This window comes from Oryx dammah, unplaced genomic scaffold (genome assembly GCF_014754425.2).
Source record: "Oryx dammah isolate SB20612 unplaced genomic scaffold, SCBI_Odam_1.1 HiC_scaffold_15, whole genome shotgun sequence".
NCBI classification, from domain to species: domain Eukaryota; kingdom Metazoa; phylum Chordata; class Mammalia; order Artiodactyla; family Bovidae; genus Oryx; species Oryx dammah.
The window spans coordinates 47976496-48042948 of record NW_024070199.1 but is presented as its reverse complement, the minus strand read 5'-3'; the positions used below and the strand labels follow the sequence as shown (position 1 = coordinate 48042948).

The following is a 66453-nucleotide window of genomic DNA, read 5'->3' as shown; positions in this document are numbered from 1 at the left end:
CACATGCACACTCACACCCTCACACAGATACACATGCATTCTCACGCCTGCACATCTCAAGCACACACATACGTGCTGACACCTATATGCACGCACACACTCTTGCACACACACTCACGCCCTCGTGCACACTCACACGTGCCCACACGCATGCACACTCATTGGACACAGTTCCTGTCTGATGGAGACCAGGGCTGGGTACACTAGCTTGGAGATGAACACACGAGCAGCGGGGGTGATGGAGGCCCTGAGGATGAATCAGAAGGCGGGAAGGCCAGGTGGCCAGGCCGTGTGACGCTGGGGCAGGGACGGGTGGGGGTGCTCCATGCTCAAAGCAGCAAGCAGAGCTGTCCCAGCTTCCGTCCCCCTGGGTGCCAGCCCGTCCTCTGCCTCCAGCCTGCCCGCCTCCATGTTCCCCCTTCCCACCCCCGCCTTGGGCAGCTGCAATCAGTGAAATGTGCCTGGCCCCGGACACTCAAATCTGGGCCCAGGAAAAGGGATGACCTGGCGAGACAAGACCCCAGCCCCTGGGGAGGCGGGAGGAGACGGGGAGGCCCGGGTCTCCCTCCGCCCCTCCGCGGGTTGGGCTCCAGCAGCCCCAGGCTCTTGGGTCCTGACACACCTGCAGGGATCTCTGGACCCCAAGTGTGAGTCAACCACAGCTCCCTTCCCCCATCTTGGTCCATTTTTCTCTACTGCGCTCTCGAGGGTGGGGAGCAGGGGGTGGGGGTATCCTGTCTGCTCCACTCCGGCAGCTCCCATCACAGCAGCGAGGGAGAGCCTTCTGAGAGTCGTGCACACCCAGAGTGCGGCGTCAGGCCTCCCTGCCCCAGCCTCCCCGCCTCACCCCCCAGGATGGGTCACTGGAAAGCACGTGAGGGGGCAGAGCAGTGGTGGGGGCAGCGCCCCGTCTGTCTGTCACAGGCCCCTCGAGTGCCTGCCTGGCACCAGGCTCCCTGCGCGGGGCTGAGACAAGGTCTCCAGCAGTGACGTCAGCCCTCCTCCTGTCGACAGGGGAAGGAGTCCAAGCTCTCTTTACCTCCATGCTGGCTCCATCCCAATGCCCAGGGGCAGCTGCGCCCAGGCCCAATTCCCAGGTCTCTACACAGGGGACAGGACACTGAGGTCCCCACCCCAGAGGCCAGACTGGCCGTGCAGAGACCCTGGCCCTGAGGACGCTGACCCTGCCAGGACACCGTGGAAGGTTCCCCAGCTCAGGACGCGATGGGTAGGCCTTCTGCTGTCCCGAGTTAGCTGGCCGACCTCTGCATCTCCCTAGGTCCCCCAGGCTCTCCGCTAGACCTGCCGCACCCACGGGGGGATGGTCAGCACCACCGCGCGGCTCTCCGGCCCCCGGCTCCTCCTCCGTCCTCCCGGCTCACCTTGAGGGAGTAGGCCAGGGCGATGAAGCCCAGGCAGCAGAAGTTGAGGTAGACGAAGTTAAAGATAGACCACAGGTAGTAGTCATTCACCTCCGTGGAGTCTGGGTAGACCTCGATGACGGTCGTGGGGTTCGTCATGGTCTTCTTCTCCGCCAGGTGCTTGCAGGCCGGGGGGGCACCGGCAGCCCGCACGCTGTCTGTCTTGCTGCTCTTGGACTCCATGGGGAACAGGGTGGGCGCCATGGGGGGCGAGGCCGAGGGCTCAGGGGCGGGGGCCGCCGGAGCCTGCAGAGCTGGGGGCTTGGACACACAGGCGAAGCAGCCCTTGGGCGAACCTGCTGGGGGCCTCGGGATCCAGAAGGCCCCGTCCAGGGGGACTCGGGCTTCCTGGGCGCCGTCCGTGGTGCTGGCTGGGGCTCCCAGCGGCGCTGGGCACTGGGCGGGGCCCTGGGCCTGCAGGGAGGGGGAGACAAAGAATAAGCCGGGTCCCGATCACCCTATGGGTCCACCTGGGCCCCTACAGCCTCCTCCCTGCAGTCTCATAAACAGCTCCAGGGACACGGAAATCCCGCGGGGGCAGCCAGTTGCCGGCTACCACCTGCCTTCCCCACCGCCCCCGCCCCTCATGCCAAAGCCCTCCGGGCAGCCTTGGCAGGGACAGCAGGGGCTCCCCGTCACTTTGCCATCTGCACACAAATATTCACCCACTGACACACAACAGCAACACCCCCACACTCCCCCCAGCACCCCAACTGACAGGCTCTTTCAGTAAACAGAGCAAGCAGCACCCCAGACCCTGCGCACACACAGGGCACGCACGCCCACAATGACACGGCCTCCGCCAGCCTTGGCAGGCGGAGCGGAGCTCTGCCCGGCACCTGCACGCTGGCACAAGCTGACGCTTGGGACACAAACGCCAGCATCACCGCCTGGCTCTCCAGACACCAGCACACCCCGTGCGCCCGGAGAGGCCGCCAGGTAAACAAGCCCGCACTGTGACCCTGGCACACACCGCACCACAGGCCCCGACACAGTCGCGGAAGAATGAACCCGCCGCCCGCGGGGGCTCCGAACTCGCGCGCATCGCCCCTGCCCCCAGACCCGGCCTTGAGCAGCGCTGGGACCCCAAGGGCGCGCACTCGCCGGGTGCCAGGAGCAGATGCACAGCGATACTCTGCAAAACGAGCCGTCTCAGACCACGCGCCCTCGCCCCGCGCCGCCCCGGGGGTCCGGCAGTCGGGGCCCCGCGGAGCCCGCCCTCCCGGCTCACAGCCCGGCCCAGGTCTGCCGCAGCCGCGGGGAAGACGCGCGCTCACCTACTGGCGACTCCTCGGTGGCCGGGCCCGACCCTGCGCTCGCTGCGCGCGTCCTTCCGCCGTCCCGCCGGTGGCTGGCTGTCCCGCCGCTCCGCGTGCCGGCGGCCCGACCTCGGCGCGGGGAGCGCGCGGGGCGGCGCGGGGAGGGGCGCGGGCTGGCAGCGCCGCTCCTCCGCCGCCTGCGCGCCCTCCGCAGCGACAGGGCCAGCCGCCGGCTGCAGCCCAAGCCTGACTCACGGGGGGGGGGGGGGGGGGGGGGGCCGGGGGGCCACCCCCCCGGCTCCTCCCGCCGGTGGGGTGGGCGCTGCGGGCGCCGGCCGGAAGCGGTGACCCTCGCGGGTGGGCAGAGCTGGGCAGGGATGCGCTCTCCCGCAGCGCCCAGACCCGGTGCCCGCGCCACCCGCCTGCGTCTCCCGGACCCCACCCCGCTCCCTGCCGCCTCCCTCTGGCTGAGCCCCCAGCCCCCTCGCCGAGCTGTCCCACCTGTCTCCTGGGGAGAGCCCTTTCCTCCTCCTGTGCTTCCCCCTGTCTTGCCCTGCCCGGGTTCCCAGGACCCTTCCCCTCTGTGCTGCCCCTTCTGCTGAGTTTCCTGCTCCATGGGCTCTCTCTGCATCCCAGCCCTTGCCCCCACCCACCTAGTCCCAGGCCGGGTGGGTGTCTGGGCCTCCCCAAGCCCTCTGCCCACAGATCCCAGGTGCCCCCACCCTGTCCTCACCAAGTCAGCCCTCACGTCTAGCCAGGCTCTTGTCTGTGCGCCTGTCCCCACAGGACCCCGCTCCTATCCAAGCCCCCACCAGGGCCCTAGTTCCTCGTGAGTCTCAGGCCTCTCCCAGCCCCGGGGCCCCCAACTGCAGTACTTCCCCAAGCAGGGTGCCCCTCGCCAGGCCCCCACCCGGGCCCGGGACTCCGTCCTTCCTGAGCCCACCCCCACCAAGTTCCTGCCCCCACTTTCCCCCAGATCTGAACTCAAGCTCCCCAAGCCCAGAGACCCTGCGTGAGCCCAGGTAAGGTGGCTCCCTCACAGTCTAGTCTTGGAGACCGTGACCCCTCACCTGACAGGCCTCTTTGCCCCTGGGGCCAGGTGTCCCTTCCCGGGCCCAGTGACACTCATGCCCCTGGAGCTCAGGCCCCCCACCTGCCTAAGCCGCCTGCGGGCTCTGTCGCCCTCTGCCCCCTCCCGGGCCCCCAGCCCCATCTACACCACCTCCCTGCCATTCTGACACTTGCCTGGCATGGCTTGCCCTCCCTGCGGTCGTCCCAACCACACCCTTGCCATGGGGAAGCCCTGGCCCCTCCTTGCTGCGCAGGGGCCTCCTGAGGTGGTCCTCCTCCCCAACCAGCTGCCCCTAGGAGCAGCGGCCCTCCCTCCACCCCTGCCCCGCGCAGTCGCCCTCCCGGTGGCAGCCTGTGCGCCCCCCTCCGAGCCCTTGTTCCCCCCACAGGCTCTGAGCCCTTCCTCCCCTGAAGGCCGCTTCTGCTCTGACCGGCTCGACCCACCTCCCTCGTCTCCCGGACCCCCTCTCCTCCCAGCCTGGCTCCTTCCCAGGGGCCCCTCCTCCTCAGAGTCCTGGCCTGCCTGTGCCAGGCCCTCTCTGAAGCCCCTTCTCTCGAGAGCCCGAGCCCTTGTCTGCAGGCTCTTCCCTGGTCAGGCCCCCTCTCCTGTCCAGGCCCTCCCCTCCCCTGCTCAGCCCTCACCCCTCTGGCCCCTGGCCTGGTCTTGGTAGGGGCTGATCAGGAGCCCACAGACAGCTGGCTTTAAAGATGCTGCTAAAACTGTCTTCCAGGGGGCAGGGTCCCAGAGCAACATCCCGCCCTGCCCGACCACACGCACGGCAGGCCCAGGCCCACAGGTGAGAGGGTGATGGGACTTCTGGGAAACTGGGCTCAGTTCTCCCCCACCCATCCACCAGCGACCCCTTTCCAAGGGCCTGGCCCCAGGGGTGGCCAGACCCATCTCAGATGGCACCTGACCTAAGGGGCCAGTGAGCCTGTGTGTGGCCTGGGAACCTGGTCTCCCTGGCGTGCCAGCTGGGCTCCCTGGGCCAGGCACTGCCCAGGGCTGGGCAGGCTGCAAGGCTGACGGGCTGGGCTGCCCCTGAGTCCAGCTGGTCCTCAGGCGTGGGAGAGGGCGCCAGGCCCACGGGGTCTGCTTCTGGTCACTGGGTGGAGCCAGGCTGCCTCTCCCAACTCCAAACACACTGCCCCCAACCCCCAGCCCACTGCCCAGGATGCGTCATCCCACGAGCCTTCACCAGAGCGGCCGAGGGAAGGCGCTGGACTCAGATCAGCTCCTGAGAGCTCACACTGGGTGTCCTCCAGGCAGGACGTGTCCACCAGAGCCCGCTGGGCTGGTGCAGAGCAGGGCCGAGCCAGCCAGAGTGAGAGCCAGCGTGTGGAGCGGCTGAACGCCAGACCCTGTGCTGGGCTCCTCCTGGCATCCATCAGGCCCAAGGCCAGGAATGCCCAGCTGCCACCCACCTTCCTGGGACAGAGCCTCGAGGCTCAAGGTTGGGTCACAGAAACTGGGTGTGAGCCCAGAGTCAGACTGCAGGGTCCAGAGAAACCCGGCCAGCTGGGTGGAGCCGACTCCGAGCAGGACACCGGTGCCCTGCCTGTCTGGGTTAGGAGCTGGGGGCTCAGCCTGCGCTAATAACCCACGTGGCGTTTGGGGGCCTCGTCCTCGTGTCCCCGAGGGGAGGACACACGGGCCCCCTTCTGCCCAGTCTCAGTGAGCGAGGCAGGCGGAGGAGGGGGGCCCCTGCCACCCTTGGGGGGGTGGGAGGCTTTGAGGACAGAGAGGCCTGCTCGGTCAAGGGGCGAGGCCTGAGAGGCTGGCGGCCTCCTTCCCGGCAGCTCCGCCCTGCAGGCTCCCAGGTTGCGGTGCTGACAGTCTCCCAGGAGCCCTGCAGCCCTGCAGAGCTCTGCCCACTCCTGGCTCAAATTTCAGGTGCAGAGAACACTGGGCACGCGTTCACGACCCCTCTTGCAATTCTGGAAGAGGCCTGCTAGGGCCCGGCTCTGGGGTGCAGTCTCCAGGCCCCCTGGGGCCAGGCCGGTGACAGCCACAGCCCTGCCAGCTGAGACGGTACCAGAACGGGGACAAACGTCACATCAGAGCCCTACCCCTGCAGGGGGGGTGGGCTCCACGCAGGGTCCAGTTACCCATCCCAGAGGCATCTGCCTCACCACCAAGCGTTCACAGGCTCCTATTTAACCCTCAAAACCTCCTGGCTCTGCAACCACTCTGACCAACCCCCAGGCCCTCTAGCAAACAGGCCAGACCAGCCTGAGGGGACTCCTGTCTTGGATCTCTGGATCCTGCCACCCCAGGACACAGGCTGCCCTGCTCCAGGATTGGCAGGGCTTACTCACGGAGACACTGCTTCCATGCGCTGGCGAGGAGGCCCGGGAGGGAGGCAGGCTGCCCAGGCGCCACCCGCCCCCATCAGGCCCCTCCCAAGGCTCCAGTCAGGTGTGCAGGGGACTCGGGGAACACTTTCTAAGGAAGTGTGGTGGGCTCTCGCCTGGGCCCGAAAACCATGCCTCAGTGCAGGCACTCATGAGACAGGCCCCCAGCCAGGGCCCCCTCACTGGTCACTGCGTAGGATCCCCCCACGAGCTGGCACCCCCAGCAGCAGAATCTCGGCCACGAGGCTGGGTGGGAGGCCAAAGTGTCCAGTCCGGGCCTGGCCTGGGCCCCGGGTGCCCCAGACTGAGTCCGCCCTCCCTTTGAGGCAAGGGCAGGGCTGCACACTCCAGCTCCTCCCCAGCCTCCATGGGGAGCGCGCCCTCTCCACCAAGCACAAAACACGCCAACACTCGGGCAGAGGCCTCAACGGCTTTATTTTGTGCCAACTTTGGCTCCCAGCCACTCAAGAAAGGGGCAGCCGCCAAGAAGGCCGGCCCCAGCCCCCTCCCATCCAGTGCCACCCCCCTCCCCAGGGCCAGAGAACGCCCTGGATGCCCTGTGCGACAAGGCGAGCCCCCACACAGCCCTGCAGGCCTCATGGGACTGGCTTCTGGCCCCTGCCACCCTTGCCAGCTTGTCCTCAGGCCTCGGCGGGCCCTTCCTCAGGGCGTCCAGGATGAACAGGCGGGCGGGCAGGGGCCCGAGCTATGGGGCGGAGCAACCAGCAGGGTAGCCGGGCCCGAGGGAATCACCCAAGGCCGGGGTCCCAGGACACAGCCGCCCAACAAGCTGTGTCTCCAAGTCAGAGAGAGGACTCTGTGCACCGGAGCTGCCCGCTGCCCCAGGCCGCCTCTCCATCAGACAGACAGACAGACAGACCAGCAAGCAGCATTTCAGACACCAGGGAAGGGAACCCACAGAGCAGAACTGCGGCCTGACGGGCCTCGGGATAATCGGTGTGGTGCGAGTGAGTGCAGTGTGAGCATGTGTGTGTGTGGGTGTGTGTGGCGGGGAAGCCTCCTCCTCCAGACTCCAGCAGCGGGCGGGGGCCAGCTAGAGCCGGGCAGCCTCGGCCAAGCCCACCCGGTTCTGGTCGCGGTCGAACACAGTGTAGTAGCGCCCGATGAAGACGTCGCCCAGGATCCAGAGCGGCCCGCCAGGCGGGGGGATGTCCATGCCCATGAAGCCGCTTAGGCACACGGTCGTCCCGGCCTGCGACACCTGTGCCAGCAACACCGGTCACCACCGGTCGCCACCCGGGCTGTGCCCCAGGGCGTCTGCACCCCGCGCCCCGCGGGCCCCGCTCACCTTGAGCGTGTAGTCCTCCGGGGACAGCGTGTAGGCCTTGCCCCCCAGCTTCACAGTGACCTGAGGCAGGCTGGACACCTTCTCGCAGGGAATCATGTACTGCAGGGGGTGGTTAGAGGGGAGCCAGTGTACGGGGTGGGCCCGGCAGCGGGGCTGCCCGCCTCCCCAGCCCTGCCGGCACTCACCTCGCCCTGGATCAGTGGCACAGCCCCGATGGCCTTCTGCAGCTCCCGCACCTCCTCCACGGGGCCCACGATCAGGGACGTGCCCGTGTCCACGATAGCCTCACAGCCTCCCTTGCACACGGTCAGACTGCTGCCCACATCCAGCCTGCGGGGAGGGGCGGGGGCCTGAGTCCCCTCCCAGGGCCACCGGAGCCCCTGCCCGCCCCCAGAGAACTGGGTCGTGACAGATTTAGGGGGCGTGGGGAGGGGGCTGGAGGAGCCAAGGACAGGTCACCCGAGGGGGCTGTGTGCAGGGGGGCCACTGGCTGGACACTGGGAGGTGGCAGAAAGCACCTGGGGCGGGCAGGACACGGGGCCCAGGTCCCCCGGGCCAGCCCCCTGGTGCCCCAGAAGCCCCTGCTGCATGCAAGGCCACGGGCAGGGACCCCACGAGCCACGTCCCGCCCTGCGGGGCCGAAGGCGGGACCCCGCCGCACGCTCACTGGTCCATGTGGATCTGCCAGTAGGCCTTGCGGGTGACGTTGTGGTAGGTCAGGCTGCCTCGGTAGTACTTGGAGTCAGTCCCGCCCAGCATCAGCTCGCCCCCGGGCTGGGCTTTCGGGTCCCTGCCAGGGAGGAGGAGGCAGTCAGATGCCCTGCCCGCCTCTGTGCCAGGCGTCCAGCCTGCGGGTGGCCGGGCTGGATGGGCACGGGAGTCAGGGCAGGTGCAGGGCCCTCAGAAGGCCACCCAGAGAGGGGCCCTTCCTGGGCGTGCTGGGGTGAGAGGATCCAGCGGGGGGAGGTGGGGGAGTGCTCCAATCTCACACCCCGGGGACCGCAGGCCAAGCCCCTTCCTGACAGGAGATCCTGCCTGGGCCGCAAGGGGTCCCAGTCTGCCCCCCGAGGACGGCCAGGGTTGGGCCAGCAGGCAGAGGAGGACGCGAGTGCTAGGAGCCCTGGGGCGGGGGCCTCACAGGCCTGGAAGGAAAATCAGGGGCTCCCAGGAGGAGGGCTGGCTGCCCTGAGCAGGGCGGAGCCACTGCGCCTGGCCCAGGCCCTCGGCACCTGCCGCTCTGGAGATCGTCCTCCGTCCAAACCACCATAAGACCGGCTCCCACTTCAGATTTCAGCTTCCGACCCTACCCACCTCTCAGTCACACTCGTGGTTTCAGCATCATCTGCCTGGCTGTCTCTGGCACTCGCCAAACTTGTCCTCCGCCCATCGCTGTGGCCGCCACCTCCCGTCACCTCCACCACCCACATGTGGAGGACACACGGTACCCTACTCAGCCCTGCCCTTGCAAGCCAGCCGCCCTGCCCCCACTTCCTGCCCGCGCCCGCGCCCGGGGAGTCACAGAGCTGGGCCATCTGTCCCGACCTCAGGCCTGGCCTAGCTCCTGGGTCCTCTGTACCTCGCCTGCCTCCCCGGGACTCAAGAGCTCACAGGCACCCAGCACTTAGCGGGTGGCTCGGCCCCAGCAGCTGCTCAGTTTTTGCCACTGACTGAGCAAGGGGCAGAGGCCAGCATCCATACAGAGGCCAGGCCAAAGGCTTTGAGCTGGAATTCCACCAGAAGTGCCCAGGGTCAGACCCAGACGGGGCACACAGGGCGTGGTGACCAGTCACCAGGAGCAGCAGGCTGCCCAGCCCACACCCTGCCCACAGCCCCCCTTACCACCCCTGCACACCGCCCCCTTGGGGGCTCCCTCCCAGGACCTGTAGCACTGTCCTGGGAAAAGGCCAGGGGCTGGGGGACTGAGACCCCTTTCCAACAACCCCTCCCCAGCGTGACCGGCATCAAGCGTTGCTTCTACAACGTGGGAGCATCGCCCTGAGCTCTCTTGGGGTGACCCTCATGGGAAAACCCTGGCCCCCTTGTCTCCAGAGCTCCTGGCACAGATCAGGGCTCGTGGCCTGATCCCCTCTGGGCCAAAAGTGACCCGGGGCAGGGACCAGCCTGCCCGTCAGTGGGCCCAAGAACATCAGGCAGACTGACTGGAAGGGTCCCTGACCCAGCTCAGGCTGTCACAGGAGGCAGGCCCAATGACTAAGATCCCGGATCCAGGGCTGCCCGGCTGGAGAACCCTGGTTCGAGGACCCCTGGGAGACCCAGCCTTTGGTATGGACTGTTTGTCCACCTGTGAGAGGGCGCCAACCCATTGGGCAGTGTAAGCTGCGGCTCAGCGCCTGGCAGGGGACCATGGGGACGGCTGGCACGATGGAGCCCCCGCCCCCACACCTGTTCAGGAAGAAGGAGAAGACGTTCTTGTCCACCAACTTCTGCTGCATCAGGTTGTCGAAGACAGGCAGCACGTTGTTGACGGAGATGCGTGGGTAGGCCATGCCCAGGATGCCGTCAAACTTGGCCGCGATGAAGACCACGCCCGGCTGCTTGATGGCCTCCCCGAAGGTCTGCCTCTGCACCGTGACGCCGCCCGGGCTGGACGAGGATGGGTTACAGGGAACCTGCGGGCCACGGGCAGGGGGAGCAGGGGTCAGGCATGGTGTGCACACCAAGCCCGACGCTGGGCCCCAGGTGGCTCCTCACCCCCGTCCCTGCACAGGCAGCTATGGCCACAAAAGCCAGCTCGGTCGGTGCCCGTCATCTGGCGCACTGGACTCGGCCCCGGAGAAAGGGCTGCTGACCCTGCACTGGACCAGGGTGAGGACAGCAGGGGTGCGGGGCCCACGGTCCGCTGGGCCAGTTTCAAGGACAGGTGCAAAGCAGGGGAGCAGGGAGCAGCGCGCTCCTCCTGAGCTCAGGCCCTCCCACTCGCCTACCCCCGCCCTTGGGGAACCCTGGATCTAACCTTGGACTCAAGGCCACGATACCCCCTCCCCCAAGCCAGGGCGGAGGCTGCAGACACACACAGGGCAGGATGTGGGAAGAAAGGGCTGCTTGGGGTTGACGCTGGGGGGTGGAGGACGGGTGCGCAACATCCTGTCTCAGGCTCAGAGAGAGCCTGGCAGAGGCCCCCCACTCCTGCCAAGCAGACGCAGAGGGGGAGGGCAGCCCACAGGGAGCCACGGGGCCCCGCCAGGCCGGCTGGAGGAAGGGTTCTCCAGCCACCAAGGCAGGGGACAGGCCTCCCGCGGCCTTCCTGGGACTGGGGGCTGGGGGCTGGGGGGTGGGGGCTGGCAGGGGACGAACTCCTGCTCTGCTCCCTGCAGCTCCCAACCCAGATACCTCCTGTGGCCGGGCACCAGGGGCTCCGCCCTGCAGCCCTCCCCAGACGCTGTCCAGCGTCCTGCCTGACCCCCTTGGCAGCTGCCCTGGCCAGCAGCTCCGGCTGCGGTGGCCCCCCCACCGTCCGCCGGCTCCTCTGCCTGGCTGTGCGGCTAGGAGCCTCGCCACTCGCCGCTCCTGGGCCCAGACCCGCGCCCGGCTCTCTCACTTCTGCAGTCTGGGGCTCTTGGCCTGCCATTCCTGCCAGCCCTTCCAGCATCACCTGGCCTGCACATGGGACCACCTGCCCCCGTCACGGCCCCCCACCAAGCTTGCCCAGCTGTCCCACCTCCGGGTCTCTGCTCAGCTGAGACCCTGGCTCCCCTGCTCAGTGGACCCCTGCCTGGCCCTGGGGTCAGGGGTGAATCCCCTGGCCTGGCGAGCAGCCCTGAGACACTCACCGACACAGTGTCCTGGCTCAGGTACCCTGAGAGGCTGCCCGAGCCGTAGTGGATGTCGAAGGTCGTGCCGTTCTTCACGTACGTGCTGGACTTGTCACTGTTGTATTTGTGGTGGGTCCCTGTGCCGAGCGGGACTGTCAGCCCGCCTGCCCGGCCCCAACTGCAGCCTCAACCCTCCGAGCCCTTGCAGCCCATCCAGCAAGCCCTCGGGCGGGTGGTTCAGCCCACGACCCCCATGGTCCTGGCCCTGAATCAAGGAAGGGAGGAGGGTAGAGAATCTGGAGGGGCTGCCTGTTGGGTGTGGTGGAGAGGTGGGGGCGGCAGGTGACCCAGGAGGTCCACCCGGACATCTCTGCCCTAAGACAGGAGAGGGTGGGCTGAGGCTGGATGGCTGGCCTCCAGCGCCTGAGGGGAGAGCGAGCAGCGGGGTGGGGGCGGCACGCCCCGGCCCGGGGTCCCAGCAGGCCCCTGGGACAGATGGACTCACAGCAGGCGATGTCCAGCAGCTTGCAGTGGATGGATGGGACCCACAGGTTGGCAGAGCCGGTGTCGAAGACGACGGTGAAGCACTGGGGCGGCGTCCCGATGCCGATCTCCCCGTAGTACTGGGCCTGGGGGGTGGGGTCTGTCAGGGCAGAGTGCGGGGCTCCCCACGGGGCTGAGAGAAGGCCCAGGCCAGGATAGGGGCCCAGGGCCAGGCGGACTGTCTCAGCTGCCCACCCCAGCGACCCCGCCCAAGCCCTCGGTCGGGTCCGGGGCTCTAGGAGGGAAGGCCTCCTCCGCAGCATGAGGGTCGAGTGAGGATCCCAGGCTGATCCTGGAGGGCCCTGGGCAGAGAGCTCCAGGGAACCCCGGGGAGGCGGCGCACAGGCAGGCCGAGTCCCTCAGTGCTGGGCACGCTGCCCCCACTGCCCTGGGCCTCAGTTTCCCCCTGTGCGCACAGGGCAGCAGAGGCAGCCTGGAGGAAGGCCCAGATGAGGGGTGAGGGCTCTGCTGAGCATGAAGGGGGCACACACCTCCAGGAGGACCCCGTCCTCGGCCCCTCAGAGATCAGGGGCACGGGCGTCTGTGAGTCTGGGGTCCGCTGGGCCCTGCCATCTCAGGGACGGAGGCCGGGCCCCGGGTCACTGCAGGCCTCCGGCTCCGGCCCCTCTGGGCATCTCCCTCCGGCCACCTGGCTCCAGGGAGCAGCGGCCGCCACTGACTCATGACCCAGCAGAAGTGTCTAGACTTGGGGTGGGGGGGCTGAGGGGTCAGAGAATGACTCAGCAAAACTCCATACTCGTGGTACGCGTATTGGACGGCAGGAATCAGGAACTGGTCAGGCCCCAGGCAGACCCCCCCGCCCGATCACATGCCTGCAAGAGGCCACAGCTTCCTGGCCCGGGCTCCAGCCAGGCAGGATAGAGGGCACAGCTACGTGCCCTAAACCTGAGTGGCCCAGAGGCCGGAGGGCAGTGAGGGGCTGGCTTCCCAAGATTCAGGGAGTGGGGGGCGTGGAGAGGATGTCACCTGGGCAGCCCCAGAGGGCCTGGCCCCAGAGCTGGGACCAGGGTGACCTGCCCCAGCATGCTGTGTGTTCCAGAATGCTCCACCTCTGAGCTGGTTTCCCCCTCTGCGAGCAGTGGGCACACGGGCTGGTCACTGACCGAAAAGGAAGGCAGGGTGCAGGGGCTGGGCTGTGGCTGCCACAGGCCTTCCAACAAGACAGGCAACAAAAGCACAGAGGCTCCAGGGCAGTGGGTGCCTCCCAGGCAGGAGGGCCCAGGTGAACTGAGCTCAGGGACCCTCGGCCCCCACCCACAGCCTCGCGGCCAGGCCCGGGCCTGATTCTGGGCTCCTCCGTGCCGGGCCGGCTCCCCCATGTGCTGCAGGGGCTAGGGCAGTCCCGTGGGGCTGGCCACCAGGATGAAGATGCCAGCCCGGCTCTGAGCTGATGCTCGGTGGCAGGCAGGGAAGCAGACGTCAGGGAGGCACTCAGGCTGCTCCAGCCAACCCTCCTAGCCCCCTGGGCCAAGACGGGCAGGGGCGCCTGGAGCTGGGGCCAGGGAGGTCACAGCCCTCAGTCAGGAGGGCATCGTGGAAATGCCCATCACAAGGGTGGCTGGGTGGGGGCCCTGCCCCCACACGGCTGAAGCTCGGGAACCACTGGAGGCTGAAAACAGAGGATTTCACCAAAACCCACACGGGCTCAGGAACGTTTCCTGAGAGCCAGCTCCTGCCCGCAGCGCTGTGGGCAGTCAGCCCGCTCCCCCAGCCCCAGGCTCCCTCCCCAGCCCCCACACTCACGTCCATGTAGTTCTTCAGCAGCTCGGGAATTGGCCCCTGCCTCACGGCAGGCTCCCCGGTGGCATATTTCGAGATGGGGCCCTTGGCGATCAGGTGCTCCACGGGGCCCATCGCCCCCGACATGGTCCGGCGGATGGACGTGAACTTGTGTAGCGGGATCCTGTCGAGACGGGGCTCAGGCTCGTCGGCTGGCGGATGCACAGCCCAGCAGGAGGCTCCCACACCCACGACCAAGCTGGAGGCCCAGCATGCCTGCTCCCCACCCCCCCCGGACACTGGGGGCTCCAACACGCACCGCTGCGGTCTCCCGTCCCCACTTCGAGTGGGTCCAGGGTCAGCAGTCAGCTATCGCATCTGCCCAAAGCCCTCCGTGGGGGCCCATCTGCCTGGCCCGCACCACCCAGACACGCCAGAGGTGGTCCAAGCTCACCCGTCCGACTTGCGGGGGGGGGGGTGCCACCTTCTGGCCATCAGAGGGGACTTCCAGGCCACCCAATCCGAGCAGCCAGCTCTCCCTGACCACCCTCAGGGCCCTCAAAGGACCCCCCTTTCCTTCCAGTCCTCACCCCAGGCCGCACTGAACCCCGTCACTCTCTCCCCATTAAGCAGGCCGCTGGAGGTCAAGATTGACACCTGGGGCCTGGAGGTGGGGGCTGCTAGGCCGGCCACACTCCATGCAGGGCCCGGTGCCCCTCCTTGGAGGACCCTTCCCAGGAGCCCCACCGCCCAGCACACGCCAGCCTGGGTGGTCTGCCCAGCAGCAGGGGCGGCGTGAGGGGTCCTTCTCCACCCCCAGCTCCACAGGGGTCTGAACTTGCCCCGGGAGGTGGCACAGGAGACCACCTGAGCAAGAGGAGCTGCTGGATGAAACGTCCCCCCAGCCTGGGGGTCTGGGAGTTCAAGGTTGCAGTGGCTCCTCCCAGCAGGCCAAGGGCATGCTCCAGGAAGACGTGGGCCTGGCCTCTTGCCTAAGAAGGGACAGGCTGGGAGAGCCTGGGCTCCTTGTCTGGGGGCGGGGGAGGGGGCCACACCCTCCAGTAACTAAGGAGACAGATGTCAGCAGTTCCACCGGACATGAAGATGTGGGGGCTCGGGTTCAGCTGCCCCAACCTGAGAAACTCCAGGTTTGTGTCCCCAGTGGAAGGCCTGGGGGTGAGGCCAGGGCAGGTTCGGGCCTGCAGCAGCTCCCCACAACTGCTCCAGCTAGGGCTACTTGCCCCCAGGCCACAGCCTACGCAGGGGCCCACACAAGCCAGCCTTTTGGCAAGGCTCAAGTCTGCTGCAGCCCCGAGACCCCACCCACCTGCCCACAGGCAAAGGCCCACAGCAGAGCTGGAAGAATGCCGGCCCAGGCCCAGCACTCAGGCTGCAGGCCTGGGCAAGGGTGGGGGCAGGGCAGAAGAGGGTGGGCCCCCCACATCCCTCTCCTGCTGGGCAAGCAGCCTGCCTGGAGAGGCCTGGAGGGTGGGGGGACCCTCTGTCTCGCTGACGCAGCATGGCACAGCCCTGGACCAGCCTCATAGTCCTCGGCCTCGCTGGATCCAGTGGGGGCCCCCAAGCCTGGGGAGGGCGTGGTCCTTACTGAGGCCACAGGTGTTGGTGGGACAGAGCCCCAGCCCAGCAGTGGGGGAAGCCGCCCAGGGCCTGGTGCCAGCTGGGCCACTCCCCCAGACCCATCCTTAGGATGACTCCCTCACGACCCTGAGGGCCTCCTGGTGTCCAGAGGGTCCTCCAACCGGCCCAGGGCCTGTGGGAAGATCTCACAGGCCGAACATACGGGGATGAGGCCAGGCCCAGTTCACAGCTGGGAAAGCAGACCCCAGGCGCAAAAATGACTTACCCAAGCTCAGGGGCCTCCTGGGCCTGCCTCTGGGTCTCCCGTCTTCCAGCCGAGTGCGGGCCCCTGAGCACAGGCTCCCACCCTACCTGTCCTGGGGAAGCTGAGCCGACTCCCAGTCACAGCCCTCCTGTTACCTCTGGTCCCCACCCCATGATGGCAGGGAGGAGAGGACGCGCGGACCCCCGGGCGAGCCCCGCACCTGCAGAGCTCCCCCGCCCCGCCCGCGGGTAGGCCCCACAGGAGGCCCCGGGGGCGGCCCAGCTGCACCCCGGCCGGGGCACAGGGGTGCGCGGGCGTCCGCGGGGTGCGCGAGCTGCGCGGCTCACCTGATGACCGCGGCGGCGGGCGCGGCCAGCAGGCCGAGGGCGAGCAGCAGCAGCAGCAGGCTGGGCGTCTGCATGGCGGCGGCGGCCCGGTCGAAGCGGAGAGCCCGGGAGGTCGCCCGCTTATAGCCGGGATGACGGCGCAGTTGGGCCGCGTCAGCTGACCCGCTTGTTTGCACCGGGTCTGGTCACGTGGGCTGCGGCCGGCGACGGGGGGCGGGGCGGGGCCGGCGCGGGGCGGGGCCTGAGCGGTGAGGGGGCGGGGCCACCCGCGACTGGGAGCTGCTGCGTCTGCTGGGGCGCGCCGTCCACCTGTCCCCCTTCGGGCCACGTGCTGACCCGGAGAATTGCCACGACCCTGTCGGGGCAGAAGGTGGCCGGGCCTGGCCCCGCTGGACCCGTCAGCCGGGCGAGGCTCCCGGAGCCATGGCTCCTTCCTTGCCTCGGGCGCGCGGCTGGCTCCCCACGGCTCCCCAGGGCTCCCCGCTCCACCTGCTCCCTCCCTGGGCGCCCTTGTCCCCAGCTCTTCCTTCGCCCTGGGAGTCTCCCAGGTGGTCTCTCTGGAGGCTCCAGCCGCCCTCATTCTCCAAGTGGCCCACAGCCCTCCCAGCCCAGCACCGCGCCCCAGAGCAGCACCTGGCCTGGCCCGGCCCTGGTAACCCTGGGCTCTCCTCCTCTGTAAATTGGCACCATCCCAACGTTGTGGCAAATCTCAAAGGCTGCCATGGAGTGTGTGTGTGTGTGTGTGTGTAGGGGGGTAGGGGACAGCAGGTCACAGTTCAGCCGTTTGGGATGTTTTTACCAGCTTCTGGGGTAGGAGAGCAAGTCCCTCGGTCTGGCTAATGCACAGCCCTGTCTGAGGCCTCAGTGACCCCTCAGCCTGGGAGCTGAGTTCCTGCTGCCTAAGGGGAGGATCAGCTCCATCCTCCACCCTGGGTCGCAGCCAAAGGAGCGGGTGGGTGTTACCAAGGAAAGGAATTCGGACAGGTCATTTCAGAGAAGGTCACGTGAAGAAGGAAATTCGGCAGGAGAATGTGCCGGGACGTGACTGATACGGGGGTGTCGACTTAAAAATCGCACCGTGCGGAAGGTGTCCCTTTCCTTTGGAGCAAAGCACTCATGTAATAAATATCTTCACTTTTATCCTGACAAATTCTATTAAGGTAGCTTTTCTATTGAGGAAAGGTGTCAGATCAGCCTCTTACCTAACCACTTCAGCCAAGACCACTCAAGTCTCCTACAACTGAGCAAACCCTGGTATCTTTCAACGGAGCCCCGCCCAGTATCTAGACTTTAGGTGAGTGTGCCCTGGTTTGGGTCAACCAGCGTCTTCGCACCCCACCCCCCTGTCAGTATTTTTCAGTTGGAAGGGGGCAGGTACCTGTTCCACCACCAAATAAAACTCAGGATTATCAACCAATACGGGGGATCCGAGAACCAGGAGTTGTTGTTCCAACTCTTTGGGACCCCAATGACTGCAGCATGCCAGACTTCACTGTTCACCTACCCAGATTTGTCTGGACTCTCCAAGGAGGCGGACAGGTATAAGAGGCCTCTGGTCGTATACCAAGGCTCCAGTCTACTCTGGTCACCATGAACTGTCGACTTTAAAAATGCACAATGTGTGAGTGGCGACTAAGTTTTATTTGGGGGCAAAATGAGGATTGCAGCCCAGAAGACAGCACCTCAGATAGCTCTGAGAAACTGCTCCAAAGAAGAGGGGGCATGGTCAGCGTATGTGATTTTGGTGAAGGGGTCAAGCACATATTTTCCCAGAAGGATTCTACTAGTCTTGTGAAGCTTTGCTAGTCCTGAGGCACAGGTGTCACCATGAAGGGTTTTAATGCTTTTCTAGGTGTGAGGAGATGCAAGAATTGGGCTCATAAAATCAGTTCCTGAAGGCCTCTAACCCTCTGGAGACCCGTCCTGCCAGTTTTTCCCCTGAGCACCAAGTACCCCGTTTCTCTTCTTCACCTTGGACTCCCTCGGGGTGGTGTTGGAGGTCAGCAGAACATACTTAATCCTTGAGGCAGATGACAGGGGCCAGGCTTCTTGGAGGAGGTGACATTTGAGCAGAATGTGAACAGGGGGACTCTTCACAAGGGGACTCACCCAGGGACACTCTTTCTTGAGTGGTCCTCCCAGTTCCCCACCTAAAGGGGGTCGAACCGAGGTTCTGTGGCTTACAGAGGCAAGGGTGGAATTCCTTTCTTTTCTGTAACTACCAAATAAACCAGGACCCTGACCTTCACCAGCACCACCCCCCCATGCTGGTCAGCCTGATGTCCACGGATGAGTGGCCCTTCCTTTGCCCTGCCTCCTCTCCTAGCCACTCCACAAATGTTTGCTGGGTTCCTCTGATGTGGTTCTGAAGGAGGCCAAGCAGGTTCATATCTCGCCCTTGAACCTGACCCTGCCCCCTGGGGGCCAAGGCTGTCCCCCACACAGGCCCAGAACTGGGACCCTTGCACCGGTCGTTACCTGGCCCAGATGTTGGAGTGGTCACCGAGGCCCTAGCTGGGCTGGCCTCTGGCACGTGGTGGAAGGTAGTCGCAGCTGGTGTCCCCTGGTCACCATGCCTGACCCTGATGCTCAGTGGGGACGTGATACTGTGACTCAGAGGCGGGCCTCTAAGAAAACACAGTTAGGGCATCATCTCCTTCTTCTTCAGAGACATTTACAAGGCCCCTGGGGGTTCTGACCATGAGGCAGTGTCAACTGTTGGAGGGGCCACGGGCTTGATCTGGTATCCAGCTGTGACTGTCCTGAGCTGGAGCTCGTGGGAGGCAAGCTGACACCCTTGACTTTCCCCTGAGTGTGGCAGGGGACCTCTGAGAAGGGACCCTCCGGTGGCCGAAAGGGTGGAGAGGCCCTACCCCCTGCAGAGGTTGCTTGTCCGTTTATTACAGAGCAGAGATGCTCTCTGTACTGGTCCCAGCCCAGCCCTTGGTGCTCCAGGAGGGAGAGCCCTGGCCCGGGCATGAGTGTGTGCATGCGTGTACATGTGTGTGCGCGCACGTGTCTGCATGTGTGCGTGTGTGTGATGGGGGTCTACCCGAGGTGAGGGTCAGAAGACTGGCACTGGCAGCCCCTCCCCTTAACCTCCCCTTGGCGTCTCATGGGTCAGTTCCTCTGGGGCCCTGTGTGTCCGCTTCGCCCCTGTACGTGATCAGTGAGCACCCCCCTTGTGCGAGACAAGCTCTGGGTGCTGTGGAAGTGAAGGAAACCGGCTTCCTGCCCTGTGGCGTTTATCCTCAGGCAGGGGAGGCAGGTGACCCACGATAAGGGCGCTCACACAGGTCACTGGAGGGAGAAGGCTGTGGGGAAAGTGGGGGCATGGGAGGGGCCTCGGGTGACAGGAAGGGGTGTTGCAATCAGGGAAGCCTCGAGGGAGCCTGTTAACTCAGCTGAGCCCAGGCGGGGCTGGGGGGTGGGAGAGACGAGGTCAGGGGTCAGAGCGGAGCTGCCCTGCAAGGGGGGCGGCAGTGGGCCAGCTGGGAGGCTGGGGCTCCCATCCGGCCGTGGGGGCTGGGATGGCCTGGAGGAGGCTGTGAGAAGCAGCTGGGCTCTGGAAGGACTTTTGAGGTGGGAGGGGTGGTTGTAGGATTCCCTCGTGGACTCTGGAAAAATGGTGTATGCAGCGGAGGACTTAACACTGACTCACATGTGCCCAGACTGGCCGAAAGGATGGCCTGTCACCTACCAAGATGGGTTTGGGAGGTTTGTCATGCTGGGAGGATGTTGCCCTGGGGACGGGCAGTGGCACTGCCGAGGGGCAGCAGCTCAGCGGTTGGGGGTTGTGGGAAGAGACCCAAGCTGAGACAGAAACTTGAGTCATCAGCGCTCAGCAGTTTCTGAGCAGGGAGGTCAGACGTGACTGCCAGCAAAGTGCAGACAGACTAGCCCTGAGGGGTCCAGGCTGCATGAGGTCAGAGAATCGAGGGGGTACCAGCAAAGGAGCCAGTGGGAGCAGCTGGGAATAAGAGGGGGGCCTGGACGCTGAGTGAAACGTGGTGCGGGTTTGCTGACGATGGACCAGGTGGAGGGGGGACTCAGCAGTGACCACAGGCCCTAGCGATGTGGCCTGGAGGAGAGCAGTGTCAGTGAAGAGAGAGCCGCTCTTGTAAAGACCTGCCGATGAGGCAGTGCGTCTTGATGTAGAAAGACAGGTGGATGGACGGGGGGGCGGATGGAAGGGGAGGCGGAGAGCCTCGCACTGAGGAGCAGGGGCAGCTTTTGTTTTTCCATCACTTAGTCGTGTCCGACTCTTTGTGACCCCACGGGCTGCAACATGCCAGGCCTCCCTGTCCTTCACCATCTCCCAGAGTTTGCTCAAACTCCTGTCCATTGAGTCGGTGATGCCATCCAACCATCTCATCTTCTGTTGCCCCTTTTCCTCCTGCCCTTGGCCTTTCCCAGCATCATGGGAGGATGCTCTCTCACACCACACACAGCTGTCAGTCCCCCGGGGCAAATCCCCAGGTCAGTAATGTTGTTGTACTTGGTCACTCAATCATGTCCGACTCTGCAACTCCAGGGACTGTAGCCTGACAGGCTCCTCTGTCCATGAGATTTTCCAAGCAAGAATACTGGAGCAGGTTGCCATTTCCTTCTCCAGGGAATCCAGGGATAGAACCTGAGTCTCCTGTGTGTCCTGCATTGGCAAGTGGGTTCTTTCCCACTGCGTGACCTGGGAAGCCCTTAGGTCAGCTAGGTCAATGGTGAACTTCTCAGGGGAATAAGACAAGGAGGCTACCTTTGTGACCTTGAAACCCACACAGATTTGTGGTTTAAATAGAAATGCATGAAACCCACCAAATCTGTGAAAGAGAAGGACAGAGTTAGGAGAAGAAGAAGAAGAGCCACAGATGAGAAACAGGCCTCTGACACCCAAATACACGACAACTCTTCTTAAAAAAACAATTACTCGTTGGGCTGTGCTGTATCTTAGTTTCAGCCTGCAGGATCTTTAGCTGTGGCTCATTGGATCTAGTCCCCTGACGAGGAGGTGAACCTGGGCCCCTGCACTGAGAGAACAGCATCTTAGCCCCTGGACCACCAGGGAGGTGCCCCAAACACCTGAAAACTCTTAAAGCCCAACAATCAGCAAGTGAACGAGAACAGATGCCTTAGCAAGTGAGAAGTCCAGAGCCTAGGGGAGCCCATGGAGAGACATTCGGGTCTGCAGGGCTGGAGACCCCCGGCCAGGCACCTCTGCACACCATCAGGAGCAGCCAGACCCTTACAACACCAAGTGCTGGTGAGGACGTGAGGCAACAGGAGCGGACATCCGGCCCCGGTGGGGATGCAGATGGCCCCGCTGCTTCGGAAGAGAGTTCAGCGGTTTCTTACAAAACCAACCTACTCTTGGCATACGATCCAGCAGCCGTGCTCCTTGGACCATACACAAAGGAGATGAAAGCTTGAATCTACGCAAAAACCTGCCCATGAATGTTTATAGCTGCGTTCTGCTTACTTGCCACATCTGGGAGCCACTAAGATGCCCTTCAGCAGGTGGATGGAAAAATACACTGTGGTTCATCAGACAATGGAACTTTGTTGTTGTTGCTGCTGCGCAAGCTGCCAAGACATATCCGACTCTCTGCGGCCCCGTGGACTGCAGCACACCAGGCCTCCCTGTCCCGCCCCATCTCCTGGAGTTCGCCCAGGTTCACGTCCAGTGAAATATCATTCAGCACTAAAGAGAAATGAGCTATCAAGCCATGAAAAGACACACGTAGACGCACATTTGTGAGTGAAAGAAGCCAGTTTGAAAAGGCCACCGTCTGTGTGGTTCCAACCGTGTGGCATTGTGGAAAAGGCAAGGCCACTGAGACAGTAAAAGAATCGGCGATTTGGGGGTGGGGGAGGGCAGCAGGATCCCTGGGTAGACTCAGCACAGTCCTTATGAGGGCAGGTGAAGGACGCTGCTGATGGTTTAAGGGTGGACACGGGACCCTCTGGATTTCTCAAAACCCACAGAATGTACAGCTCAAGGAATGAACCTTAATGTCAACTATGGACGCTGGCTGATAAACATGTGTCAATATTGGCTCTGAAGAAGGAAATGGCAACCCACTCCAGTATTCTTGCCTGGAGAATTCCATGGACAGAGGAGCCTGGCGGGCTACAGTCCATGAGGTTGCAAAGAGTCACACACGACTAAGTGACTAACACACACGCACACATTGGCTCATCAATTTTATTTTATTTATTTATTTATTTATTTATTTTGGCTCATCAATTTTAGCAAATGTATCAGTAATGCCAGATGTTATCACTGGGGACTTGTGTGTGTCTGTGTCTGTGTCTGCGTGTGTGTGTGTGTGTGTGTGTGCGTCTGGGTGTGAGTGTGCTGGGGAACTCTTGTTTATGTTTATAGGAACTCTTGTTTGTTGTTGTTCATTTGATAAGTTGTGACCCCACGGACTGCAGCATACCAGGCTCCTCTGTCCTTCCCTGCCTCCTGAAGTGTGTGCAAACTCATGTCCGTTGAGTTGGTGATGCCATCCAGCCGTCTCACCCTCTGTCGTCCCTTCTCCTCCCGCCTTCAAGCTTTCCCAGCACCAGGTCTTTTCCCAATCAGTTGGCTCTTCTCATCAGGGGGCCAAAGTACTGAAGCCTCAGCTTCAGCATCAGTCCTTCCAATGAATATTCAGTACTGATTTCCTTTAGGATGGACTGGTTGGATCTCCTTGCAGTCCAAGGAACTCTTAAGAGTCTTCTCCAATACCACAGTTCAAAAGCATCAATTCTTTGGTGCTCAGCTTTCTTCAAGTCCAACTCTCACATCCATACATGACCACTGGAAAAACCATAGCCTTGACGGGATGGACCTTTGTTGGCAAAGTAATGTCCCTGATTTTAATATGCTGTCTAGGTTGGTCATAACTTTCCTTCCAAGGAGTAAGCACATTTTAATTTGATGGCTGCAGTCACTATCTGCCATGATTTTGGAGCCCCCCAAAAATAAAGTCTGCCACTGTTTCCATTGTTTCCCCATCTATTTTGCCATGAAGTGATGGGACCAGATGCCATGATCTTAGTTTTTTGAATGTTGAGTTTTGAGCCAACTTTTTCACTCCCTTCTTTCATTTTCATCAAGAGGTTCTTTAGTTCTTCTTCACTTTCTGCCATAAGGGTGGTGTCATCTGCATATCTGAGGTTACTGATATCTCTCCCGGCAATCTTGATTCCAGCTTGTGCTTCTTCCAGCCCAGCGTTTCTCATGATGTATTCTGCATAGAAGTTAAATAAGTAAGGTGACAATATACAGTCTTGACATACTCTTTTTCCTGTTTGGAACCCGTCTGTTGTTCCATGTCCAGTTCTAACTGTTGCTTCCTGACTTGCATACAGATTTCTCAAGAAGCAGGTCAGATGGAAGAGGCAGGTCAGATGGTCTGGTATTTCCATCTCTTTCAGAATTTTTTACAGTTTATTGTGATCCACACAGTCAAAGGCTTTGGCATAGTCAAAGCACCCACAAGCACCCACCAAACGATGCTGTGTGGACCCCAGGAGGCCGGCTCTCAGGCAGGCCTGAAGCCGTGAGAGCCATGGGGACGTGGAGACAGCAGAGACCCGGGGTGACGTCCCCCACCTCCCGCATGTGACGGCGGCCTGGCTGTCCTCCAGGTGGAAGGTGTGGGCCTGACGAGGGTGGTGCCTTAGGAACAGAGGGATGGACTGACCACAGACAGAGACGGGTGCACGCAGGGGGTGAGAAAGAGGGCCAGGCTGCACTGACCGTTTCCCCCTCCTCTCTCCTGAAGGTGAGGAGAGGTGCTCCTGTCAGGGTCCCATGGCTGCCGGAAAAAGCCCCACAATCCGCAGAGTCACGCCCCGCAGCTTGGAGACGCCGAGTCTGAACTCGGCCGCTTTGGGTTAAAATCAGGTGTGGCAGGCTGCTTCCTGCTGCGGGGCCCAGGGTTGGCCTGTTCTTGCTGTTCCCGCTTCTGGAGGTGCCGCGGGCCTGGCTGTGGTCCCTTTTCCATCCTTCAGGCTGCTGGTGTACCTTCTCTCACAAAGACCACTGCCGTGGCCCTGGACCCACCTGGGGAGCCCAGGACCCTGTCCTTCTCAAGGTCCTCAGCTCACTCACCCCCAGAGGCCCCTTGGTCACGGCAGGTCACACTCCGCAGGTGTAGGCAGGTGGGGCGTGGATGGCTTGGGGAGGGGTATTTCTCTGCCCCGCCACAAGCGCTGTTGTTTGCTGGAATGTGGAACGTTGAGGTGATGGCAGTAAGTTCCGTCTTTAGATTTCCTTGTCTTTCTTGGCTGCGATGGGTCCTCGCTGTTGCGCGGGTCTGGTCTCATCTCAGCGAGCGGGGGCTGCTCTTGCTATAGACCCCGGGCTCTAGAGCTCGGGCTGGGTAATTAGGGCGCAGGGGCTCAGCTGCCCTGTGGCAAGTGGAATCTCCCCACAGCAGGGATCGAGGCCGTGTCCCCTGCATCGGCAGGTGGATTCCTAGGCCCTGGACCTCCAGGAAAGCCCCAGGGAGTTCAGTTTGAGGCCCAGAGCACATGTGGTGCTGGTCCTGCTGGAACAGGTGTCCCCGAGGCACGTGAACGTGTGGGGCAAGGTCAGAGCAAGGCCGGGAAGGGGACGGGGGTGAGTCAGCTGGCAGTGGCGCTGGTCAGGCAAGACAGTGAGCGGAAGTGGGCAGGTCAAGGGGGGGCCGGGCGGAGGCCCCAGAGAGACTGGGCCCGGGCTGGGTTGGGAGGGCAGGGCGGCTGGACTCGGGAGGCTCCAGGGCTGAGGGCCGGGTTGGGGGTGGCTCTGTTCTTCCCCAGTCTGCTGGGCTGGGCTGGGCTGGCCTGGCCTGGCCTGGGCTGCTGGTTTTCGCTGCGGACTCTGTGTGCGTTGGGAAGAGTTGAGCAAGGTCTGCTGAGTACTCACGGGCCCTCCAGGTGCCCCGCAGAGCAAAGATGGGCAGAGGGACACCACCCAAAAATCTGCACTCACCTCCACCCCACATGTGGCCGGGGCCCATCCACCAGGCAGCTGGCCACAGCCAGGCTCTGCCCACAGCTCCACCCTGGGCCAGCTTCCCCCGAGGAGGGGCCCAGCCTCCACACACCCCAGTCCACCTGGAGATGTCCTTGGAGCAGAGCAAGGGGGTGCCCACATCGCTGACTCCTCAGGGCGGGGCCACATGACCTCCTGGGTGGGGCCAAAAGTGGAGGGGAGCCCGCCCCCCAGGACCCCCGGCGTGGGCTCCCCCTCTAGTCCCAGGGCTGCTTGCTCCTGAAACACACCATATCACTCTTCCCGATGCCCCCACCCACCCTCCACCCACGGCCGGGCAGGGCCGGGTCCCAGTGGCGGGCTGGTGCTGGGTGGTCAGTGCCCGCCCACTCTGGGGGTGCCAGCTCCTCCGAGGTGCCCACCCCTCCCAGGCAGCTGGACAGACAGGCCTGGGGCTGCAGTACCCACTGACTTCAGAGTGGTGACTCAGCAGAGCAGGGCGAGTGGGCGGGGTGGGGGCCCCCTCTGTCCCCAGAACAATGCCCTGATTCTTCCAGGCCTGGCTTCAGTCTCGGGGACACCAGATGATTCTGTCGTGGCCAGAGTGTGAGCTGAGGGGCGGGAAGCAGGCACCTGGAGGCTTTCACTTTCAATCCTGGAGGGACTGGGAACTGAGGATTCTGACTCCCACTCCTGGGGTGTCCTGAATCTTCTCCAATTAACTGCCTGTGGGAGCCCGGACGAGAGCAGACGCTTCCCCAGCACCAGTCCTCAGAGCAGAGTTCCCCAGCCTCCTGTGCCTCAGTCTCTTGTCTGTAAAGTGGGGTCACGTTGCAGACTCTGTCCTGCAAGGAGAGGGCCCAGGGCAGGTGTGTGTTTGTGTGTGTCTGTGTGTGTGTGTGTGTAAAGTGGGGTCACGTTGCAGACTCTGTTCTGCAGGGAGAGGGCCCAGGGCAGGTGTGTGTGTGTGTGTGTGTGTGTGTGTGTGTTCCTGTGTGTCTATGTGGGGGTGGGGGTGGGTAGCTCACCATGTAACCCACCCGCCTCTGTCCCCTCTGGTCTGCTAGTTTAGGGTTAGGGTTACGGGTTAGGGGTTGGGGTTAGATTAGGGTGGGAGAGGCGGGGGCTCTGGCTAGAGCATGTGGGGCCTCTGAGCTGTGGGGACTTTGCAAGGCTGTGAAGCCGAGGGCACCTGGTTTGGCAACGTGGTGGAGGGGAAGCAGGAAGCCCGGTCAGGAGAGGAGGGGGGAGGCTGGCAGGATGGGCTGGCGGAGGGGAGAGGGGAGGGGCCGGGGGCACCACCCAGAAGATGCCCGCACGGAGGGCACGTGTGAGACGCTGCTGCAGCCACATCGGGTGCCAGCGGGCAGTGGGATGTGAGGCCTGGGGTCCGAGGATGCCCGGGGTCTGAGGAGGCCCCGGCTCGGTGTGCACTGCGGGGGCAGGGACCCCCAAGGAGGAGCGGGAAAAGCAGAAGGAGACGGAGGGCTGGAGAGAACTAACAGAAGCAGAGAAGGTTCTGGAAGCCGAGAGCAGGCAGCGGCCACCCTGGAGCGGCCATCAGCCTGGCCAGCGCTATGATGCCACCAGGGGCCCAGGCTGGGAGGCGCCACCGAGGCTGCCTGGTGTGGCTCTGGGGACAGCCAGGGGCAGCTCGAGTGGTCCCATGGGGGGCGGAGACGCGGGGGTGTCGTCCGCCCGGGAGGGTGGCTGCAAGCAGGGGCGGGGCAGTGGCAAAGGCTAGTCCACGGCAGAGCTCCGCAAGGAGATGGCCTCGGGTCTCAGGGGCTGAGGCGGGTGCAGGGCAGAGGCTGAGACCAGGGGCCAGCCTCCCAGGATGGGCTGGGTAGCTGGAGGCCGCCCCCTGCCCCGTGCCCCACCGAGTGCCCACAGGGCCCCAGGCCTGCTGACCCCTAGCATATGACAGCCCTTCCTGCGCGGGCAGGCCTGGCCAGCAGCTTCCTTCCCTTTCTGCTCGGGGTTCCCGCTGTCTGTGTCAGGAGCCACGTGAGGCTGCCTCGAACTCAGGTTCCACGCCGCTCCCTCTGGGCGGAGGCAGAGGGTCAGCCCATCTGCTCTGAGCAGTGCCCCCAACCCTTGCCCACAGACCAGGCGTCTCAGCCGGACGGAGGCCTGTGATTCCTGCTGCCTCGGCCGGGCCCCTGCCCTGCCCAAGGCACCCCTGAGACCACGGCGAGGGCGCCCCCTTGACCCAGGGTGCCCCCGCTGGGGTGCAGACACAGAGCTGTTATTGCCCCAGGGCTGGGGCTTGCGCGCGGCCCAGCTGACACCCAGGGCAGCAGGCCGGTGGCTTCCAGAGGGGGGATCTCTGGCCTGGGACTCAGCTGACCGGGGACAGGGTGGGGCGGGGGGGGGGGGTCAGGAGACCAGCGTGGGGCCAGGATGGGGTCCCAGCAGATGGGGAGCAATGTGGGGGTGGGGCGGGGGTCCCAGAAGCCTCTCTCTGCAGACCCGTGGCCAGCGCCCCCACAGCCCCTCCCCTGGCTTCACCTGCAGGCCCTTCCTCACCTTGTCCCGTCCATGCACTCGAGGATAGCCCCAGCCCCGCTCTCACAGAAGCCCCCAGCCCTGTCGGGGTGACCATCAGGGTCCACTCCCTCCTAGAGCCTCCTTGCCATGTCCCCGGGAAGAGAGCCCCTCCTCCGTGGGGACAGAGGTCCCTGCCGGGCAGAGGGCTAGGGCCCACTCTAAGCTGCCTTTCTGCCCACCCCTCCTGCCACCTAATCCCCCACGAGGCAGCCACGCCTGTGAAGGTGAATCTTCTGTGTCAACTCGACTGGCCCCTGGGGGTCCCAGATATTCAGTTAAACGTGTGTCTGGGAGGGTGTTTCTCGATGAGCTGCTGTTCAGTTGCTGAGTCGTGATTGACTCTGAGCCCGTGGTCTGCAGCACACCAGGCTCCTCTGTCCTCCACTGTCTTCATGGCTGACCGCTTGAGCTGGGACTCGGGTCCACACAGCCGCAGTCCGGAGCCACACTGCCTGCTCTGGGGCCTCCAGCCCGGAGACCCTAGACACTGGGACTCAGCCTCCGTAATCGGGCGATCAATTCATTACGAGAAAGGAAGGTAGATTGGGATAGTCAGACATCCTATCGGTTCTGTGTCTCTCAAGAGCCCTGAGCTATACAGCCTCTGGGTCCCCAGGACCTGGGGCTGGGTGACCCCGTGTGGTGAGGGGACGTGGCAGATGTAATCAGAGAAGGATGCTGCGATGTGGCAATCATCTTGGATGAATGGGGAGGCCCTAAAAGTGATCACAAGGGTCCCACAAGAGGAGGGCAGGAGGGTCAGAGTCCGAGAGAGTCTTGAAGTCTCGTCGCTGCCACCTTTGAAGATGGAGGAGAAGCAGGCTGCAGGCCAAGGACGTGGGGCCTCTGGAAGCTGGGAGAGTCAAAACGGATTTGCCCCTGGGGCCTCCGAGAGAAGCCAGCCCGTGAGACCTGCGTTGGATGCCTCTGCCCCAGCTGTAATATGTCGGATCTGTGTTAAGCCAGACATTGGTGGTAACTGGATCAGTCCCTGGATCAAAGTGACCCAGAACACCGGGCAAGTGACCAAATACCCAGTCAGCCGGGGCTTTTCCTGCAGAAAGTGAGAGCATTTTCTGGAAACTGCTCAGCCCCGGGGCAGCGGGGAGGCAGTCACCCTCACTGGCCTCTCAGCCGTGAGTCCCTGGCTTGCCCCCACAGGCCGAGTGATGACTGCACTCCTGTGTGTTTACCATGCCAAGGGCAGAAGGTGGCCCAGAAAGCTCAGGTAGGGAACACCCGGTCTTTGATATGCTTTGAGACGAGCCGTGATCCCATTTCACGGGCGTCGGAAATTTCACCCCACAGGCCGGCAAGCCCTGTGCCTGCCTTACTCAAGACCCAAGAAAGAGCCCAGAGTCGGTGAGAGAGAGACACGGATGGTTTAATGGACAAGGGGTGGTCCGGGAGCGACCCAGCCACGTGCGGTGGACTGTGGTGGGGAGGTTACCGGTCATGTACCTGAAGCTGACATCAGGCTGGCTCCCAGGTTAGAGGGAGGCCAGCAGAGGGGTGTGACCCCCTGCCCTTCTGGCGATGATCACAGAGGAGACAGCTCCGGTCTGTTAGTGAGGATAGCTCAGTCCTCACTCGCTGGCCCCCAGGACAAGTATGTAAACCTGTACCGATCAAGCTGTTTGATCTGAAGATTAGACCAGTCCTCACTTGCTGGGGCCGGGGCAGGCAGACCTGTACGGATCGGACTCTATGACTAAGAGGGAAGTTCAGCGAGGTGAGTGGGGTGAAAGTGAGGCAGTGACTGGTCAGCAGGAATGTACTGAGAGCCAGAGAGTGGCCGTCATGGGCGGCCTGAGCGCCCGCCATGGGAGAGGACGGAGGCTTGGACAGGTGGCGTGAGGAGCTCCTGAGCAGGGGGGTCAGGACTGTCGCCCCGGAGTCTGGCTCCCAGGGCTGAGCTCCCCAGGACAGAGGGGCCAGGGGCGTCTGTCCAGCCTCCGTGCCCCTCTCCCCAGCACAGGCTGGGGACGGGGCCTTCAGCCCGGAGCCCTCCTGCCGTTGTCCCCGTATCAGAAGCAGCCTCTCAGCGTCAGCGAGTCCTTCCTGCCCCTCATTGGATGGATGCATGCTTCTGTGTTATCAGCTTTATGCCCCTTGTGATGAAGGCCAAGAGTGCTCAGAGGTTGTGCAGTGTGAGCGTCAGTGTGGGTTCCCGGGACAAAACCCCAGTCTGCGGGCTTACAGGGCGGACACTTCCTGAGTCCCGTCCTGGAGGCTGGAATCCGAGACCCAGGTGTGGGCGGGACTGGGCCTCCTGAGGCCTCCCCGGGGCGTGCAGACGGCATCTCCTCCGCGTGTCCTCACGTGGTCGTCCCTCTGTGAGTGTCCGCGTCCTGACCTCCTCTTCTTCAAAGACTCCAGTCCTGCGGGATTAGGACCCACCCCGGGACCCCATTTTACCGTGACTTTAAAGGCACCACCTCCAAACTGTCACTTTCTGGGGTGCTGGGGGTCAGGACTCCACACAGTGACTTTTGGGGACACACCTCAGTCCACCGTGGGCAGTGTGCCCGCCGCCCCTCTTTCCTCGCCCGAGGCAACCCGCTGTTTCAGTAGATTCTTGCTACGCTCACCTCCACGTTTCTAAATAACAGCTCATTTCCAAACGGCAGCTATTTCTAAGCAGCAGCCGCTGCTCCGTGCTATTTCTGTCTGGGTCATGTGCTGACTTCCCAGGACGGAAGACAGAGTTGTGCGGTCCTCCCCAAATGTTCTTGCGCGCCCCTTCTCCAAGGCCCACGCTGGGCCTGCCAGGCCTCTGCTCTGCTCCCTGGAGCCCCCAGACCTCGGGGGCTCGTCAAGGGCCTCCTCCCCCCTTCCCCATCAGTCCTCAACTCCAGAAACTCCCCGAGGACTCCAGAGTACTTGGAAACAGAGCCAAGTTCTACTCGGCTCTCCCCAGGCCTTAGGGCCGGTCCACCCCTGCAGACCCATCCACCCCACAGACCCTCCCCCTTGGGCCTGGGGGTGCTGGCCCCTCCGCCCTGCCCCCTCCTGTCCGCAGGTGCCACCTCCGATGCCACTCTCACAGAAGCCTGCTCACCCCGTGAGGACCCCTCGAGTTCCTCCTCACCGTTCCCACACGGCCCCTCCTGCACCCGCTCGTGACCATCCAACAAACTGCACTGTCTCCCCCTCCCTGTTTTATTTGCTGCACATGGAACCTGCAATTAATCACGTCTTTAAAAATCCTTTTACCCTTGAAATTCTCATCTTTCTTTATTTTTCAAAAGCCTTACTTATTTTTATATATATATATATATTTTTTCAAAATTATTTCTAACTATTTATGGAGCTGCCCGGGGTCCTAGTCGCAGTACATGTAGCCTTCCAAGCAGCGCGCGGGATCGAGCTCCCCGACCAGGGATTGGGCCTCGGCCCGTGCGCCGGGCGTGGGGAGTCTTAGCCACTGGGCACTGGGGAAAGGCACATTTACTTTTAACTGGAGCATGGCTGCTTTACTGCGCTGCGTTGGTTCCTGCTGCACAGTGAAGGAAATCAGCCACCTGTACACACGGACCCCCTTCCTCCTGGGCGCCCCTGCCCCGCCCTCCCACCCACTGGGTGAGCACAGAGCCCAGCCGCCGTGTTGGACGGCAGCTCTCCCGGCTGGCCGTGTCCCTCACGGTGCTGCCTGGGCGTCAGCCCTGCTCATCAGTCCAGCCGCCATCTCTGTCTCTCCTGCATGCACAAGTCTGTTCTCTTCATCTGTGTCTCTGGTCCTGCCCCCAACCATTCTTCAAAGTGCACACCTGGGCATTTCCACCGCGGCTGCTCTGCAGGCCTGCCTTGGGTCACACGGTGTGACCCACCACAAGCGTTCCACTGCCCTGAGTCCCCTCTCCCCTCCAGCCCTGCTGGATCCAGGCCTCCCCGGGGTGGCCTGGCCTCCCGGCCCTGCAGACACGCTCCTGTCCCAGAGGCGGGCGGGGCCAGGACCAGCTCAGGGCCCTTCCTCTGCTCCCTCTTGTTCTGCATCATCATTTGGAGATTCAGCTGCCCACCCGCCTCCGTCGGGGAAGAAGGTTCCTGCTGCTGCGGCAGCAAAGCCCCGAGTACCGAGTGGCCTGAAACAACCCAGGTCTAGGATTTTGCGGATCTGGAGGCGAGGTCTGAATCGGGTTTCACTGGGCCTGAATCCAGGGGTCACAGGACCAAGCTCCCTCTGGGGACTCCAAGAGAAAACCTGGATTCTGGCACTTTCAGCTGCCGGGGGCCCCCATTCCTTGGCTGGTGGCCCACCTCCACCCCCACCACTGGTGGCGGCCAGTCCCCAACCCATGGCGGTCAGGCAGTCACACGTCCCCTTCCTTTCCGTCTTCCCTGCGTCGCCCGCTTCTAAGCCCCTCGTGATCACTTCGCTCACTTGAGTAATCCAGATAATCCCCCATTTTGAGGTCAACTGCCCAGCAACCTCAATTCCCCTTTGTGACTGGACGTGATCACAGGTTCTGTGGGTGAACGTGCGGGTATCTCTGGGGAGTATTGTTCCGCCCCCACGATCGACCTCATTAGTTTTCAAGCATTTTTACTGGAACATCTTTGATCTCCAATGCTGTCTTAGTTTTAAGTATACAGCAAAGGGCTTCGGCTATATGGATTCTTTTCCATGACCGATTATTGCAAGATGCTGGTGTAGTTTCCTGTGCTGTGGAGCACGGCTCTGCTGGTCGTCTATTTTACGTGTAACAGTGTGCACGCTTTAAGACGGAACCCTAGCAAATCTCTCCCCCACCCTCTTCCCTTTGGTAGCCCCAAGTTTGTATATTCTATGTCTGAGTCTGTTTCTGTCCTAGGCACACGTTCGTTTGTATCATTTTTCTAGATTCCACATATAAGTGATATCACACGTTACATACTTGTCCCATATCGTATGTAATAGATCAAACATCTGTCTCCCTCTTTCTGACTTGCTTCACTCAGTCTGACAGTCTCTAGTCATATCCACGTTGCGCGAATGGCATTAGTTCACTCTCTTTTGTGTCTGAGCAGTGCTCCGTGGTGCACAGATCACATATTCTGGGTACATTCTTTGGCTGATGTCCGTTTAGGTTGTCTCTGAGTCTTGGCTATTATGAACAGTGCTGCCGTGAACACTGGGGTGTGAACATATATCTTTTCAGATAAGCATTTTGTCCATGTCCACCACCAGGCGTGGGATTGCTGACCATATCTCATTTTTAGTTTTTTGCGGAACATCTATACTTTCTCCACAGTCACTGCACCAGCTTCCATTCCCACCAGCGGTGCAGGGGGGCTCCTGCTTTTTCCTGACATGTACTCTGCTATAATAGGGGTTCCCCAGGCATCGCTAGCGGCAAAGAACCTGTCTGCCAATGCAGGGGACATAAGTGATGTGGGTTCGGTCCCTGGGCCGGGGGGTCCCCTGGAGAAGGAAATGGCAACTCACTCCAGTATTCTTGCCTGGAGACTCCCATGGACGGAGGAGCACGGAGGGTACAGTCCTCAGGGGTGCAAAGAGTTGGATGGGACAAGCAATTGAGCATGAGTACTTCCTATAACGTTGCTCTCCTTCCGGGAAAGTGTTGGCGGACACTTGGTGGATTCCAGCTTAGGACCGCGTCACCTGAAGCTGCTGGGACGATTGTGTGCAGGCGTTTGTGGGCATGACTGCTTTTGGTCCTGAGTAAATACCCAGTAGTGGGATGGCTGTGTCATATGCTAAGAGCGGGTAATTTTTAAAGAAGTCTTCAAACAGTGTTCGCCAAGTCCTCATTTCATTCTCCACGACCCCTGGCCATGCCTGAGGGCTTCCGTGGCCCCACAGCCCCACCAGCCCTTTCTGTGGTGGGCAGTCTTCATCTTAATTGTTCAAATAGCTGTGTGGTGATTTCTCCTGTGGTTCCAGACTGTATTTCCCTGATGACTTAGGAACCAGGGCGTCTTTTCAGGTGCTCACTGACCATTTCGTCTTTGTGAAGTGTTCACTCACATCTCTGCCCTGTTTTCCTAGTGGGTGGTCTTATTATTGAGCAGAAAGACTTCTTTGTGTATTCTGGACACAAGTCTTTGTGTTTTTGCAAAAATAATATATGCCCTGTAAGTATTTTTTTTCCCATGCCTGTGGTGTGTCTTTTCATTTCTTGAACAGTGTCTTTCAAAGAGAAGTTTAAAAAATTTAATGTCAATTTTATTGGTTTTTGTTCCTCTTATGATGTTTTTAACACGTTTTATTTAATAAATCTTTGCCGACCTTGAGGTCAGTAAGATTTTCACCTATGCTGTTTTTCCACAACTTTTACTACTTTCTGTCTTATATTAGGCCCATGAATTATTTCTTGTTTACAGTATGAGGTAAGGTTTGTCGTCTACCTTATGGTGACCTAGTTGTTCCAACACCTTTTGTTTAAAAGGTGTACAATCCATTCTCTATTGAACTGCCTTGTTAGCCACGCGTGCCTGGTTTGGTTTTGGACATTAATCCGATCCATCTACCTATGTGTCTATTTTCATACTAATATCACACGTTTGGCCTTTACTGAAGTTTTATAATAAATCAGGTAGGGTAAGCTGTTCATCGGTATTCTTTTTCAGACTTATTCTAGTCATCTTATGTTGTTTGCATTTGCAAATAAATTTTGGAATCAGCTTGTCAATTTCTGCAAAAAATATTCTCCTGGAGTTTTGACTCAGATTTGGTTGAATCTGTAGATCATTTGGGGAAGAACACTTACTTCACTTTTTTTTTCTATCCATGAATCCTGTATATCTCTGTTTATTTTATAATTTCTCTTAAATATTTTATAGTTTCAGAGCTCAAGTCTTGGTCCTCTTTAGCCAAGTTGTAATCTAAATACTTACTGTTTGCTTCCTCTTGTGCGTGGCATGTTCTGAAACTTCCGTTTCTGGGGCTTTGCTGGTGGTTCAGTGCCCTGCCCTTCCAGGGCAGGGCGCACAGTTTCAGTCCCTGATTGAGGGACTAACACCCCATGTGCCCTGTGGGGCAGCCAAAAATAAAACTAAACAAAAAACCCAGCCAAACCCCTTTGATTTCCAAGTGTTCATTATTAGTGAGTGGAAATGAATCTGAATGGGGTCCCGGGGGGCTCCCAGGCAGAAGAGGCCTTTCTGTCCCCCTAGTTCTTGTAGGCAAGACTCCAGTCTCCATGACCTGCTTTCCCTGAGTTCAAAGCGCAGATCTGAACAGTTGCTATTTGAAGGAGGAGCAGCCATGCGAGATAAAAGGGAGAAGAGAAGGTCATCAAGATCAGGAGGCTGACCACCTGAGAAGAGCTGGGTTTGTTCAGTTGCTGAGTCGTGTCTGCCTCTTTGACCCGGACTGCACAGACTGCTTCCCCATCCTTCACTACCTAGCAGGGTTTGCTCAGACTCCTGTCCGTCGAGTTGGTGATGCCATCCAACTGTCTCATCCAATGAGTCAGCTCTTTGCATCAGATAGCCAAAGTATTAGAGCTTCAGCTTCAGCATCAGCCTTTCCAGTGAGTATTCAGGGTTGATTTCCTTCAGGATTGACTGGTTTGATCTCCTCACAGTCCAAGGGACTTTCAAGAATCTTTGCTAGCACCACAAATAGAGAGCATTAATTTTGGGGGGCTCAGCCTTCTTTATGGTCCAACTCACATCCACACATGACTACTGTAAAAACCATAGTTTCGCTATGCAGACCTTTGGCAGCAAAGAGATGTCTCTGCTTTTTAATACTCTGTCTAGGTTTGTCATAGCTTTCCTTCCAAGGAGCAAATGGCTTTTAATTTCATGGCTGCAGTCATAGGGGGATGCAAGCCCAGTTCACACTCTGATCTTTTTAGACCCCACCTTTGACCCACTGTTATAAAAACCTTCACCAGGTTCTCTAGGGTTGAGATATAGTCCTTCAAGGCAGAAGCCTGGTGTGTCTCCCTTCCTCTTGCAAAGCAATAAAGCTATCCTTTTCTACTTTATCCAAAACTCTGTCTATAGGATTTGATTCGGCACCAGTGCACAGACCATTTCACAGCCAGTAGATAGAGAGAAAGGGGAAACTGACAGGTTTTATTTTCCAGGTCTCCAAAATCACTGCAGATGATGAATGCAGCCCTGAAATTAAAAGACGCCTGCTCTTTGGAAGGAAAGCTAGGACAAAGCTAGACAGCAAAAAAAGCAGAAACATTCATTTGCTGACAAAAGTCCATACAGCCAAAGCTATGGTTTTTCTAGTAATCACATATGGATATGAGAGTTGGACCATAGAAAAGGCTGAGTGCCAAAGAATTGATGCTTTCAAACTGTGGTACTAGAGAAGACACTTGAGAGTCCCTTGGACTGCAAGGAAGTCAAATCAGTCAATCCTAAGGAAACCAACCTTGAATGTTCATTGGGAGGACTGATGCTGAAGTTGAAGCTTCAATACTTTGGCCACCTGATGTGAAGAGCTGACTCATTGGGAAAGATTGAGGGCAGGAGGAGAAGGGGACGACAGAGGATGAGATGGTTGGATGGCATCACAGACTCAATGGACATGAGTTCAAGCAAACTCTGGGAGGTAGTGAAGGACAGAGAACCCTGGCGTGCTGCAGTCCATGAGACTGCAAGGAGTCGGACACGACTTAGAGAGTGAACAAGTCAGCAGTGGTGTGCAGAGAGGCCGCGCTCTTGTTAACAGAGACGCAACTGGTCTTTGCCTAGTGACTTTCTGTCCTAAGATCCTGCTCAATTCTCACATTAGTCCTCCTCACTCTTGTAGGATTTCTACAAAGATGCTCATGTCTTCCCCTGATAAAGCCAGCTTTATTTCCTTTCCGATCTGAGTGCACTTTTCTCCTCTCCCTCACCTCTCCAGCTGAAGCCCCAGCCCGCATGGATCAGCGGTGGTGTGTGCAGCCAGTCTCACCCTCCTCCTGACCCCAGGAGGAAGCATTCAGCTTTGCACACTAAGGATGATGCTCAGTTCAGTTCAGTCACTCAGTCGTGTCCGACTCAGAAAGGAAATAAAGTTGACTTAATCAGGGGAAGACATGAACATCTTTGTAGAAATCCTACAAGGATGATGCTAGCTGTACATTTTTGTTGCTGTTGTTTTGGGGCCTTGGGACTTGCGGGGTCTTACTTCCTGGATGAGGTACTGAACCTGGGCCACCACAGTGAAAGCGCTGAGTCCTGACCACTGGACCACCAGGGAATTCCTTGAGAGTTTTCCATAGACGCCTTTTATGGGAATTCCACAATTCTGTGGTGGAAATTCCCTTTCCTTCTGTTTTGGGGAAGCTTTCCTCATGCATGGAAGCTTGGTTTTGTGAAATGCTTTTTGTGTACTTGTGGAGGATTGCGTGGTTTTCCTTGTTGGTCTGTTAACATGGTGAATCCAACCCACTGATTTTCAAATGTTTAAGCTGCCTGGCATTCCTGGGGTGTACCCCACTTCGTCATAATACAGTGCCTTTTTGGAATTTGGTTTGCTAACCTTTTGTTGAGGCCTCTTGCCCTCATTATCACCATCGCTTGTTTTTTTTCTTCTAATATGCTCGCCGGGTTGTGGTGTCAGGGCAACACTGGCCTCAGAGGATGAACCAGGAACTGCTTGCTTTCTTCTCGTCAGTTTCCTGGAACTGTTGGCATAGAATTAGTATTGCTTCTTCTTTTAATGTTTAGTAGAATCCAGCAGTGAAGACATCTGGTCCTTGAATTTGCTTTGAGGGAAGGCTTTAAACTATAGTCTCAATTTCTTTGATAGATATGGGGCCATGAGGCATATCTGTCTGTCTGTCTCTCTCTTTTTTTTCTTTGTTTAATCTTTATTTAATTTATTTGACTGTGCTGGGTCTTAGTTGTGACATTTGAGATCATTTAGCTGCAGCATACGGGTCTAGTTCCCTGACCAGGGATACAGGAGTCTTAGCCACTGACCACCGGGGAAGTTCCCGTATGTATCTCTCTCCATGAGCTTTGGTGGTTGGTTCATTTCATCTTAGTAGTTGAATAGTTGGTTGTTGTTCAATTGCTCGGTCACAACTGACTCATTGTGACCCCAGGGACTGCAGCCCTCCAGGCTTCCCTGTCCTTCACTATCTCCCAGAGTTTGCTCAAACTTATGTCCACTGAGTCGATGTTGCTATCCAAACATCTCTTGCCTTCAGTCTTTCCCCACATCAGAGTCTTTTCCAATGAGTCAGCTCTTCATATCAGGTGACCCAATTCTGTAACTTCAGCTTCAGCATCTGATATTCCAGTGAATATTCAAGGTTGATTTCCTTTAGGATTCACTGGTTTGATCTCCTTGCAGTCCAAGGAACTCTCAAGAGTCTTCTCTAGCACCACAGTTTGAAAGCAACAATTCTTTGGCACTCAGCCTTCTTTATGGTCCAGCTCTCACATTTGTATGTGGCTAAAGGAAAAATAATAGCTTTAACTAGACCTTTGTTGGGAAAGTGATATCTCTGCTTTTTAATAAACTGTCTAGGTTTGTCCTAGCTTTTCTTCCAAGGAGCAAACATCTTTTAATTTCATGGCTGTAATGACCATTCACAGTGATTTTGGAGCCCAAGAAAATAGTCTGTCACTGTTTCCATTTTCCCCATCTATTTGCCATGAAGTGATGGGAACAGATGCCATAATCTTAGTTTTTTTTTTTCTTTTTGATCTTAGTTTTCTGAATGTTGAGTTTTAAGCCAGCCTCTTCACTCTCCTCTTACACCTTTATCAAGAGGCTCTTTGGTTCCTCTTTACTTTCTGCCAGTAAGATGGTGTCACCTGCATATGTTAGGTTAGTGGCTGAATGCGTGGGCGTAAGTTGTTCATTCTATCCTTTTTGAGGTAAGAGCAGCCATTCTGGGGGGTCTAAGCCTGGCCACAAGGCTTACCCTTGAATGGGGCTCAGGAATAATGATCTAACGGGGACGAAAGAAGAAACGGTAGTCTGGCAAGAGAAGTAACAACATCAAAGATGAAAATTCAGCTGTAAAAGCTCGGTTCTGTTTCAATGGTGAAGATAAGCCTGAAGTCTCGCCACCAGACCTACTGGACGGAAGGGGTGGAGATGACCTCTTCGGACCCTCCTGACTTCAATCACATAAACCTTGGACTCTGGCAGGAGACAGTGCTTTGGGAAAGGCCACCAGTGTTCTCCTTACTTGCTCTGAATAATAAACCCTTTCTTCTCTCAATCAGTGGCTTGGTTGTGCCTTTTGGCTCAACACCTACCATGAGGCAAACCCAGTTTTTCAGGCAACATTCTTATTATTATTCTCATTTTTGGAGGATCTCTTGTAACCACCACTCATTCCGGATATTCCTGATAGTTTGCGTCTTCTCTCCTTTTCTGGATCAATCTGTCTAGAATGAGTTTTATCAATTTTTTTGATCCTCTAAAAAATATCAGCTTGCATTTCATTAATTTTCTGTTTCATGCTTCATGGATTTCTACTCTTTTTTCACCTTACTTCTTTTCTTCCACCTATTTTAAATTTAACATGTTTTTCTTTTTCTCTTATTTTCTTAAAAAACTTGAACTATAGTTAATTTACAATGTTGTGTTTGCTTCAAGTGTACAGCAAATAATTTAGTTTTACATGTATATATATATTCCTGTTCAGGTTCTTTTCCAACCCCAGAAGCCACATACATCAGGACTTTTATAAGAAAAATAAATCTACTTTGTTAACCACTGTCGTTGGTATTTCTGTTATTTGTATTCAAAAGCAGTTCCAACCAGTCTATAACTTTCTTTTTACGTGTGTCTTCTGTGAATAACATCAATTTGGTTGTTTCAACTTAATCCGAAAGTCTGAAAGAAGAGAATGGCTATCCACTCCAGGATTCTTGCCTGGAGAATTCCGTGATCAGAGGAACCTGGCCGGCTACAGTCCACGGGGTCACAAAGAGTTGGACACGACTGAGCGACTAACACTTTGACTTGAGAAATGTCTTCCTTTCTAATGTCACTGAAAGCTCCTGCTCTGTGCGCTGGTGCTGAATCAAATTCCGGAGACAGAGTTTTGGGTGAAGCAGGAAAGGCCAGCTCTATTGCTTTGCCAAACAAAGGGAGACTTCTACCTTTTAAAACTACATCTCAACAGAAGAAAGATTGAGGACGGTTTTTAGAACAGTGGGTCAAAGATGGAGTCACGGTAAACACCCTCTTCCAACACCACAAGAGACAACTCTACACATGGACATCATCAGATAGTCAATCCCAAAATCAGATTGATTATATTCTTTGCAGCCGAAGACAGAGAAACTTCATACAGTCAGCAAAAACAAGACCAGCAGCTGAGTGTGGCTCAGATCATGAGCTCCTTATTGCAAAATTCAGACTTAAATTGAAGAAAGTAGGGAAAAACCACTAAGCCATTCAGGTATGACCTAAATAAAATCTCCTGTGATTATACAGGGGAAGTGAGAGAGAGATTCAAGGGATTAGATCTGATAGGCAGAACGTCTGAAGAACGATGGATGGAGGTTCATGACATTGCACAGGAGGCAGGGATCAAAACCATCCCCGAGAAAAAGAAATGCAAGGAGGCATGTGGTTGTCTGAGGAGGTCTTTCAAATAGCTGAGAAAAGAAGAGAAGTGAAAGGCAAAGGAGAAAAGGAAAGATATACCCATGTGAATGCAGAGTTCCAAAGAATAGCAAGGAGAGATAAGAAAGCCTTCCTAATTGACCAATGCAAAGAAATAGAGGAAAACAACAGAATGGGAAAGACCAGAGATCTCTTCAAGAATATTAGAGATACTAAGGGAATATTTCATACAAAGATGGGCTTGCTGCTGCTGCTAAGTCGCTTCAGTCGTGTCCGACTCTGTGCGACCCCATAGACGGCAGCCCACCAGGCTCGCCCATCCCTGGGATTCTCTAGGCAAGAATACTGGAGTGGGTTGAAGATGGGCTCAATAAAGGACAATTTTGAGATAGTTTCTCCTGTACAGCAACGTGAATCAGCACACGCAGACATCCGCTCCCCTTTGGACTCCTTTCCAGCCCGTTCACCATGGAGCGTTGAGTCGAGTTCCCTGAGCTGTACAGTCGGTTCTGGTTAGTTGCCTCTTTTGCACACACCGGTGTACACACGTCAGTCCCGGTCTCCCAGTTCACCCAGCTCCTCTCCCTCCTCCCTCTTGGTGACCGTTTTGTTTGTTCTCTGTCTGTGTCTCTATTTCTGCTTTGCAAATACGATAATCTATGCCATTTTCCTAGACTCCACATGTACGTTGACACGCGGTATTTGGTGTTTTCTCTTTCTGACTTACTTGTATGGTAGTCTCTCGGTCCATCCACATCTCTACACGTGGCCCAGTTTCGTTCCCTTTTATGGCTGAGTAATAGTCCATATACACGCACCGTATCTTCTTTCTTTTAAATTAATTTCTGTTGGAGCATATAGTTGCTCTACAGGGCTGTGTCCGCTTCTGCTGCGCAGCAAAGTGAATCAGCTACACGCGTGCATATGTCTGCTTTTTCTTGAATTTCCTTCTTATTTAGGGTAACGCATCTTTAGCTATTCTGTTGATGGACATGTGGATGGCTTCCATGTCCTGGCTACAGAAAACAGTGCTGCAATGCTCATTAGGGTGCGTGCGTCTTTTCGAATGGGGGTTTTCTCTGGGTATATACCCAGCAGTGGGGTTGCTGGGTCATATCCCATGTTTAGGTTTCTAAGGAGCCGCCATAGTGTCCTCCATAATGACGGTACCAGTTTATGACTATTTTCTCCATAGAGACTGTATGTTCTAACAGTGTAGGAGGGTTCCCTTTTCTCCACACCCTCTCCAGCATTTGTTGTTCATAGACTTTTCCATGATAGCTATTCTGACTGGTGTGAGGTGGTGCCTCGTTGCAGTTTGGATTTTCATCTCTCTAATAATTTGTGGCGTTGAGCGTCTTCCCGTGCCTCTTGGCCATCTGTATGTCTTCTTTGTGTATGTCTCTATGTCTTCTTTGGAGAAACGTCTCTTCAGGTCTTCCTCCCAATTTGGGGTTGGGTTGTTTGTCTTTTTGATATTGAGTCGACGAGCCATTTGTATTTTTGGAGGTTAATCCTATGCCAGCTGTTTGGTTTGCAAATATTTTCCCCTCTTCCAAGGGCTGTCTTTTCATCTTATTCCTGGTTTCCCTTCCCTGGTGGCTCAGAGGTTAAAGCGTCTGCCTGCAATGCGGGAGACCTGGGTTCGATCCCTGGGTCGGGAAGGTCCCCTGGAGAAGGAAATGGCAACCCACTCCAGTATTCTTGCCTGGAGAATCCCATGGAGGGAGGAGCCTGGTGGGCTACAGTCCACGGGGTCGCAAAGAGCAACTTCACTTTAATTAACTTTTCTCTGCGAAGTTTTTAAGTTTAATTAGATCTTACTTGTTTATGTTACTTCTGTCCTCATCAGGACAGGTCAGAAAAGATCCTACTGTGATTTATGTCAAAGGGTGTTCTGCCTATGTTTTCCTCTAAGAGTCTTATAATAACTGGGCGTACATTCCAAGTCTTTAATCCACTTTGACTTTATCTTGTGCATGGTGTTAGACGATGTTCTGCTTTCATTCTTTTACGTGTAGCTGTCCAGTTTTCCCAGCACCACTCACTGAAGAGACTGTCTTTTCTCCATTGTATATTCTTGCCTCCTTTCTCTAAGATTAGGTGACAAGTACCTGGTTTTATCTCCCATTCATTCACTGGTAATACAGAACTGTCTCATGTTTTAAGCAAGTTTCTTATGTGTAGTATATGGCTGAGTCTTGATTTTCTTTTTTAATGTAATCTGACAAGGTCTACCTTCTAATTAAGATTTCTAGGTCATTTACATGTAATGTGATTATTGATATGCTTGAATTTAAATCTATCATCTTGCTATTAGTTTTCTATTGGTTCCGTATGTTCTTTAGTCTTCTTTTTCTCTTCTTTTCTTTTTTCTGCTGAATCTACTTTATTTCCTTCAATTATTTCTTAGTTATAATTCTCTGTCTTGCCATTTTGCTGGACGAGTCGGGGCTTATATTGCATATTTTGAATTTTTCCTCTATATTCCTCCAGGTCACGTTATGCTACTTTACATGTAGTATAAGAGCTTTACCACAGCATACTTCTCCTTGCGTCCACTCAGCTTTAGTGCCAATGGCATACATTTTACTTAAATCACATGATGAATCTTACATTATACTAGTTCTGATTTTTACTTCGAACGACCAATTCTGTTTTAGAGATATTTTCTGCCTCCACGTACACCGTTTCTGCTGCACATCGTTGCTTCATGTAGCTTAGATTTCCATCTGACGCGACATTCCTCCTGCCTGAAGAATTTCTTTGAAAATTTCTTGATGTTCAGGTCTGCTGGTTAGTAATCCTCTCAGCTCTTTGAAGTCTGGAAAAAAAAAAAGGGCTTTCCTTTGCCTTCATTTTTAAAGGACTTCTTGCTGAACATAGATATTCAGGTCTACAGCTTCTTCCAGAGCTTGCGCTCCTGTATTCTAAGTTGAATTGTCTGTGGTAACGATACCGAGCAGGACCCTGCTGGGCTCCTGGGCACAAAGACTTTCTGTGTCCCCCCCATTCCTTTGGTTATAGGAAACAGGCTTCGTGCAGCCTCCACGACCTTCCCTAAGGTCCAAGGGGCAGACTCAAGCCGTTGCTACTTAGTGAATGGAGGAGCTGTGAGTCAATGGAGAAACAGTCAAGGAAACCAACAGTCGCTCCTTGGGGCAAGGTCTTGGTCCCCCCTCAAGTGATACAGCTAGGGATATCTTTGAGCTGTTTGGCTGATACTGAAAACCCCTCCAGGTGGGAGAAGTTAGCTATTAACCGTGGCAGGCTGCCCGCAAGCATATAGACCCCAGACCAGTTGGAACCTGCGTGTTAATGGCTGACGCCTACGTACCTCACCACCAACCCATGAGAGGAATGCAAGACCGTCACTGCTCTGATCTTTGCCACCCACCCCTGAGCATGAACCCTGATGGTGATATGGCTCCCTGTTCCCCAGGGAGGGGACACAGTTTCCGGGGTGCTAGCCTGCTGTGTTCCCTCTAGGCCTGGCAAAGGCATAAAGCCACTCTTTCTGTTTCCCCCACAACTCTGTTGCTGTATTTCTATTCAACATCAGTGCTCAGAGGGCCAATGTTTTGGCAACAAAGCCTACTCTCATTCTTACTTTATCCTCCTATATGCATTTTTCTACAGATGCTTTGAAAAATTTCCCTCTGCTACTGGCTGCTAGTTTTAATCATGAGAAGTGGAATATTTCTTGCCGTATTAGTGAACAAAGGATGGTACAGTCATCAGCATTCGTAGCCACCACTGGTGAGTCCCAGGGAAACTCAGGTTGTGAAAATACAGAATTTTGGTGGATGTGAAAGAAATGATTGCGGTGAGCCCAGAGTCTATGCCCCTGCATAGAAAAGTGCCAAGTTCCTCAGCTTGAAATATCTGGTCTTCTTTAATTCACAAAAATACTTCAGGTGTTCAAAGTCCGTGCCCTTGATTGAAAACTTCTATAAACCCTGCTCTTCTCCTCGTCTCCCGGGAGGAATTCTCTCAATGTCACTTGAGATAGTGTCTCCTGGGCTTGAGGTCCTAAAAATTTCCACAGAACAGAACAACTCTCAGCTCTCAGGTTGTGATTGTTTTTTAAGCCATCGCAGGTCGAGGGTGTCTGGAACGCTGTTCAGTAAGGACACAGGCTGAATGGAGACACAGAGCAAGGTCAAGGTCGTCCCAGCCGGCTGGTCTGCAGGTGCTGGGGGTCTGCTCTCCTCCTGGATGACACTCAGAGGTCTGAGAAGTGATGGAGTGGACCCTGGAGGGAGCCCTCATGCTCCAAATCTGCTTTTGTGTTTTGCGTGAGACCCGCTGATGGATTAGGTGAGGGTGTGAGGGGAGGGAGGTCAAGATGTGTGGTCTGATCATCGGAAACGGTGGAACTTCTGTTTGCTGAGCTGGGAGATTCGGGAGGGGAGAGTAGGTTTGCTGGTTGGGGGCGTGTAGGGTTCGGAGGGAGGCATCCGAGGGGTGATGTTGACCGGAAAACCGGATTTGTGGGTCCAGCTCAGGAAAAAGGTCTGAGCTGGATGCTGAAGGGGGCTGGTGTGGTCACGGAGTTTGAATCAGCTCCCTGGGGACTGAGGGCTGCTGACTCATAAGACGTGCGCAAGCTAGAAGCTGAGACCTATTTTATTCGGTGGGAATTTTTAGGACTTAAGCCTGGGAGACAGCATCTCAAGGGACCCTGAGCTTCTCTGAGGAGACGAGAGGGGGAGCTGGGTTATACGGAGGTTTTGCAACAAAGAGCAGGTAGTCTGAATGTCAAAAGTGCGTTGTTAATTAAAGAAAATCAGACATCCCAAGTTAAGGAATTCAGTGCTTTTCTCAGTGTGGGAAGAAGCAAGAGTCTGGGCTCCCTGAAATCTCTCCTTTGATTCGCACCCCAGCTCTCCGGTGCCCAGATCTGTGCTTGCTCACCCTGAGTTCCTCGGGGCTCACCAGCTCGGACATCCTTGGTTTACTGACGAGGCAGCAAATATTCTGCTTCTCAGGTACCCAGAGCAAAGGTGGAGGCTGGGTTAAAGTGTAATTTCAAACCAGGGGACGGTGGAGTGTTGGAGGAAAGGACCACGGCACTATTATTTCACCCCAGAGGGGGGTGGGGTGGGGAATGAGCCTGTATCTCCCCATCCCTAATTGAATGCCAGAGGGATCCACGATTCTAACAATAATAAGTGAAACTGCGCAAGCTTCGGGCAGACGATTGTGACAGCAGAGCAGAGTGGATGGAGCTGAGGCTCTGAGGCCAGACCGTCCAACCGTCCATCCTGGCTGAAGCAGGAGCGAGTGACCTCTGTGACCCTGTGAAGGTCACTTAGCCTCTGTGCTCCTGTTCCTGTTTAAAATGAAATAATGCACAGTGAGCTGGTAGCTTAAACAGCTAATAGGTGTTAAACCCTTACAACGGCCAGCACTTAAGACTCACTAGACGGGAGTGAGCTGTCATTATCACCGTTATCGTCTTTTCTCATGGTTATTTTAGCATCTCGATGTGGGGAAGGTATTACTAAGCAAGATGCTAAACCCAGAAGACAAACCCCTGAGTCTGGCTACCTTCATTAAAAAAGTTAAATTAGTTAAACTATTTTTTTTCAATGTTTCATTGGATAAAAGCCCTAACTTGTTGTCGCTAAGTCCTGTCCGATTCTTTTCCGACTCCACGGACTGTAGCCCACAAAACTCCTCTGTCAATGAGGTTTTCCAGGTAAGAATACTGGAGTGGGTTGCCATTTCCTTCTCCAGGGGATCTTCCCGACCCAGGAAGATCCCTGCCTCTGGCAGGCAGATTCTTTACTGCTGAGCCACCAGTGAAGCCTCAAACTCTAACAGGCCATGTCACAGGCTTCTGATGAACTCTGAATAAATACCAGTCACAGAGAAAGACTCACTGCTCTAACGTATGAGGCACTCCTACCAATAATAATTTTAAAAAAGAACCTGACGTGTTACGAGTTCACGCTCACCGTACTCACCACACTGCAGGCCAGTTGCGGCAAGGGATGCAACTTTATTCAGAGAGCCGGCTGGCTGGGGAGACGGTGGGCTAGCGTCTCAAAATAGCCATCCTGTTCAAGTCTGGATGTTGGGTTCTTTCACAGAACAGAGAGGCAGAGCAGGTGAGGAAGTAAAGCAAAAAGGCCGCTGGTTTTGCTTGCCTTGGCCAGCATCATGGAGGGGAGGGATGTGTGTAATCCCTTCTCGGCAGCCATCAACAGGTGGGCAGGGTCAGGATGTCTCCTTGTGAGCGGAACAAAGGCACTTTAACTGTCAGATAGAGGGGCAGGGCTCCCTGAGGCGGGCCACTGTGTAGCTTACAGCTTACAGAGACAGCATGCTCTTAGTGATTTCCATAACAAAATCAACAGGAAGCAAAGCTTAAAGTAAAAGAAACAGATCCAACATGGGGTAAGATTTTGCTTTTTTATGTTACAAATTGAGATACGAGAGAGGCGAAAAATCAAAAGCAAGGAAGTACAATTGACCCTTGAATGATGGGGGTGGGGGGGCACTGACCCCTCTTGCAGGGGAAAATCCAGGCATCACATTTTATTCCCCTAATCGATAGAATTAACTACTACATTACTGACTCAATGGACGTGAGTCTGAGTGAACTCCGGGAGTTGGTGATGGACAGGGAGGCCTGGCGTGCTGCGATTCATGGGGTCGCAAAGAGTTGGACACGACTGAGCGACTGAACTAAACTGAACTGAACTGAGCCTATTGTTTCTTTCTTATTTTTTAAAATCTGGAAGTATGATAACTCATTTACAGGAGACTTGGAAAATACAGAACAAATTGTCGACTTAAAGATATAATCACAGCCTGAAAGTAGAGAGTGATTTTATTTTGTGGGAATGTTTAAGACTCTGGGAGGCAGCATCTCAGTAGCTCCGAAGAAACTGCTCCCAGGAGGCAGGGGGCAAGTCAGGCTGTAGACAAGTTTGCAACAGAGGGAGCAGGCAGTCTGAAGAACATCAAAGGTCAGGTATCAAGTTAAGAAATGTAGCATTCTGTGTATGGGCAGATGCACGCCTCTGGGCCCCCAGCTCCTCAGCAAACACCACGAGGGGGCGCAGCATCTGCTGGATCCTGTTTTGAGAGCCCTCATTCACACTTGGAGGCTAGAAATCGCTGACGGGAGTGACATTTCTTATTTACTAATATGACAGGAGATATTTTCATTTCACAATATATTCCACTGTGTATTACAATTATTTTTTTAAGTAGATAAATTAAGAGTTTTTAACTGGAATTTCCATATCAAGCTCTCAAAGATTAATGGAATGAATAGACAGAAAATTAGAAGGATGTGGTAGACCTGAAAAGCACTGGGAGCAGATTCAATATAATTAAGATTCATACAAATTCCACACAAGGCGGGGTACAATTCTATTCAAGTTCCCATAGACAATAAACCAGGAGACTCTGGGACAGAGACCAGGTGTAATAGCCTACTGTTGACCGGAAATCTTACGGATAACAAAAACTGTTATAACAAAAACTATGCGGCAGGGGTGGGATAAAGAGCTTTCATTCACTGTGCCCTCTCTTCAGTTTACACCCATGTGAACATATTATTAAGTCAAAAACAGTAAATTAAAATTTAAGCAAGTTTTAAGAAACTCCACTAGTAGCCACTATGGAAAACAGTATGGAGAGTCCTCAAAAAATTGAAAAGAGAGCTACCACGTAGTCAGTTATTCCTCTCCTGGGTATTTATCTGAAGATGATGAAGATACTAATTTGGAAAACTCAGCAGTGGCCACAGGACTGGAAAAGTTCAGTTTTCATTCCAATCCCAAAGAAAGGCAATGCCAAAGAATGCTCAAACTACTGCACAATTGCACTCATCTCACACGTTAGTAAAGTAATGCTCAAAATTCTCCAAGCCAGCCTTCAGCAATACGTGAACCGTGAATTTCCAGATGTTCAAGCTGGTTTTACAAAAGGCAGAGAAACCAGAGATCAAATTGCCAACATCCACTGGATCATGGAGAAAGCAAGAGAGTTCCAGAAAAACATCTATTTCTGCTTTATTGACAATGCCAAAGCCTTTGACTGTGTGGATCACAATAAACTGTGGAAAATTCTGAAAGAGATGGGAATACCAGACCATCTGACCTGCGTCTTGAGAAACCTATATGCAGGTCAGGAAGCAACAGTTAGAACTGGACATGGAACAACAGACTGGTTCCAAATAGGAAAACGAGTGCGTCAAGGCTGTATATTGCCACCATGCTTATTTAACTTCTATGCAAAGTACATCATGAGAAACGCTGGGCTGGAAGAAGCACAAGTTGGAATCAAGATTGCCGGGAGAAATATCAATAACCTCAGATACGCAGATGACACCACCCTTATGGCAGAAAGTGAAGAGGAACTAAAAAGCCTCTTGATGAAACTGAAAGAGGAGAGTGAAAAAGTTGGCTTAAAGCTCAACATTCAGAAAACGAAGATCATGGCATCTGGTCCCATCACTTCGTGAGAAATAGATGTGGAAACAGTGTCAGACTTTATTTTTGAGGGCTCCAAAATCACTGCAGATGGTGATTGCAGCCGTGCCGTGAAATTAAAAGACACTTACTCCTTGGAAGGAAAGTTACGACCAACCTAGATAGCATATTGAAAAGCAGAGACATTACTTTACCAACAAAGGTCCGTCTAGTCAAGGCTATGGTTTTTCCAGTGGTTCTGTATGGATGTGAGAGTTGGACTGTGAAGAAAGCTGAGTGCCGAAGAATTGATGCTTTTGAACTGTGGTGTTGGAGAAGACTCTTGAGAGTCCCTTGGAGTGCAAGGAGATCCAACCAGTCCATCCTAAAGGAGATCAGTCCTGGGATTTCTTTGGAAAGACTGATGCTAAAGCTGAAACTCCAGTACTTTGGCCACCTCATGCGAAGAGCTGACTCATTGGAAAAGACCCTGATGCTGGGAGGGATTGGGAGAAGGAAGAGAAGGGGACGACAGAGGATGAGATGGCTGGATGGCATCACCATCTCAATGGACGTGAGTCTGAGTGAACTCCAGGAGATGGTGATGGACAGGGAGGCCTGGCGTGCTGCGATTCATGGGGTCGCAAAGAGTCGGACACGACTGAGCGACTGAGCTGAACCGATGCACCCCGAAGTTCACTAAAGCATTATTAATCGTGAGTAAAGTCCAGAAGCCACCGAAGTGTCTACTGGTAGATGAATGGATGAAGGTGTGGCATGCAATAGAGGACTACTCAGCCACAAAGAACCGAAGTCTTGCCACTTTCAAGCATGGTTGAAGCGGAGGGCGTGATCCTAAGTGCAATATGCTTTGGGAATATCCTAGGCGAAGTTAGACAGAGACAAACACGGCCTTGTATCCCTCCTATGTGGGATCCAAAAACAAGATGAACGAACAGAATTGAAACAAGAGTCATGGACACAGAGAACAAAACAGGTAGTCGCCGGAGTGTGTAGGGATGAGGGCAGGAGGGAAACAGGTGAAGGAGACTGAACTGGCATGAACTGTCAGTTACAAAATAAGTGAGTCACAAAGGAAAAAAAGCAGGGAGTCATGAGAATGAAACGGACAGGGAATGTGTCAGTAATTATGTAATATCTCCCTGTGCTGACAGATGGTTGCAGGCTTATCTTGTGATCATTTTGAAACATAGAGAACATTGAATCACTGCATTGTGTAACACTCACACTTCAGAAACAGGCAGACAGACTCCCAGTGAAAGAGACCGGATTGGTGGCTACCCGAGCTACCTCTGGTTCTAAGATAAGAAGCTGCCAGGGATGTCAATACAGTACGATTAGTATAATTGGCTCATGTTATACGTGAGAGTTACTGAGAGCATCAATCCCGAGTTCTCGTCACAGGGAAAATTTTGTTTCTATTTCCTTCCTTTTGTGTCCATATAAGATGATGGATGTTCACTAAACTTACTGGGGTCATAACTGCATGATATGTGCAGATCAAGCTACGCTGTGTACCTTAGACGTATACAGGGCTGTGTACAATTCTATCTCAATAAAACTGCAAGAAAGAAGTAAGCGATATTGCAACACATTCAATAAAGACTTCTTTAAAAAAGGAAAAAATAAAGGTTTTTTAAACAATATATAGTCGTATGATTTATTTATGGCTGTCCTGGGTCTTCATTGCTGTGCGTGCCTTACTCTCATGGCGAGCAGAGGCTACTCTCTGGCTGAAGTGTGCTGACTTCTCATTGCGGAGGCTTTTCCTGCTGTGGAGTGTGAGCCCTAGGGTCCCAGGCTTTGGTAGTTGGGGCTCCCAGGCTTGAGAGCACAAGCTCAGTAGTTGGGGTTCACGGGCTTAGTTGCTCCACAACAGGTGGGATCTTCCTGCATCGGGGATTGAACCCGTGTCTCCTGCATTGACAGGCAGATTCTTTCCCACTGAGCCACCTAGGAAAAAGGTTTAAAATTAGGTATATAAATTTCCACCTAACAAAGCTGAAAAAGAGAAGAACCAATACAGCTAACTTTAGTAGCAGAGCTAAAACTAAGAGCAGAAATTGATAAAAGGCAGAAAAGTGAGAGAATAATTAAGAAGTGTATAAAATTTCTAGCTAAATTAATCAAAGGAAAAAAGAGAGAGAGAATACACATTACCACGAGCTGGACTCTGAGAGGGGGTGATGGGAGACCACCCTACGTGGGTTCTCCCTTCTTCTTTTTTTTTTCTTCTTACTTTTTGGCTGCATCAAGCGGCTTGTGGGATCTTAGTTCCCCCGCCAGGGATCAAACCTGGGCCCTCTGCAGTGAAAGCAGAGCCCTAACCAATGGACCAGCAGGGAGTCCCCACGCCCACCCCCGCTCTCTGCATACTTTCTGTGGTTTTCAGTCACTAAGTCGCATCTGACTCTTTTTGACCCCAGGGGCTGCAGCATGCCAGGCTCCTCTGTCTTCTGCTCTCTCCTGGAATTTGCTCAGATTCATGTCCATTGAGTCAGTAATGCCGAATAACCATATCATGCTCTGTCATCCCCTTCTCCTCTTGCCCACAATCTTTCTCAGCATCAGAGTCTTTTCCAATGAGTTGGCTCTTCTAGTATTCAGGGTTGATTTCCTTGAGGTTTGACTGGTTTGATCTTGCAGTCCAAGGGATTCTCAAGAGTCTTCTCCAGCACCACAACTCGAAAGCGTCAATTCTTTGGCATTCAACCTTCTTTGAGAGCGTCTTTGAGCCTTCTTTGAAGGCTTCTTTGAAGGGCTTCTCAAGTGGCTCAGTGGTAAAGAATCTGCCTGCAATGCAGGAGACCCCTGGGTTGGAAGATCCTCTGGAGAAGGAAATAGCAACCCACTCCAGTATTCTTGCCTGGAGAATTCCATGGGCAGAGGAGGCTGGTGGGCTACAGTCCGTGGGGTCACTGAGAGTCCGAAACACCTGAAGCAGCTGAGCGTGTGTGCGTGCAGCCCAGCTCTCACATCCACACGTGACTGCTGGAAAACCCACAGCCTTGACTAGACGGGCCTTTGCTGGCAAAGTAATGCCTCTGCTTTTTAATATGCTGTCTAGGTTGGTCATAGCTTTTCTTCCAAGGAGCAAGCGTCTTTTTGCCGGGGTCCAGCCCTGGTGGATCCAGGGAATTTGAAGGTGGGGACGGTGTCGGCGTCTTTGGAAAAATACATATTTAATTACAGATATATAGAGAGATTAGAAACGGATAGTGTAGTAGCAGATAGTGTAGTGGAGCAAAGGAGGCTGAATCCAGATGGGAATTCAGCCAGAGAAACGGGAGCAAGAAAGAAGCGACATGGTGGAATCAGTCTTTCCGGAATCCAATTTCTTTATTTTTGGGTTTGCTTATATACCTTTTGTTACACATAGGGATGAATACAGAGTCACGCAGGGGTCAGCAGTCCTGACTTTTATCAAAATCAGGTGCTTCACATAAATGTATAAAAAAAAGGTCTTAGGGACATTACATCATCTTCTGGCCATGAGTGAGACCTGCTGACATTTTATGATCCTTTCTTTCTGATAACCAAAAAACATTTTTTCCAAGGGTGTTTTTTCTTAAACCAGGCACCACCCTCCAAATAAAGTTACATTCCTATAGGGTGAGGGTGTAGTGAGTTACAATCAAGAAAGGAATTTACTTAACCCAAGGTTAACAGGATTAATCTTAAAAGTTAATACTTATTTCTCCTATATGCTTAAAGGTTAATATTTATTTCTCCTATATGTTAGTTATATTCATTATAAGGGCAGCGAATATGGAGATTTAGCAGCAAACATCAGCCCAACAAATGAAAATCTTTTCACCAATGCTCCCCTTAAGATCTATCTAGTCTTAAGATAGTGATAAAGTTACATTTTTACATGGCAAGGACACAGTGATTTATAACAAAGCACAGTGATCTATTACAAAAGAGAAAATTCATTAACTCAAAAAGTCTGATATTGCTAACCATAAAAACTACTATATTTCCTTTTCTATATTCCAAATACATTGATTAATATAGTCGCAGGTGCCTAAGGATATGGAGGCCTGGCGGCAATCATTGACTCAACAAGAAGAAAAAGCCCTATGCTAATTAAGACTCTCAAAATACTCCAAAACTCTCTGTGCTGTTTGTGGTTAAGAGGTAGTAAACAATCATGTGAGTAGTGGCAGGAGTATGGATAATCCTGTCACACAAGCTAGTCTGTCAGCAGAGAGGTTTGACCTGAGACATCCTTGTCTCACCCAGGGGAGGGAATTAGCAGCAATTATTGACACAACAAATGAAAAACCCCTCACCAATATAATTCCTAACCAACCCACTATACTAATAATTTCCAACTCCCCAAAAGAATTTGCCTTTAGTAAGTCTAAAACATCTCATGCCTCTCAGGTTTGGAGGCTGTAAACAATCACATGTGGCTGGACCAACCTATACAGGCGGGCTAGATAACCTTCAGAGCAGTCCCTAAGCTGAAACACTCTTGTCACGGCCAGGAATTTTTATTGCCTTGGAGCTGCACGTTTACTCCTTCTCCGAGAGAAATGGTTATGGGGGAGAGCATAAAACAGACTCTGGTTTTGGGGTAGATGCTCGGGAACAGGGGGTCTCCTGAGGCTTGATCACGCCTTTGCGTCTGCCAAGCCTCCTTCCTCATGACCTTTGCCATGGGCGGAGCTCCTCACACTGGCCCCCGGCATCTTTTGATTTCACGGCTGCAGTCACCGTCCACAGTGATTTTGGAGCCCAAGAAAATAAAGTCTGTCACTGCTACCACCTTTTCCCCTTCTATTTGCCATGGAGTGATGGGACTGGATGCCATGATCTTAGTTTTTTGAGTGTTGAGTTTTAAGCCAGCTCTTCCACTCTCCCCTTTCACTCTCATCAAGAGGCTCTTCAGTTCCTCTTCACTTTCTGCCGCAGGGGTGTCCTAGACTATTCTTCTAAGAGCCTTTGTAGAGCGAACAGCCTTGAAGATAGTGCCTCCCTGTGGGGCAGAAGGCAGATTGTCAGAGTAACACAGACACTGTCTAGCTATAGGGTTTTCTAGCAGCTCCATAGAAAATACTGAGGTTTCCTAAACTTAGAGGCCTCAGATGGGATGTGAACCTATTTCATTTACGAAACGGTGGCAGGAAGGAAGATAAAATCTGCAGGAGGAAACGAGAAACCTAAGTGGAGAGATAAACCATCATATTCAGTAATTGGAAGTCTCGGGGGTTGCTCAGATGTCAGTTCTCTTCAAATGCATCTATAGATTTAAGACAATTCCAATAAAAATATCAGCAGGATTCTAAAACACGTGGAGAGAAAAAGGAGCTAGAAAAGCCAAAATAAGCTGTGAAAAGATCAAAGTTGGAGGAATCTCACCGGGGGCGCCCAGACTCGCTCCAGGGCCCCCGGGACTGAGGCCACGTGGGTCCATCAGTGGACGCGCTGCCCTGAGGTCAGTGGGCTGGAGGACACGTCCAGAGCAGACCCACGTGGGGACAGTCGACTTTGACAAAGACACAGAGTAAGTCAGTGGAGAAAGGATTGTCTTTTCAACCAGCGGTGCTGGAAACACCAGGCACCACCTTCAACCAAAGCAAATCAACAGCTGACCTCAACTCAAGCAAAAATTAAGTCAAGGTGATTGCGGACCGACATGTAGAACGTGGCACAATTTTTACACTTTTTGAAGTGTAATGCTTTCCAAAGCCAGCACAGGAGGGAAACCTCGTGAACTTGAGTGAGGCAGATCTGAGACTCAAAGTGTAATTTGTAAATGAAGTAACTGCTGTGGACTTGGAGAAACCACGGCAGATTGCGTCTCCGACAACGGATTCATATCCAGGGTCCCAGAAAGCGCTCGTGTTTTTTTTAAAAAACAAAACAACAAAGATACCAAAGGACACTCAACCCCATTCCCGTCCTGAAGATCCAAGTTAAACCTTGGTGAGTCCCCACCCCTGCACACCTGTGAGAGCAGCTGCAATAGTTAGAAGCACAATAGCAAGTGCACGAGCTCTCACACCCTGCCTAGGAGCCTAGACATGCAGGCTGGGGTGAGATGAGGGCCAGGCTCACACAACTTGGGTGGGGATGTTTATAGCTGCATCAATCATCTTGGTCACGAGATACGGTAAACCACCCAGATGTCCTTCAACGTGGGAAGCAATCAGTATACTGAGATATACGCGCAAGGGGACCACCTCTCTATATAAGAAACACCCAGTGATCCGAGGACGAACCTCAGAAGCGTCTGTGAGAAAAGCCAGGTGCAAAAGGCTACATGTGCTGCAGGCTGGTTTATAGGACATTCTGGAAGTGACCAACCTAGGGCCTGAGGCCAGATCAGTGGGTGCTAGGTGCTAAAGCGTGAAGGATGGACAACACACAGGATGTTGGGGACAGAATGTTCCCATCTCTGGATGTTGGTGGTGGTCATACAGCTCTTGGCCAAACTCTCAGAACTGTACACAAAAAAGTGCAATTGGCTGTTGTAAAATTTAAAATGCATCAAAATATGATATACGTTGTTTACAAAGTTTCCTGTTAGCCTCCTAGCAGCCTTGAACCTCAGTCTCTCTCCTTCCTGATGTGTTATCAGCAAATATTCTATTACCGCTTTTTGAAAATCCCTACAGTAAGCTATTTGTTATTTTAAGATTTGCTTAGCTTTAACTCAGTGTTTGCCAGTTAATCAGCTCATCGTGTCTCTTTTTGTTCCTCACTTCTTCGGCTGCACCAGCTGTTGGTTGCAGCACGTGGGATCTTCTTCTTTTTTAGATCATTTATGCATTTGTTTGTTTTTGGAGGTGCCGGGTCTCTGCTGCGTGCGCCCTTCCCCGGTCACAGCACACACGCTCCTGAGTGCGGTGGCTTCCCTTGCGGAGCCCGGGCTCAGCAGTGGTGACGCGCGAGCTGAGTTGCTCCGCAGCCTGTGGGGCCTGCTCGGGTCAGGGGTCAAACCCATCGACGGTCATGGATATTCGTACAATGAGCACTCCACAGCAGTGAAATGGATTACAGATGCAAACAGCGTTATGGAGTATCAAGCAGGCATCCGCGGATGTAGGATGTGTGAGTTGTGTAGACGGTGTGTATACACGTATGGACATGTACACACGTGAGTGTGCATGTGCACACACATGGTTAGCTATTCACTACACATGCATATCCAGAGGCATGTGTGCACATGTAGGCGTTTATATATTTTGTACACACACGTGTGTGTGTACACCAGTGCACACACACGTATACACGCGTGCATATTTGTGCACACACGTGCATGTGTGTCTTGTGTGCCTGAATGCACGTGCATGTACGAATGTGTGTGTGTGCGTGCACATGTGTGTGCGTGCACACGTGTGTGCATGTATGGATAGACGTGTGTGCATTGCACTATGTACGCACGTCTACCAAAGGGCATGCATGTTTGTGTGAGTGTACATTCACGTATACACATGCGTGCATTTGTGCGCCTTTAGGCATGTCTGTGCGTGCATATCATACATGTAGTGCATGCATGTGTGTGTATAGCACATATGTATGTATACACACGTCAGTGCACATATATATGAAATGATCAGCACTTCACAGAATCTGATGTACACAGACAGTATTTTAACAAGGCCACCGGCTTTCCCAAGTGGATGCACAAATTAACACCCTCCCAGCCACATATGAGCCTGTCTGAGATTCCACACCCTTCCCAGCACGTGGCGTTTTCAGACTTAAATCATCACCAATCTGATGAGTGTGTAATAATTCATTGCTGTGGTTGATACCACTTTTCCCTACTGCCAGTCAGCACCTTTCCATGTGTTTACTGGGAATGGTGTTGTTTAGTCGTGAAATTGTGTCTGACTCTTTGCAGCCCCATGGACTGCAGCCTGCCTGGATCCTCTGTCTGGGATTCTCCAGGCAAGAATACTGGAGTGGGTTGCCATTTCCTCTTCCAGGGGATCTTCCCGACCCAGAGATAGAACCTGTGTCTCCTGCATTGGCGGGTGGATTCTTCACCTCTGAGCCCCCTGGGAAGCCCGTTACTGGGAAGGTGGACGTGTTATTTGACCGACATCCCGGAGAGTTATCTGCCATTCCCACCTTGCTTTCCAACAGAACTTTCCAGTGTACACATGTGGAGTAATTTCTTCTCCAGCACCATAGTCTCTTTCCAGTGTTCATGAGAAATTATTGTATCAACTTTATCAGGATAGAACTAAAAGAAACACAATAGTACAGCTAGTTTTAGAAACGTACACACTCACTGAATTCTGCATTAGGACATAAACACTCCTTTACTCTGTAAAGTCCTCCATCCGTTCACACTGAGGCTGCGTCTACCTTAACGCTGCCGTCAACATGGGCTGCGGCCCCTCCCCCAGATCCCACTTCCATTTCCTTTGGATATGTGTTCAGAAGTGGCCCTGCTGAGGCAGGCATACGGCCTCTCTAGTTTTAATTTTAGGAGGAACAGCCGTACTGTTTTTCCTAGCGGCTGCGTCGATGTACATTCCCATAGAGCTCTTATGTTCCTTTCTTTTAAATATTTTATCTTCCACTTGACTAATTTTCTTTTAAGCTGCGCCTAATGCACACCACATCCATCTAACTACCACTGAGGTCTTTGTCTTTCTAATTGTAGAATTTTCTTTCGATGAGTTTTTTGTAATTTTCCTGCCACGTTCCTCTATCTGGTTGTTAAATTTCTTAAACATCAGAATCAAGCTTTTACTAAAGAGACGTGTGAACGTTCCAGCCCCTGAACCTTGGGTTTTCTATTCTTCTTGGTTCTTTTGCCCTCTGCTCTGGCTCTCCTGGTTTTCTGGGCTTGCTTGTTTCTGGTTTAGGAGCAGACCCGTCACACAGACATCCCGGGAGATGGTCAGAAGCGCTGGACGATGCTGTCACTCTCCAGAACTCCTCCTGCACCTGTCACGTGAGCAGGCTGACAGGGTGGTTGTGATTCACTCGAGAATTAAGTGGATTTCAGTCTTTACGAGGCAGGTGGCTTTCATCTCCCCTTCCCCACTCGAGCGTGGGACTCCGGGCTCCCACCCGGATCTCCTGGGTCCCCGATGTCCTTCCAGCGGTGGGAGATGCAAAATGTCCCTCAATTCCTCCAACTCTCAGTTGCGGACATGGCTTTAGGAATGTCTAATCTCGGCAGGAAGGGACAAACATCTGGCCCCACTGTGCTTATCTCCTCTCTGAATCTTAGACAAATAAATCCTCAGGTCCTGCTAAGACCCCATTGTCTTCAAAACCCTTTTTTGATCTTTTGATGTTTTCTCCAGGCGTTCTCATCAGGAGCGGCCAGACAGTTTATCCCGTCTCTCCCAGAAGCCGGAGTCCTCCTCCCCTTTTTATTATGTGAAAACTATTATTATTTTCTGGAAAGCTCAGAGGACTGTTTTACAAGCTCATTGTTGGGCATGTCTGACTGTTTTTATGAGGGAGATAGGGAAGCTTTCTATTCTCCAGGTCCCTGTAAACCGGATCTCTGTCTCTTTCTTAATCGCTTCCCGGAAGAAGGCAGAAAAGATGTTTACACAGCGCTGGCTCCCTTTGGGAGGAGGGCAATCAGGGGGACACGCTGTCTCGGGGGGGTCAGTCTGGGTGGCAGGTCAGCATGTGGGCCAAGTGCCCCTGGAGCCACTGAAAGCAAAATTTTCTCTTTTCACTTTGACCTGAGTCTGGACACAGCCCTGCCTGCCCTCTACTGGGCCACAGGTGCCCCCACCTGGGGATTCCTCTCCAACCCAGAGACCAGGGAACGCAAGGCTCCCAGTGCTGAGCGGAGCTGGAGCTGGAGGGGCGGGGGGCTCCGGTGGAGGAGCGGGGAGTCCTGACGGCTGGGCACGCTGTCCCGCGGACCCTGGTCCTGGAGCCCCCTCGAGCGCCAGCGATGGCCACAGATGGATGGGGCTGCAGTGGGGCTCACAGGGCAAGTCCCGGAGCCCAGGGTGAGGCCAGGCAGCCTGTGGCTGAGTCACGGGCCTTTGCAGCAACAGCGCCCGCCTTCCCTGGGCTCTGCCGCAGGGCGCTCCGTTCTGCTCTGCGCAGTCTCGTGGCAACGGCACCTGAGGCCAAGCCCAAGCAGGACCAGGATGCGCATGTTCACTGCACAGCCAGCTAGTCCAGAGCCCAGCGTGTCCCGGCCGCTCGGCGACCCCCAGCCCCGGCCAGGCCCACGGGAGGGTCTCCAGGGACCCGGTAAGTGGCAGGAAGAAGCTCGAGCTCCACTTCCCGACGGGCTGGCCGCAGCGCGGCCCCCAGCCACAGGTGCCCTTGAAGACAGTGAAGGACAGTCACCACGTGGGGAGGCTGAGAGCTGTGCCCCCGCCTGCCCACCTGCGTGGGAGGGGAGTGGCCCAAGCTGAGGAAATGCAGATTCCCGGGCACGGACTGGTGGCCTGGAAGGAGGAGCCCTGAAGGCGGGAAACGGGAGCCCCAGGGAAGACGCGAGGAGGGGCTTGAGCGTGGGGTCCGCTGGCAGTCAGGCAGTCCGTGGTGTGGAGTGCAGGGGGTTGCCTCGAGGCACCGTGAAGGCCCTCCTTGGGGACGACATGGAGGAGGAGAGGCGTGACGTCCTTAGGGATTAATGGTGTCCACCCCGCCGTATCCCCACTAAAGGGCTTGTGAGTTCAGGAGAAAGGGTGGGGTTGGTCAGGGTCTCTAGAGAGACAGGAGCAATAGGCTAGAGAGACACAGGAGTGTCCTTGTCTTCTGGCTGCTCTGCGAGGCTGGTGCGGCTTCCCTGGCGGCTCAGACGGTAAAGAGTCTGCCTGCAATGTGGGAGACCTGGGTTTGATCCCTGGGTGGGGAAGATCCCCTGGAGGAGGAAATGGCAGCCCACTCCAGGATTCTTGCCTGGAGAATCCCATGGACAGAGGAGCCTGGAGGGCTACAGCCCATGGGGTTTCCCAGAGTCCTGGAGGTGACTGAGCAACTGACTGACTTTCACGTCACCACGAGGCTTGCAGGCTCTCAGTTCCCTGGCCAGGGATTGAACCCGGGCCGCCTGCAGTGGATATGTGCAGCCCTAACCACTGGACTAGCAGAGAGGTCCGCGGCGTGACCTGCTACAGGCCTCGACTCAGGCCGTCAAGAACGTGGGAAGCCCCATGGCCCGCTGGGGAGAGGGGAGTGTGGGGTCACTGGGGCCATGAGGGCCCGAGGGGGAGGCAGCGCCTGAGGGCGGGAGGAGACGGGCGTCCCCGTTCAAGCAGGGAGCATGTTCCCTCTGCCCGCTCAGGCGCTCACGGGCTGGATGACGCCCGCTGTGCTGGGAAGGACATCTGTCTCCCGAGTCCACCCCGTCAGAGGCCGACCCCTCCCAGGACGCCCTCAGGACACCCAGACCACGTGTTCCCAGCTCTCCGCCTGCCTCGGCCAGCCGAGCTGACACACACGTCAGAGAGTGGGGGCAGCTGCTGGCCGTCATCCCCCAGGACCCCCTGGGGCTGTGTGCTACCCGGACCCACCGCTCTGGGCTCTGCACAGGTCAGGGTTCTGGTCCCCAAAGGGGGCACTCGCTTTTGCAGGCATGCCACGTGACCCCAGCATTCGACCTTCCAGGAGGCCTGCCATGCCCAGCCCCACCTCCCACCCTTTGCAGCGGAAGAGGTAAGATGACTGAGTTCTGGCTGCTGGCAGCAAGCCTGTTTCCAGAAGCTTCTGGAACCTTCCCCGAGAGACAGATGGTTTGGCCTTTGCCTTCTTCTTCACCCCTGCCTTTGCCTGATGCTCAGAGCAGGACCACAGACATCCTTGCCCACGGTGTGGGGGCCTCGGCCTGGGGACGACGGAGTGCTGAGGAGGGTGGGTGCTGCCCTGTCTTCAAGAGAAACTCTTAAGCTGCCAACGTGTTACAGTTGCCACTCATGCCTGCCCCTACGCTTGTGCCCTGTATCAAAGCCAGTGCCAGAGCTCGCCAAAGGCCCAGCAGCACGAGCCGGTGGAGCCCGTATCTTGCATGAACACTTCCACACCTGTAGCAGCGAGCTTGGGCGGCCAAAATGCCTGGAGTTTTAACCACATTCACTGTCACCCAGGCCTGAGGCAAAACTTCTTCCTACAAGGACCCTGGTCACACTGGGTTAGGACTCACCCTAGTGACTTCATTTTACCTTAATCCCTTCTTTAAAGGCCCAGCTCCAAATAGTCACATAGTCTGGGGTGCTAGGGGTCAAGACTTCACCATGTGAACAGAGGAACAGCATTCAAACCGTCAGTGACTGCTCAGCACTCATGCACACAGGCACACCTGCACACAGGCAGCAGCGAGGGGACCCCTGCATCGTCTGCCCCCCAGACACACGCACAAGGGCGCGGTGGGGGAGCCCACCCAGGCCGGCCTCCTGGAAGGCTGCAGACCTCTGGAAGGGGTCAGGAAGTGGTCCGGAGCTCTGCCCACCCCCCAGTAGGGGCCCAGCCCCAGGAAGAGGGGACTGCAGAGCGACAAAGATGCAGGTGTTTTCCACACACAAAAATAAACTCAAAATGGATCGAAGCTCTAAACGTGAGACCAGAAACTATAAACCTCCTAGAGGAGAACATAGGTAAAACACTCTCTGACATAAATCACAGCAGGATCCTCTATGACCCACCTCCCAGGATATTAGAAATAAAAGCAAAAATAAACAAATGGGACCTAATTAAACTTGAAAGCTCCTGCACAACAAAGGAAACTATAAGCAAGGTGAAAAGACAGCCTTCAGAATGGGAGAAAATAATAGCAAATGAAGCAACCGACAAACAACTAATCTCAAAAATATACACGCAACTCCTGCAGCTCAATTCCAGAAAAATAAACGACCCAATCAAAAAGTGGGCCAAAGAACTAAACAGATATTTCTCCAAAGAAGACATACAGAAGGCTAACAAACACATGAAAAGATGCTCAACATCACTCATTATCAGAGAAATGCAAGTCAAAACCACAATGAGGTACCATCTCACGCCAGTCAGAATGGCTGCAATCCAAAAGTCTACAAGCAATAAATGCTGGAGAAGGCGTGGAGAAAAGGGAACCTTCTTACACTGTTGGTGGGAATGCAAACTAGTACAGCCACTACGGAGAACAGTGTGGAGATTCCTTAAAAAACTGGAAATAGAACTGCCTTATGACCCAGCAATCCCACTGCTGGGCATACACACCGGGGAAACCAGAATTGAAAGAGACACGTGTACCCCTCTGTTCATCGCAGCACTGTTTATAATAGCCAGGGCATGGAAGCAACCTAGATGTCCATCAGCAGATGAATGGATAAGAAAGCTGTGGTACATATACACAGCGGAGTATTACTCAGCCATTAAAAAGGATACATTTGAATCATTTCTAATGAGGTGGATGAAACTGGAGCCGATTATACAGAGTGAAGTAAGCCAGAAAGAAAAACACCAGTACAGTATACTAACACATATATATGGAATTTAGAAAGATGGCAACGATAACCCTGTATGTGAGACAGCAAAAGAGACACGGATGTTTAGAACAGTCTTTTGGACTCTGTGGGAGAGGGGGAGGGTGGGATGATTTGGGAGAATGGCATTGAAACATGTATAATATCATATAAGAAACGAATCGCCAGTCCAGGTTTGATGCAGGATACAGGATGCTTGGGGCTGGTGCACTGGGATGACCCAGAGGGGTGGTACGGGGAGGGAGGTGGGAGGGGTTCAGGTTGGGGAACACGTGTACACCCGTGGCGGATTCATGTTGATGTATGGCAAAACCAATACAATATTGTAAAGTAATTAGCCTCCAATTAAAGTAAATAAATTTCTAAAAGATGCTGGTGCTTTCATGTTTTATCAGTTGTATATGGCCTTCTGCTTCCTCACTGTCCGGCTGGGCTGGGTCTTAGGTGCAGCACACGGGGTCTAGCTCCCTGGCCGGAGACGGAACCTGGGCCCCTGCTTTGGGAGCGCGGAGTCTCAGCTGCTGGGCCACCAGGGGCGTCCCAGGCGTTGTTGCTGAGTGGACCAGGAGGTGTGGGAAGTGGCCCCTGGGGGCAACCCTGCCAGGTGGCGGGGGAGCCTCTGGGTGCGGTCGGCTCCCAGTGCGCCTGCCCGCGCCCCCCCCCCACCACCCCAGCTCCTGGGACGGAGACCTCCCTTCCCTGTAGACACAAGCCGACTCCTCCCCGGGCCGTCTCAGGGGGCCTGCCGAGCCCTGTCCTGCAGAAGGACAGTGGGACAGCTGGAAGGAGGGTCCCCCGGTCCCCCGGCCAGGAGTCTGGGTCGCCCATCTCCCCTGGCCCTTCCACTCCTTCTTGAGTCCTGCCCGCTGCCCCCCTTCTCCCCAAACGCTCCTCTCCTTTTCTGGGGCTCTGGGTGGCTGGGCCGCTTGTTACTTGTTACTGGAGAGCCTCACCCCGGGCCCGGGTCCTGTGATGATCATGCTGGAATTTTTGGAGGGCCATGGGGCCAGGAGGCTCTGAGGCCTGACTGTGGCGGCCCAGTGGCTGGGCTGGGCGGGGGTGCACACGGCCGGCCTGAGTGAGCCTGGGAGGCCAGGGAGGCCCAGACTCTCCCCGCGCTCTGCCTTTACCGGGAAGGGCTTGCGGACAGCTGTACTGTCTCCATCCGTGAGCAGATGCGGGGCGAACCCACGTCCCCTGCTTCAGAAGGTGGATTCCTAACCACTGAACCACCAGGGAAGTCCCAAGATGGTGAATTTTCTGTGTATTCTATACAATAAAAGTAACTGAAAAGATATGAGTGTCCTAAATCTGTCCACTCGACAGGTCTAGAAACAATGACCACAGCAGCAGCAGCGAGCACCCCGCGACCAGAAGTGGGAGCCCTGAACACCCACGAAAGTCCCTCTGGGAAGGATCCAGGATCCCTGGAGAAAAGGCTGGGACGGGGCTTCTATAAGGTGAACGAGGACCTCGGGTCTTGCCTGAATGCGTGGACCCTCCGAGTATCGAATCCTGCTGCATTGCTGCGAGGTGGCATGGGGCAAACACAGTCCAAGATACGACCCCTTGGTTGCTGGTCGGGATGACAAGTCTGATAAGCTGGACTGTGTCACAGCTAACATCCAGAGTGACCCTGTGAGTCAGGCTTTGACACAACCCACGTCCTCCCCTCGGCAGAGGTAGGGTCTGTGGCTGGCTCCTGACCCTCAGGCCAGGGCAGAGGCGCAGAGGTTTGCAGAGGTCACTGAGCTGACCAGGGCGGCTCTTCCTGGTGGGCCTGGCCTGTTCAGGGAGGCCCTTCCTGAGAAGCCACAGCATCAGTGAGAGGAGAGTGCCCGTGTGTCCTTCAAGTTTGCGGGGATTTGTTCAAGCACAGAAAATGCACACACTGGCCCCAAACTGCAACAGTGCCAAGGCTGAGCAGCTCATCTCAGGCAGCGATTTTTTCCTGGGAAGGTCTGTGTGTTAGTTGCTCAGTTGTGTCTGAGTCTTTGTGACCCCATGGACTGCAGCCAGCCAGGCTCCTCTGTCCATGGGATTCTCCAGCCAGAATAGTGGAGTGGGCTGCCATTCCCTTCTCCAGGGGATCATCCTGACCCAAGGATGGAACCTAGGTCTCCTGCTTTGCAGGCAGATTCTTTACCAGCTGAGCTACCAGGGAAGCCTTCTGTAAAGGGCCAGGTAGCAAATATTTTTGGCTTTTCTATCATCACACAGCAGGTGGCCACAGACTTAGCAGCTAAACAACACTCGTTTCGGCTCGTGTTTCTGAAGGACCGAGGTCCAGACGGGTCCTCTGCTCAGGACCATACAGGCTGAGATCACAGGGGCCCCCTGCAGGCTCTGGGGGCAAAGCCACCTCTGAGCCCGTCCAGGTGGTTGGCAGAGTTCAGTCCTAGTGGCTGTGGGACTGAGGGTCCCCTTTCCTGGCTGGCTGTCAGCAGCGGGCCCTTTCAGCTCCTTCCACGGGGCCCTCTCTGTCTCAGCCCTCCTGTCGCACCTCTTCTTTTTGACTCCCTCTGAATTCCTCTGGCACAAGCTGACACTCGTGTGATTTAGACGAGGCCCGCCCAGGTCACCTCTCAATCTTATTTTTTCATGCGTTTATTATTGTGTCCTTTTCTAGCCATGCTACGCAGCAGGTGGGATCTTAGTTCCGCAGTCGGGGACTCAGCCTGCGCCCCCTGCACTGGAAGTGTGCTGTCTCTCGTTTTTTTTTTTTAAGATTCATTAATATTTATTTTTGGCTGTGCTGGGTCTTCCTTGCTGCTTCGGCTTTTTTTCCAGCTGCAGTGCGTGGGGCTCCTCTCCAGCTGAGGTGCACAGGCTCCTCTTACTGGGGAGCACCAGCTCCAGGGCGTGTGGGCCTCCGCAGCTACAGTTCCCAGGCTCTGGAACACAGGCTCAGTAATTATGGCTCTCGGGCTTTGCTGTTCTGCAGCTTGTGGGATCTTCCCGCACCGTAGATCGAACCCGTGTCTTCTGCATTGGCAGGCGGATGCTTTACCACTGAACCAGCATGGAGGCCTGAAAGTGTGGAGGCTTGACCACCGGTGGAGGCTTAACCACCGGTGGAGGCTTAACCATCATCTCTGTCTTTTAAAATCTAATGCATAGCAGCCTTAATGACATTCTCAACCCCCCTTCTGCTAGAAACATAACACCAGCACAAGAGTGAACTCTTAGGGTATTCACAGTTCTGGGAACTAGGGCAGAAAATCTGGCCAGGAGCGGGGTTTCTTAGAAACCCACCACAGCCATCATACCACAAAAGAAGCCGTGGGTGGCCTGTGGACAAGGCGTTGGGGCCATGTTTCAATAAAAGTCTATTTGCAGAAACAGATGGCCAACAGGGTGTGGCTCTGATGTCTGCCAGCCCGTCAGGCAAAGGTCACCAGCGGCTGCTAAAACCATGGAAACAGCTGAGGGGAGGTGGGTGGCCGTTGGCTCTGGCTGACCCCATGCTGCCCACTGGTCAGCGTCACAGAAGAGACACCCCGGTCACCACACACCTCTGGCCCTGGTGCCACAGGACGCACCATTTCTGCCTTCAGAGTAGCCTTGCCCCAAAATTTGACCTCAAATGGACCAGGGCTAACAAGAAACACGGAGCATGGAAAAATGCGGTGTGATCCACTAAATGCAGGACACTGGAGATTCTCTGAAACAAATAGCTTTGAACTTTCAGCAAATGGCTACGAGGATTAAGGGGGGTGTTGCAGGAGTTCAGTCACTCAGTCGTGTCTGCCTCTTTGCAAGTCCAGCCCAGGTTCTCCCGTCCTTCACTCTCTCCTGCAGCCTGCGCAAATTCATGTCCATCCAGTCAGTGATGCCACCCAACCGTCTCATCCTCTGCCACCCACTTCTCCTCCTGCCCTCAACCTTTCCCAGCATCGAGGTCTTTTCCAATGAGTCAGTTCTTTGCGTCGGGTGGCCAAAGTTTTGGCGCTTCAGCTTCAGCAACAGTCCGTCCAATGAATATTCAGGGTTGGTTTCCTTTAGGACTGACTGGTTTGATCTCTTTGCAGTCCAAGGAATTCTGAAGAGTCTTCACCACCAACACATTCGAAAGCATCAATTCTTTGGCATTCAGACGTCTTTATGGTTTAACTCTCATATCTGTACATGACTACTGGAAAAACCATAACTTCGACTATACGGACCTTTGTCAGCAAAGTGATGTCTCTGCTTTTTAATATTCTGTCTAGGTTTGTCCCAGTTTTCCTTCTAATGAACAAGCATCTTCTAATTTTGTGGTTGTAGTCAATGTCTGCGGTGATTTTGGAGCCCAAGAAAGTAAAATCTGTCACTATTTTCACCTTTTTCCCATCTATTTGCCATGAAGTGACGGGACCAAATGCCATCAAGTTAGTTTTTCATCGAATTTTAAGCCAGCTGTTCGACTCTCCTCTTTCACCCTCATCACTAAAGAGGCTCTGTATTTCCTCTTCGCTTTCTGCCATCAGGGAGGTATCTAGAGTGGTAAGCGGGGGATACTTATAGATAAAAAGAGAGCTTCAGGACATGGAAGCAAAGCCTGTGTGAGTTCTGTGTGGATTTTGACTTGATGAATTCACCTATAAAATTTGGACCTGGTCCACAGGTTTGATGACATGAAAGTTTATTATTGATGCATTTTTAAGTATTATGCTAGTATGGGACTTAAAAAAATTTTTTTTTTTTTTGCTGCCCTGGGCCTTAGCTGGGACATGTGGGATCGAGTTCCCTGACCAGGAATGAGCTGGGCCCCCTGCACTGGGAGCAGAGCCTGAACCGCTGGGCGGCCAGGGAAGTCACGTGGGGCCTTTTTTTTTTTTTTTTTTTAAAAAAAAGGGTTCTTATCTTCAGAGACAAGCGATACTGGCCCACAGACTTTGAATAATGAAGTATTGATGGAAGAATAATATGGT

At 55.2% G+C, this 66453-nt stretch overlaps 2 protein-coding genes across 2 annotated transcripts in view; one reads left to right on the top strand and one right to left on the bottom strand.

The window, feature by feature from the left end:
* Positions 1 to 6519: 6519 nt before the first annotated feature.
* Positions 6520 to 15846, bottom strand: CTSD (cathepsin D). Its single transcript, XM_040255393.1, has 9 exons — positions 15662 to 15846; positions 13496 to 13655; positions 11694 to 11817; positions 11207 to 11325; positions 9819 to 10045; positions 8083 to 8205; positions 7601 to 7745; positions 7416 to 7514; positions 6520 to 7328 (listed from the first exon to the last, which is right to left on the bottom strand). Exons 1-9 carry the CDS (start codon positions 15733 to 15735, stop codon positions 7161 to 7163), a joined length of 1239 nt encoding a protein of 412 aa, XP_040111327.1. The 5' UTR covers positions 15736 to 15846; the 3' UTR covers positions 6520 to 7160.
* Positions 15847 to 63028: 47182 nt separating this feature from the next.
* Positions 63029 to 66453, top strand: part of SYT8 (synaptotagmin 8) — an 18519-nt gene continuing 15094 nt past the window's right edge. The window contains exon 1 of the mRNA XM_040255226.1: positions 63029 to 63178. Coding sequence (XP_040111160.1) covers positions 63029 to 63178 — 150 coding nt within the window. The remainder of the gene's footprint in view (positions 63179 to 66453) is intronic.

Excerpts from the sequence above, each read along its gene's own strand:
- CTSD (XM_040255393.1), bottom strand. The coding sequence starts at position 15,735 with ATGCAGACGCCCAGCCTGCTGCTGCTGCTGCTCGCCCTCGGCCTGCTG. Across the intron at positions 13,656-15,661 it reads CCCGCCGCCGCGGTCATCAG|GATCCCGCTACACAAGTTCA; the intron begins GTGAGCCGCGCA and ends CCGTCTCGACAG. Across the intron at positions 7,329-7,415 it reads CGGAGGACTACACGCTCAAG|GTGTCGCAGGCCGGGACGAC; the intron begins GTGAGCGGGGCC and ends TTGCTGGCACAG.